This window comes from Anas acuta, chromosome 26 (assembly GCF_963932015.1).
Source record: "Anas acuta chromosome 26, bAnaAcu1.1, whole genome shotgun sequence".
Classification (NCBI taxonomy): domain Eukaryota; kingdom Metazoa; phylum Chordata; class Aves; order Anseriformes; family Anatidae; genus Anas; species Anas acuta.
Window position 1 is genome coordinate 199,526 of NC_089004.1, and position 72,089 is coordinate 271,614.

A 72,089-nucleotide genomic window follows, 5' to 3' on the forward strand; every position below is an offset into this window, starting at 1 on the left:
CTGAAAACTCGGGCTCCAGAAAATGCGTTTCAAGCCCCATTCACCCATCCAGAAGTGCCCCCAAAGGAAGGCTTTGGGTACAAGTGAACTCCCCAGGGGAGCCTTTACGCAGCCCCACATGCAACTGGACCCTCCGGGTTCACTCTTTCACCTCAAGCCTAAATATATCCCTAGCACGCCTGGCACTCAACAGAAAGCTCGGGCCACAGAAAATGTGTTACGAGCCCCATTCGCCCATCCAAAAGTGCCCCCAAAGGAAGGCTTTGGGTACATCTGAACTCCCCAGGGGAGCCTTTACGCAGCCCCACATGCAACTGGACCCTCCGTGTTCGCTCTTTACAGCAACCCTAAATATAACCCTAGCCAGCATGGCAGAAGACTGAAAACTCGGGCCACAGAAAAAGCGTTTCAAGCCCCTTTCGCCCATCCAGAAGTGCCCCCAAAGGAAGGCTTTGGGTACAAGTGAACTCCCCAGGGGAGCCTTTATGCAGCCCCACATGCAACTGGACCCTCCGGGTTCACTCTTTCACCGCAAGCCTAAATATAGCCCTCGGCGCAATGGGAGAAGACTGAAAAAGCGGGCCCCAGAAAACGCATTGCGATTCCCCTTGGACCATCTAAAAGTGCCCCCAAAGGAAATCTTTGGGTACAACTGGACTCCCCAGGGGAGCCTTTATGCAGCCCCACATGCAACTGGACCCTCCTTGTTCACTGTTTACGAGCAACCCTAAATATAGCCCTGGCCCGCCTGGCAGTCGACTGAAAACTCGGGCCCCAGAAAATGCATTAAAAGCCTAATTCGCCCATCCAAAAGTGCCCCCAGAGGAAGGCTTTGGGTACAAGTGAACTCCCCAGGGGAACCTTTATGCAGCCCCACATGCAACTGGACCCTCCGGGTTCACTCTTTCACCGCAAGCCTAAATATAGCCCTCGGCGCAATGGGAGAAAACTGAAAAAGCGGGCCTCAGAAAACGCATTGCGATTCCCCTTGGACCATCCAAAAGTGCTCCCAAAGGAAGGCTTTGGGTACAAGTGAACTCCCCAGGGGAGCCTTTACGCAGCCCCACATGCAACTGGACCCTCCGGGTTCACTCTTTCACCTCAAGCCTAAATATATCCCTAGCACGCCTGGCACTCAACAGAAAGCTCGGGCCACAGAAAATGTGTTACGAGCCCCATTCGCCTATCCAAAAGTGCCCCCAAAGGAAGGCTTTGGGTACATCTGAACTCCCCAGGGGAGCCTTTACGAAGCCCCACATGCAACTGGACCCTCCGGGTTCGCTCTTTCACTGCAACCCTAAATATATCCCTAGCCAGCATGGCAGAAGACTGAAAACTCGGGCCACAGAAAAAGCGTTTCAAGCCCCTTTCGCCCATCCAGAAGTGCCCCCAAAGGAAGGCTTTGGGTACAAGTGAACTCCCCAGGGGAGCCTTTATGCAGCCCCACATGCAACTGGACCCTCCTTGTTCACTGTTTACGAGCAACCCTAAATATAGCCCTGGCCCGCCTGGCAGTCGACTGAAAACTCGGGCCCCAGAAAATGCATTAAAAGCCTAATTCGCCCATCCAAAAGTGCCCCCAGAGGAAGGCTTTGGGTACAAGTGAACTCCCCAGGGGAGCCTTTATGCAGCCCCACATGCAACTGGACCCTCCGTGTTCGCTCTTTCACAGCAACCCTAAGTATAACCCTGGCCGGCATGGCAGACGACTGAAAACTCGGGCCCCAGAAAACGTGCTACAAGCCCCATTTGACCATCCAAAAGTGCCCCAAAGGAAGGCTTTGGGTACAAGTGAACTCCCCAGGGGAGCCTTTATGCAGCCCCACATGCAACTGGACCCTCTAGGTTCACTCTTTCACCGCAATCCTAAATATTCCCCTCGGCGCAATGGGAGAAGTCTGAAAAAGCGGGCCTCAGAACACGCATTGCGATTCCCCTTGGACCATCCAAAAGTGCCCCCAAAGGAAGGCTTTGGGTACAAGTGAACTCCCCAGGGGAGCCTTTATGCAGCCCCACATGCAACTGGAACCTCCGGGTTCGCTCTTTCCGAGCAACCCTAAATATAACACTAGCCAGCATGGCAAAAGACGGAAAACTCGGGCCACAGAAAAAGCGTTTCAAGCCCCATTCACCCATCCAGAAGTGCCCCCAAAGGAAGGCTTTGGGTACAACTGAACTCCCCATGGAACCCTTTATGCAGCCCCACATGCAACTGGACCCTCCGGGTTCGTTCTTTCCGAGCAACACTAAATATATCCCTAGCCGGCATGGGAGGCGACTGAAAACTCGGCGCACAGAAAAAGCGTTTCAAGAACCATTCACCCATCCAGAAGTGCCCCCAGAGGAAGGCTTTGGGTACAAGTGAACTCCCCAGGGGAGCCTTTATGCAGCCCCACATGCAACTGGACCCTCCGGGTTCGCTCTTTCCGAGCAACACTAAACATAGCCTTAGCCGGCATGGCAGAAGACTGAAAACTCGGGCCACAGAAAAAGAGATTCAAGCCCCGTTCGCCCATACAGAAGTGCCCCCAGAGGAAGTCTTTGGGTACAAGTGAACTCCGCAGGGGAGCCTTTATGCAGCCCAACATGCAACTGGACCCTCCGGGTTCCCTCTTTCCGAGCAACACTGAATATATCACTAGCCGGCATGGGAGGCGACTGAAAACTCGGGCCACAGAAAAAGCGTTTCAAGCCCCATTCACCCATCCAGAAGTGCCCCCAAAGGAAGGCTTTGGGTACAAGTGAACTCCCCAGGGGAGCCTTTATGCAGCACCACATGCAACTGGACCCTCCGTATTCGCTCTTTCACCGCAAGCCTAAATATAACCCTGGCCCGCATGGCAGACGACTGAAAAATCGGGCCCCAGAAAACGCGTTACAAGCCCCGTTCACCTATCCAGAAGTGCCCCCAAAGGAAGGCTTTGGGTACAAGTGAACTCCCCAGGGGAGCCTTTATGCAGCCCCACATGCAACTGGACCCTCCGGGTTCGCTCTTTCCGAGCAACACTAAACATAACCCTAGCCGGCATGGGAGACGACTGAAAACTCGGGCCCCAGAAAACGATTTCCGAGCCCCTTTCGCCCATTCAAAAGTTCCCACAAAGGAAGGCTTTGGGTACAAGTGAACTCCCCAGGGTATCCTTTATGCAGCCCCACATCCAACTGGACCCTCCATATTCGCTCTTTCTCAGCAACCCTAAATATAACACTTGCCCGCATGGCAGACCACTGAAAAATCGGGACCCAGAAAACGCGTTACAAGCCCCATTTACCCATCCAAAAGTGCCCCCAAAGGAAGGCTTTGGGTACAAGTGAACTCCCCAGGGGAGCCTTTATGCAGCCCCACATGCAACTGGACCCTCTAGGTTCACTCTTTCACCGCAATCCTAAATATTCCCCTCGGCGCAATGGGAGAAGTCTGAAAAAGCGGGCCTCAGAACACGCATTGCGATTCCCCTTGGACCATCCAAAAGTGCCCCCAAAGGAAGGCTTTGGGTACAAGTGAACTCCCCAGGGGAGCCTTTATGCAGCCCCACATGCAACTGGAACCTCCGGGTTCGCTCTTTCCGAGCAACCCTAAATATAACACTAGCCAGCATGGCAAAAGACGGAAAATTCGGGCCACAGAAAAAGCGTTTCAAGCACCATTCACCCATCCAGAAGTGCCCCCAGAGGAAGGCTTTGGGTACAAGTGAACTCCCCAGGGGAGCCTTTATGCAGCCCCACATGCAACTGGACCCTCTGGGTTCGCTCTTTCCGAGCAACACTAAACATAGCCTTAGCCTGCATGGCAGAAGACTGAAAACTCGGGCCACAGAAAAAGAGATTCAAGCCCCGTTCGCCCATACAGAAGTGCCCCCAGAGGAAGTCTTTGGGTACAAGTGAACTCCGCAGGGGAGCCTTTATGCAGCCCAACATGCAACTGGACCCTCCGGGTTCCCTCTTTCCGAGCAACACTGAATATATCACTAGCCGGCATGGGAGGCGACTGAAAACTCGGGCCACAGAAAACGCGTTTCAAGCCCCATTCACCCATCCAGAAGTGCCCCCAAAGGAAGGCTTTGGGTACAAGTGAACTCCCCAGGGGAGCCTTTATGCAGCACCACATGCAACTCGACCCTCTAGGTTCACTCTTTCACCGCAATCCTAAATATATCCCACGGCGCAATGGGAGAAGACTGAAAAAGCGGGCCTCAGAACACGCATTGCGATTCCCCTTGGACCATCCAAAAGTGCCCCCAAAGGAAGGCTTTGGGTACAAGTGAACTCCCCAGGGGAGCCTTTATGCAGCCCCACATGCAACTGGACCCTCCGGGTTCACTCTTTCCGAGCAACACTAAACATAACCCTAGCCGGCATGGGAGACGACTGAAAACTCGGGTCCCAGAAAACGCATTCCGAGCCCCTTTCGCCCATTCAAAAGTGCCCACAAAGGAAGGCTTTGGGTACAACTGAACTCCCCAGGGGAGCCTTTATGCAGCCCCACATGCAACTGGACCCTCCGGGTTCGCTGTTTACGAGCAACCCTAAATATAACACTAGCCAGCATGGCAGAAGACTGAAAACTCGGGCCACAGAAAAAGAGTTTCAAGCCCCCTTCGCCCATCCAGAAGTGCCCCCAGAGGAAGGCTTTGGGTACAAGTGAACTCCCCAGGGGAGCCTTTATGCAGCCCCACATGCAACTGGACCCTCCGTATTCGCTCTTTCTCAGCAACCCTAAGTATAACCCTGGCCCGCATGGCAGACGACTGAAAACTCGGGTCACAGAAAACGCGTTACAAGCCCCATTCGCCCATCCAGAAGTGCCGCCAGAGGAAGGCTTTGGGTACAAGTGAACTCCCCAGGGGAGCCTTTATGCAGCCAAACATGCAACTGGACCCTCTGGGTTCGCTCTTTCCGAGCAACACTGAATATATCACTAGCCGGCATGGGAGGCGACTGAAAACTCGGGCCACAGAAAAAGCGTTTCAAGCCCCATTCACCCATCCAGAAGTGCCCCCAAAGGAAGGCTTTGGGTACAAGTGAACTCCCCAGGGGAGCCTTTATGCAGCCCCACATGCAACTGGACCCTCCGTATTCGCTCTTTCACAGCAACGCTAAATATAATCCTGGCCCGCATGGCAGACGACTGAAAAATCGGGACCCAGAAAAAGAGATTCAAGCCCCATTCACCCATACAGAAGTGCCCCTAAAGGAAGGCTTTGGGTACAAGTGAACTCCCCAGGGGAGCCTTTATGCAGCCCCACATGCAACTGGACCCTCCGGGTTCACTCTTTCACCGCAAGCCTAAATACATCACTCGGCGCAAGGGGAGAAGCCTGAAAAAGCGGGCCTCAGAAAATGCATTGCGATTCCCCTTGGAGCATCCAAAAGTGCCCCCAAAGGAAGGCTTTGGGTACATCTGAACTCCCCAGGGGAGCCTTTATGCAGCCCCACATGCAACTGGACCCTCCGGGTTTGCTGTTTACGAGCAACCCTAAATATAACACTAGCCAGCATGGCAAAAGACAGAAAACTCGGGCCACAGAAAAAGCTTTTCAAGCCCCATTCAGCCATCCAGAAGTGCCCCCAATGGAAGGCTTTGGGTACAAGTGAACTCCCCAGGGGAGCCTTTATGCAGCCCCACATGCAACTGGACCCTCCGGGTTCGGTCTTTCCGAGCAACACTATATATATCCCTTGCAGGCATGGGAGGCGACAGAAAATTCGGGCCACAGAAACAGCGTTTCAAGACCCATTCACCCATCCAGAAGTGCCCCCAAAGGAAGGCTTTGGGAACAAGTGAACTCCCCAGGGGAGCCTTTATGCAGCCCCACATGCAACTGGACCCTCCGTATTCGCTCTTTCACAGCAAGGCTAAATATAACCCTGGCCCGCATTGCAGACGACTGAAAAATCGGGCCCCAGAAAAGGCGTTATAAGCCCCATTCGCCCATCCAAAAGTGCCCCCAAAGGAAGGCTTTGGGTACAACTGAACTCCCCAGGGGAGCCTTTATGCAGCCCCACATGCAACTGGACCCTCCGGGTTTGCTCTTTTCGAGCAACACTAAACATAGCCCTAGCCGGCATGGGAGACGACTGAAAACTCCGCCCCCAGAAATCGCTTTCCGAGCCCCTTTTGGCCATCCAGAAGTACCCCCAGAGGAAGGCTTTGGGTACAAGTGAACTCCCCAGGGGAGCCTTTATGCAGCCCCACATGCAACTGGACCCTCCCGGTTCGCTGTTTACGAGCAATCCTAAATATATCCATAGCAAGCATGGCATAAGACTGAAAACTCGGACCACAGAAAACGCGTTACAAGCCTCATTCACCGATCCAGAAGTGCCCCCAAAGGAAGGCTTTGGGTACAAGTGAACTCCCCAGGGGAGCCTTTATGCAGCCCCACATGCAACTGGACCCTCTGGGTTCACTCTTTCACCACAAGCCAAATATAGCCCTCGGCGCAATGGGAGAAGAATGAAATAGCGGGCCTCAGAAAAAGCATTGCGATTCCCCTTTCGCCCATTCAAAAGTGCCCCCAAAGGAAGGCTTTGGGTACAAGTGAACTCCCCAGGGGAGCCTTTATGCAGCCCCACATGCAACTGGACCCTCCGGGTTCGCTCTTTTCGAGCAACACTAAACATATCCCTAGCCGGCATGGGAGACGACTGAAAACTCGGGCCCCAGAAAACGCATTCCGAGCCCATTTAGCCCATTCAAAAGAGCCCCTGAGGAAGGCTTTGGGTACAAGTGAACTCCCCAGGGGATCCTTTATGCAGCCCCACATGCAACTGGACCCTCCGTATTCGCTCTTTCACAGCAACGCTAAATATAATCCTGGCCCGCATGGCAGACGACTGAAAAATCGGGACCCAGAAAAAGAGATTCAAGCCCCATTCACCCATACAGAAGTGCCCCTAAAGGAAGGCTTTGGGTACAAGTGAACTCCCCAGGGGAGCCTTTATGCAGCCCCACATGCAACTGGACCCTCCGGGTTCTCTCTTTCACCGCAAGCCTAAATACATCACTCGGCGCAAGGGGAGAAGCCTGAAAAAGCGGGCCTCAGAAAATGCATTGCGATTCCCCTTGGAGCATCCAAAAGTGCCCCCAAAGGAAGGCTTTGGGTACAAGTGAACTCCCCAGGGGAGCCTTTATGCAGCCCCCCATGCAACTGGACCCTCCGGGTTCGCTGTTTCCGAGCAATCCTAAATATAACACTAGCCAGCATGGCAAAAGACGGAAAACTCAAGCCACAGAAAAAGCGTTTCAAGCCCAATTCACCCATCCAGAAGTGCCCCCAAAGGAAGGGTTTGGGTACAACTGAACTCCCCAGGGGACCCTTTATGCAGCCCCACATGCAACTGGACCCTCCGGGTTCGTTCTTTCCGAGCAACACTAAATATATCCCTAGCCGGCATGGGAGGCTACTGAAAACTCGGCGCACAGAAAAAGCGTCTTAAGCCCCATTCACCCATCCAGAAGTTCCCCCCAAAGGAAGGCTTTGGGTACAAGTGAACTCCCCAGGGGAGCCTTTATGCAGCCCCACATGCAACTGGACCCTCCGGGTTCGCTCTTTCCGAGTAACACTAAACATATCCCTAGCCGGCATGGGAGACGACTGAAAACTCGGGTCCCAGAAAACGCTTTCCGAGCCCCTTTCGCCCATTCAAAAGTGTCCCCAAAGGAAGGCTTTGGGTACAAGTGAACTCCCCAGGGGAGCCTTTATGCAGCCCCACATGCAACTGGACCCTTTGGGTTCGCTCTTTCCGAGCAACACTAAACATATCCCTAGCCGGCATGGGAGACGACAAAAAAGTCGGGTCCCAGAAAACGCTTTCCGAGCCCCTTTCGCCCATTCAAAAGTGTCCCCAAAGGAAGGCTTTGGGTACAAGTGAACTCCCCAGGGTATCCTTTATGCAGCCCCACATGCAACTGGACCCTCTGGGTTCGCTCTTTCCGAGCAACACTAAACATAACCCAGGCGGCATGGGAGACGACTGAAAACTCGGGCCCCAGAAAACGCTTTCCGAGCCCCTTTCGCCCATTCAAAAGTGCCCCTAGAGGAAGGCTTTGGGTACAACTGAACTCCCCAGGGGAGCCTTTATGCAGCCCCACATGCAACTGGACCCTCTGGGTTCGCTCTTTCCGAGCAACACTAAACATAACCCCAGCCGGCAAGGGAGACGACTGAAAACTCGGGCCACAGAAAACGCTTTCCGAGCCCCTGTCGCCCATTCAAAAGTGCCCCCAGAGGAAGGCTTTGGGTACAAGTGAACTCCCCAGGGGAGCCTTTATGCAGCACAACATGCAACTGCACCCTCCGGGTTCACTCTTTCACCGCAAGCCTAAATACAGCACTCGGCGCAATGGGAGAAGACTGAAAAAGCGGGCCTCAGAAAACGCATTGCGATTCCCCTTGGACCATCCAGAAGTGCCCCCAAAGGAAGGATTTGGGTACAAGTGAACTCCCCAGGGGAGCCTTTATGCAGCACCACATGCAACTGGACCCTCCGTATTCGCTCTTTCACCGCAAGCCTAAATATAACCCTGGCCCGCATGGCAGACGACTGAAAAATCGGGCCCCAGAAAACGCGTTACAAGCCCCGTTCACCTATCCAGAAGTGCCCCCAAAGGAAGGCTTTGGGTACAAGTGAACTCCCCAGGGGAGCCTTTATGCAGCCCCACATGCAACTGGACCCTCCGGGTTCGCTCTTTCCGAGCAACACTAAACATAACCCTAGCCGGCATGGGAGACGACTGAAAACTCGGGCCCCAGAAAACGATTTCCGAGCCCCTTTCGCCCATTCAAAAGTTCCCACAAAGGAAGGCTTTGGGTACAAGTGAACTCCCCAGGGTATCCTTTATGCAGCCCCACATCCAACTGGACCCTCCATATTCGCTCTTTCTCAGCAACCCTAAATATAACACTTGCCCGCATGGCAGACCACTGAAAAATCGGGACCCAGAAAACGCGTTACAAGCCCCATTTACCCATCCAAAAGTGCCCCCAAAGGAAGGCTTTGGGTACAAGTGAACTCCCCAGGGGAGCCTTTATGCAGCCCCACATGCAACTGGACCCTCTAGGTTCACTCTTTCACCGCAATCCTAAATATTCCCCTCGGCGCAATGGGAGAAGTCTGAAAAAGCGGGCCTCAGAACACGCATTGCGATTCCCCTTGGACCATCCAAAAGTGCCCCCAAAGGAAGGCTTTGGGTACAAGTGAACTCCCCAGGGGAGCCTTTATGCAGCCCCACATGCAACTGGACCCTCCGGGTTCGTTCTTTCCGAGCAACACTAAATATATCCCTAGCCGGCATGGGAGGCGACTGAAAACTCGGCGCACAGAAAAAGCGTTTCAAGCACCATTCACCCATCCAGAAGTGCCCCCAGAGGAAGGCTTTGGGTACAAGTGAACTCCGCAGGGGAGCCTTTATGCAGCCCCACATGCAACTGGACCCTCCGTATTCGCTCTTTCTCAGCAAACCTAAATATAACACTTGCCAGCATGGCAGACGACTGAAAAATCGGGACCCAGAAAACGCGTTACAAGCCCCATTTACCCATCCAAAAGTGCCCCCAAAGGAAGGCTTTGGGTACAACTGAACTCCCCAGGGGAGCCTTTATGCAGCCCCACATGCAACTGGACCCTCTAGGTTCACTCTTTCACCGCAATCCTAAATATATCCCACGGCGCAATGGGAGAAGACTGAAAAAGCGGGCCTCAGAACACGCATTGCGATTCCCCTTGGACCATCCAAAAGTGCCCCCAAAGGAAGGCTTTGGGTACAAGTGAACTCCCCAGGGGAGCCTTTATGCAGCCCCACATGCAACTGGACCCTCCGGGTTCACTCTTTCCGAGCAACACTAAACATAACCCTAGCCGGCATGGGAGACGACTGAAAACTCGGGTCCCAGAAAACGCATTCCGAGCCCCTTTCGCCCATTCAAAAGTGCCCACAAAGGAAGGCTTTGGGTACAACTGAACTCCCCAGGGGAGCCTTTATGCAGCCCCACATGCAACTGGACCCTCCGGGTTCGCTGTTTACGAGCAACCCTAAATATAACACTAGCCAGCATGGCAGAAGACTGAAAACTCGGGCCACAGAAAAAGAGTTTCAAGCCCCCTTCGCCCATCCAGAAGTGCCCCCAGAGGAAGGCTTTGGGTACAAGTGAACTCCCCAGGGGAGCCTTTATGCAGCACCACATGCAACTGGACCCTCCGTATTCGCTCTTTCTCAGCAACCCTAAATATAACCCTGGCCCGCATGGCAGACGACTGAAAACTCGGGTCACAGAAAACGCGTTACAAGCCCCGGTCGCCCATCCAGAAGTGCCGCCAGAGGAAGGCTTTGGGTACAAGTGAACTCCCCAGGGGAGCCTTTATGCAGCCAAACATGCAACTGGACCCTCCGGGTTCGCTCTTTCCGAGCAACACTGAATATATCACTAGCCGGCATGGGAGGCGACTGAAAACTCGGGCCACAGAAAAAGCGTTTCAAGCCCCATTCACCCATCCAGAAGTGCCCCCAAAGGAAGGCTTTGGGTACAAGTGAACTCCCCAGGGGAGCCTTTATGCAGCCCCACATGCAACTGGACCCTCCGTATTCGCTCTTTCACAGCAACGCTAAATATAATCCTGGCCCGCATGGCAGACGACTGAAAAATCGGGACCCAGAAAAAGAGATTCAAGCCCCATTCACCCATACAGAAGTGCCCCTAAAGGAAGGCTTTGGGTACAAGTGAACTCCCCAGGGGAGCCTTTATGCAGCCCCACATGCAACTGGACCCTCCGGGTTCACTCTTTCACCGCAAGTCTAAATACATCACTCGGCGCAAGGGGAGAAGCCTGAAAAAGCGGGCCTCAGAAAATGCATTGCGATTCCCCTTGGAGCATCCAAAAGTGCCCCCAAAGGAAGGCTTTGGGTACATCTGAACTCCCCAGGGGAGCCTTTATGCAGCCCCACATGCAACTGGACCCTCCGGGTTTGCTGTTTACGAGCAACCCTAAATATAACACTAGCCAGCATGGCAAAAGACAGAAAACTCGGGCCACAGAAAAAGCTTTTCAAGCCCCATTCAGCCATCCAGAAGTGCCCCCAATGGAAGGCTTTGGGTACAAGTGAACTCCCCAGGGGAGCCTTTATGCAGCCCCACATGCAACTGGACCCTCTAGGTTCACTCTTTCACCGCAATCCTAAATATTCCCCTCGGCGCAATGGGAGAAGTCTGAAAAAGCGGGCCTCAGAACACGCATTGCGATTCCCCTTGGACCATCCAAAAGTGCCCCCAAAGGAAGGCTTTGGGTACAAGTGAACTCCCCAGGGGAGCCTTTATGCAGCCCCACATGCAACTGGAACCTCCGTATTCGCTCTTTCCGAGCAACCCTAAATATAACACTAGCCAGCATGGCAAAAGACGGAAAACTCGGGCTCCAGAAAATGCGTTTCAAGCCCCATTCACCCATCCAGAAGTGCCCCCAAAGGAAGGCTTTGGGTACAACTGAACTCCCCATGGAACCCTTTATGCAGCCCCACATGCAACTGGACCCTCCGGGTTCGTTCTTTCCGAGCAACACTAAATATATCCCTAGCCGGCATGGGAGGCGACTGAAAACTCGGCGCACAGAAAAAGCGTTTCAAGCACCATTCACCCATCCAGAAGTGCCCCCAGAGGAAGGCTTTGGGTACAAGTGAACTCCCCAGGGGAGCCTTTATGCAGCCCCACATGCAACTGGACCCTCCGTATTCGCTCTTTCTCAGCAAACCTAAATATAACACTTGCCAGCATGGCAGACGACTGAAAAATCGGGACCCAGAAAACGCGTTACAAGCCCCATTTACCCATCCAAAAGTGCCCCCAAAGGAAGGCTTTGGGTACAACTGAACTCCCCAGGGGAGCCTTTATGCAGCCCCACATGCAACTGGACCCTCTAGGTTCACTCTTTCACCACAATCCTAAATATATCCCACGGCGCAATGGGAGAAGACTGAAAAAGCGGGCCTCAGAACACGCATTGCGATTCCCCTTGGACCATCCAGAAGTGCCCCCAAAGGAAGGCTTTGGGTACAAGTGAACTCCCCAGGGGAGCCTTTATGCAGCCCCCCATGCAACTGGACCCTCCGGGTTCGCTGTTTCCGAGCAATCCTAAATATAACACTAGCCAGCATGGCAAAAGACGGAAAACTCAAGCCACAGAAAAAGCGTTTCAAGCCCCATTCACCCATCCAGAAGTGCCCCCAAAGGAAGGGTTTGGGTACAACTGAACTCCCCAGGGGACCCTTTATGCAGCCCCACATGCAACTGGACCCTCCGGGTTCGTTCTTTCCGAGCAACACTAAATATATCCCTAGCCGGCATGGGAGGCTACTGAAAACTCGGCGCACAGAAAAAGCGTCTTAAGCCCCATTCACCCATCCAGAAGTTCCCCCCAAAGGAAGGCTTTGGGTACAAGTGAACTCCCCAGGGGAGCCTTTATGCAGCCCCACATGCAACTGGACCCTCCGGGTTCGCTCTTTCCGAGTAACACTAAACATATCCCTAGCCGGCATGGGAGACGACTGAAAACTCGGGTCCCAGAAAACGCTTTCCGAGCCCCTTTCGCCCATTCAAAAGTGTCCCCAAAGGAAGGCTTTGGGTACAAGTGAACTCCCCAGGGGAGCCTTTATGCAGCCCCACATGCAACTGGACCCTCAGGGTTCGCTCTTTCCGAGCAACACTAAACATATCCCTAGCCGGCATGGGAGACGACAAAAAAGTCGGGTCCCAGAAAACGCTTTCCGAGCCCCTTTCGCCCATTCAAAAGTGTCCCCAAAGGAAGGCTTTGGGTACAAGTGAACTCCCCAGGGTATCCTTTATGCAGCCCCACATGCAACTGGACCCTCTGGGTTCGCTCTTTCCGAGCAACACTAAACATAACCCAGGCGGCATGGGAGACGACTGAAAACTCGGGCCCCAGAAAACGCTTTCCGAGCCCCTTTCGCCCATTCAAAAGTGCCCCTAGAGGAAGGCTTTGGGTACAACTGAACTCCCCAGGGGAGCCTTTATGCAGCCCCACATGCAACTGGACCCTCCGGGTTCGCTCTTTCCGAGCAACACTGAATATATCACTAGCCGGCATGGGAGGCGACTGAAAACTCGGGCCACAGAAAAAGCGTTTCAAGCCCCATTCACCCATCCAGAAGTGCCCCCAAAGGAAGGCTTTGGGTACAAGTGAACTCCCCAGGGGAGCCTTTATGCAGCCCCACATGCAACTGGACCCTCCGTATTCGCTCTTTCACAGCAACGCTAAATATAATCCTGGCCCGCATGGCAGACGACTGAAAAATCGGGACCCAGAAAAAGAGATTCAAGCCCCATTCACCCATACAGAAGTGCCCCTAAAGGAAGGCTTTGGGTACAAGTGAACTCCCCAGGGGAGCCTTTATGCAGCCCCACATGCAACTGGACCCTCCGGGTTCACTCTTTCACCGCAAGTCTAAATACATCACTCGGCGCAAGGGGAGAAGCCTGAAAAAGCGGGCCTCAGAAAATGCATTGCGATTCCCCTTGGAGCATCCAAAAGTGCCCCCAAAGGAAGGCTTTGGGTACATCTGAACTCCCCAGGGGAGCCTTTATGCAGCCCCACATGCAACTGGACCCTCCGGGTTTGCTGTTTACGAGCAACCCTAAATATAACACTAGCCAGCATGGCAAAAGACAGAAAACTCGGGCCACAGAAAAAGCTTTTCAAGCCCCATTCAGCCATCCAGAAGTGCCCCCAATGGAAGGCTTTGGGTACAAGTGAACTCCCCAGGGGAGCCTTTATGCAGCCCCACATGCAACTGGACCCTCTAGGTTCACTCTTTCACCGCAATCCTAAATATTCCCCTCGGCGCAATGGGAGAAGTCTGAAAAAGCGGGCCTCAGAACACGCATTGCGATTCCCCTTGGACCATCCAAAAGTGCCCCCAAAGGAAGGCTTTGGGTACAAGTGAACTCCCCAGGGGAGCCTTTATGCAGCCCCACATGCAACTGGAACCTCCGGGTTCGCTCTTTCCGAGCAACCCTAAATATAACACTAGCCAGCATGGCAAAAGACGGAAAACTCGGGCTCCAGAAAATGCGTTTCAAGCCCCATTCACCCATCCAGAAGTGCCCCCAAAGGAAGGCTTTGGGTACAACTGAACTCCCCATGGAACCCTTTATGCAGCCCCACATGCAACTGGACCCTCCGGGTTCGTTCTTTCCGAGCAACACTAAATATATCCCTAGCCGGCATGGGAGGCGACTGAAAACTCGGCGCACAGAAAAAGCGTTTCAAGCACCATTCACCCATCCAGAAGTGCCCCCAGAGGAAGGCTTTGGGTACAAGTGAACTCCCCAGGGGAGCCTTTATGCAGCCCCACATGCAACTGGACCCTCCGTATTCGCTCTTTCTCAGCAAACCTAAATATAACACTTGCCAGCATGGCAGACGACTGAAAAATCGGGACCCAGAAAACGCGTTACAAGCCCCATTTACCCATCCAAAAGTGCCCCCAAAGGAAGGCTTTGGGTACAACTGAACTCCCCAGGGGAGCCTTTATGCAGCCCCACATGCAACTGGACCCTCTAGGTTCACTCTTTCACCACAATCCTAAATATATCCCACGGCGCAATGGGAGAAGACTGAAAAAGCGGGCCTCAGAACACGCATTGCGATTCCCCTTGGACCATCCAGAAGTGCCCCCAAAGGAAGGCTTTGGGTACAAGTGAACTCCCCAGGGGAGCCTTTATGCAGCCCCCCATGCAACTGGACCCTCCGGGTTCGCTGTTTCCGAGCAATCCTAAATATAACACTAGCCAGCATGGCAAAAGACGGAAAACTCAAGCCACAGAAAAAGCGTTTCAAGCCCCATTCACCCATCCAGAAGTGCCCCCAAAGGAAGGGTTTGGGTACAACTGAACTCCCCAGGGGACCCTTTATGCAGCCCCACATGCAACTGGACCCTCCGGGTTCGTTCTTTCCGAGCAACACTAAATATATCCCTAGCCGGCATGGGAGGCTACTGAAAACTCGGCGCACAGAAAAAGCGTCTTAAGCCCCATTCACCCATCCAGAAGTTCCCCCCAAAGGAAGGCTTTGGGTACAAGTGAACTCCCCAGGGGAGCCTTTATGCAGCCCCACATGCAACTGGACCCTCCGGGTTCGCTCTTTCCGAGTAACACTAAACATATCCCTAGCCGGCATGGGAGACGACTGAAAACTCGGGTCCCAGAAAACGCTTTCCGAGCCCCTTTCGCCCATTCAAAAGTGTCCCCAAAGGAAGGCTTTGGGTACAAGTGAACTCCCCAGGGGAGCCTTTATGCAGCCCCACATGCAACTGGACCCTTTGGGTTCGCTCTTTCCGAGCAACACTAAACATATCCCTAGCCGGCATGGGAGACGACAAAAAAGTCGGGTCCCAGAAAACGCTTTCCGAGCCCCTTTCGCCCATTCAAAAGTGTCCCCAAAGGAAGGCTTTGGGTACAAGTGAACTCCCCAGGGTATCCTTTATGCAGCCCCACATGCAACTGGACCCTCTGGGTTCGCTCTTTCCGAGCAACACTAAACATAACCCAGGCGGCATGGGAGACGACTGAAAACTCGGGCCCCAGAAAACGCTTTCCGAGCCCCTTTCGCCCATTCAAAAGTGCCCCTAGAGGAAGGCTTTGGGTACAACTGAACTCCCCAGGGGAGCCTTTATGCAGCCCCACATGCAACTGGACCCTCTGGGTTCGCTCTTTCCGAGCAACACTAAACATAACCCCAGCCGGCAAGGGAGACGACTGAAAACTCGGGCCACAGAAAACGCTTTCCGAGCCCCTGTCGCCCATTCAAAAGTGCCCCCAGAGGAAGGCTTTGGGTACAAGTGAACTCCCCAGGGGAGCCTTTATGCAGCACAACATGCAACTGCACCCTCCGGGTTCACTCTTTCACCGCAAGCCTAAATACAGCACTCGGCGCAATGGGAGAAGACTGAAAAAGCGGGCCTCAGAAAACGCATTGCGATTCCCCTTGGACCATCCAGAAGTGCCCCCAAAGGAAGGATTTGGGTACAAGTGAACTCCCCAGGGGAGCCTTTATGCAGCACCACATGCAACTGGACCCTCCGTATTCGCTCTTTCACCGCAAGCCTAAATATAACCCTGGCCCGCATGGCAGACGACTGAAAAATCGGGCCCCAGAAAACGCGTTACAAGCCCCGTTCACCTATCCAGAAGTGCCCCCAAAGGAAGGCTTTGGGTACAAGTGAACTCCCCAGGGGAGCCTTTATGCAGCCCCACATGCAACTGGACCCTCCGGGTTCGCTCTTTCCGAGCAACACTAAACATAACCCTAGCCGGCATGGGAGACGACTGAAAACTCGGGCCCCAGAAAACGATTTCCGAGCCCCTTTCGCCCATTCAAAAGTTCCCACAAAGGAAGGCTTTGGGTACAAGTGAACTCCCCAGGGTATCCTTTATGCAGCCCCACATCCAACTGGACCCTCCATATTCGCTCTTTCTCAGCAACCCTAAATATAACACTTGCCCGCATGGCAGACCACTGAAAAATCGGGACCCAGAAAACGCGTTACAAGCCCCATTTACCCATCCAAAAGTGCCCCCAAAGGAAGGCTTTGGGTACAAGTGAACTCCCCAGGGGAGCCTTTATGCAGCCCCACATGCAACTGGACCCTCTAGGTTCACTCTTTCACCGCAATCCTAAATATTCCCCTCGGCGCAATGGGAGAAGTCTGAAAAAGCGGGCCTCAGAACACGCATTGCGATTCCCCTTGGACCATCCAAAAGTGCCCCCAAAGGAAGGCTTTGGGTACAAGTGAACTCCCCAGGGGAGCCTTTATGCAGCCCCACATGCAACTGGAACCTCCGGGTTCGCTCTTTCCGAGCAACCCTAAATATAACACTAGCCAGCATGGCAAAAGACGGAAAACTCGGGCTCCAGAAAATGCGTTTCAAGCCCCATTCACCCATCCAGAAGTGCCCCCAAAGGAAGGCTTTGGGTACAACTGAACTCCCCATGGAACCCTTTATGCAGCCCCACATGCAACTGGACCCTCCGGGTTCGTTCTTTCCGAGCAACACTAAATATATCCCTAGCCGGCATGGGAGGCGACTGAAAACTCGGCGCACAGAAAAAGCGTTTCAAGCACCATTCACCCATCCAGAAGTGCCCCCAGAGGAAGGCTTTGGGTACAAGTGAACTCCCCAGGGGAGCCTTTATGCAGCCCCACATGCAACTGGACCCTCCGTATTCGCTCTTTCTCAGCAAACCTAAATATAACACTTGCCAGCATGGCAGACGACTGAAAAATCGGGACCCAGAAAACGCGTTACAAGCCCCATTTACCCATCCAAAAGTGCCCCCAAAGGAAGGCTTTGGGTACAACTGAACTCCCCAGGGGAGCCTTTATGCAGCCCCACATGCAACTGGACCCTCTAGGTTCACTCTTTCACCGCAATCCTAAATATATCCCACGGCGCAATGGGAGAAGACTGAAAAAGCGGGCCTCAGAACACGCATTGCGATTCCCCTTGGACCATCCAAAAGTGCCCCCAAAGGAAGGCTTTGGGTACAAGTGAACTCCCCAGGGGAGCCTTTATGCAGCCCCACATGCAACTGGACCCTCCGGGTTCACTCTTTCCGAGCAACACTAAACATAACCCTAGCCGGCATGGGAGACGACTGAAAACTCGGGTCCCAGAAAACGCATTCCGAGCCCCTTTCGCCCATTCAAAAGTGCCCACAAAGGAAGGCTTTGGGTACAACTGAACTCCCCAGGGGAGCCTTTATGCAGCCCCACATGCAACTGGACCCTCCGGGTTCGCTGTTTACGAGCAACCCTAAATATAACACTAGCCAGCATGGCAGAAGACTGAAAACTCGGGCCACAGAAAAAGAGTTTCAAGCCCCCTTCGCCCATCCAGAAGTGCCCCCAGAGGAAGGCTTTGGGTACAAGTGAACTCCCCAGGGGAGCCTTTATGCAGCCCCACATGCAACTGGACCCTCCGTATTCGCTCTTTCTCAGCAACCCTAAATATAACCCTGGCCCGCATGGCAGACGACTGAAAACTCGGGTCACAGAAAACGCGTTACAAGCCCCATTCGCCCATCCAGAAGTGCCGCCAGAGGAAGGCTTTGGGTACAAGTGAACTCCCCAGGGGAGCCTTTATGCAGCCAAACATGCAACTGGACCCTCCGGGTTCGCTCTTTCCGAGCAACACTGAATATATCACTAGCCGGCATGGGAGGCGACTGAAAACTCGGGCCACAGAAAAAGCGTTTCAAGCCCCATTCACCCATCCAGAAGTGCCCCCAAAGGAAGGCTTTGGGTACAAGTGAACTCCCCAGGGGAGCCTTTATGCAGCCCCACATGCAACTGGACCCTCCGTATTCGCTCTTTCACAGCAACGCTAAATATAACCCTGGCCCGCATGGCAGACGACTGAAAAATCGGGACCCAGAAAAAGAGATTCAAGCCCCATTCACCCATACAGAAGTGCCCCTAAAGGAAGGCTTTGGGTACAAGTGAACTCCCCAGGGGAGCCTTTATGCAGCCCCACATGCAACTGGACCCTCCGGGTTCACTCTTTCACCGCAAGTCTAAATACATCACTCGGCGCAAGGGGAGAAGCCTGAAAAAGCGGGCCTCAGAAAATGCATTGCGATTCCCCTTGGAGCATCCAAAAGTGCCCCCAAAGGAAGGCTTTGGGTACATCTGAACTCCCCAGGGGAGCCTTTATGCAGCCCCACATGCAACTGGACCCTCCGGGTTTGCTGTTTACGAGCAACCCTAAATATAACACTAGCCAGCATGGCAAAAGACAGAAAACTCGGGCCACAGAAAAAGCTTTTCAAGCCCCATTCAGCCATCCAGAAGTGCCCCCAATGGAAGGCTTTGGGTACAAGTGAACTCCCCAGGGGAGCCTTTATGCAGCCCCACATGCAACTGGACCCTCCGGGTTCGGTCTTTCCGAGCAACACTATATATATCCCTTGCAGGCATGGGAGGCGACAGAAAATTCGGGCCACAGAAACAGCGTTTCAAGACCCATTCACCCATCCAGAAGTGCCCCCAAAGGAAGGCTTTGGGAACAAGTGAACTCCCCAGGGGAGCCTTTATGCAGCCCCACATGCAACTGGACCCTCCGGGTTTGCTCTTTTCGAGCAACACTAAACATAGCCCTAGCCGGCATGGGAGACGACTGAAAACTCCGCCCCCAGAAATCGCTTTCCGAGCCCCTTTTGGCCATCCAGAAGTACCCCCAGAGGAAGGCTTTGGGTACAAGTGAACTCCCCAGGGGAGCCTTTATGCAGCCCCACATGCAACTGGACCCTCCCGGTTCGCTGTTTATGAGCAATCCTAAATATATCCATAGCAAGCATGGCATAAGACTGAAAACTCGGACCACAGAAAACGCGTTACAAGCCTCATTCACCGATCCAGAAGTGCCCCCAAAGGAAGGCTTTGGGTACAAGTGAACTCCCCAGGGGAGCCTTTATGCAGCCCCACATGCAACTGGACCCTCTGGGTTCACTCTTTCACCACAAGCCAAATATAGCCCTCGGCGCAATGGGAGAAGAATGAAATAGCGGGCCTCAGAAAAAGCATTGCGATTCCCCTTTCGCCCATTCAAAAGTGCCCCCAAAGGAAGGCTTTGGGTACAAGTGAACTCCCCAGGGGAGCCTTTATGCAGCCCCACATGCAACTGGACCCTCCGGGTTCGCTCTTTTCGAGCAACACTAAACATATCCCTAGCCGGCATGGGAGACGACTGAAAACTCGGGCCCCAGAAAACGCATTCCGAGCCCATTTAGCCCATTCAAAAGAGCCCCTGAGGAAGGCTTTGGGTACAAGTGAACTCCCCAGGGGATCCTTTATGCAGCCCCACATGCAACTGGAACCTCCGTATTCGCTCTTTCACAGCAACCCTAAATATAACCCTGGCCCGCATGGCAGACGACTGAAAAATCGGGCCCCAGAAAACGCGTTACAAGCCCCATTCGCCCATCCAGAAGTGCCCCCAGAGGAAGGCTTTGGGTACAAGGGAACTCCCCAGGGGAGCCTTTATGCAGCCCAACATGCAACTGCACCCTCCGAGTTCACTCTTTCACTGCAAGCCTAAATACATCACTCGGCGCAATGGGAGAAGACTGAAAAAGCGGGCCTCAGAACACGCATTGCAATTCCCCTTGGACCATCCAGAAGTGCCCCCAAAGGAAGGCTTTGGGTACAAGTGAACTCCCCAGGGGAGCCTTTATGCAGCCCCCCATGCAACTGGACCCTCCGGGTTCGCTGTTTCCGAGCAACCCTAAATATAACACTAGCCAGCATGGCAAAAGACGGAAAACTCAAGCCACAGAAAAAGCGTTTCAAGCCCCATTCACCCATCCAGAAGTGCCCCCAAAGGAAGGCTTTGGGTACAAGTGAACTCCCCAGGGGACCCTTTATGCAGCCCCACATGCAACTGGACCCTCCGGGTTCGTTCTTTCCGAGCAACACTAAATATATCCCTAGCCGGCATGGGAGGCTACTGAAAACTCGGCGCACAGAAAAAGCGTCTTAAGCCCCATTCACCCATCCAGAAGTTCCCCCCAAAGGAAGGCTTTGGGTACAAGTGAACTCCCCAGGGGAGCCTTTATGCAGCCCCACATGCAACTGGACCCTTTGGGTTCGCTCTTTCCGAGTAACACTAAACATATCCCTAGCCGGCATGGGAGACGACTGAAAACTCGGGTCCCAGAAAACGCTTTCCGAGCCCCTTTCGCCCATTCAAAAGTGTCCCCAAAGGAAGGCTTTGGGTACAAGTGAACTCCCCAGGGGAGCCTTTATGCAGCCCCACATGCAACTGGACCCTTTGGGTTCGCTCTTTCCGAGCAACACTAAACATATCCCTAGCCGGCATGGGAGACGACAAAAAAGTCGGGTCCCAGAAAACGCTTTCCGAGCCCCTTTCGCCCATTCAAAAGTGTCCCCAAAGGAAGGCTTTGGGTACAACTGAACTCCCCAGGGGAGCCTTTATGCAGCCCCACATGCAACTGGACCCTCAGGGTTCGCTCTTTCCGAGCAACACTAAACATAACCCCAGCCGGCAAGGGAGACGACTGAAAACTCGGGCCCCAGAAAACGCTTTCCGAGCCCCTGTCGCCCATTCAAAAATGCCCCCAGAGGAAGGCTTTGGGTACAAGGGAACTCCCCAGGGGAGCCTTTATGCAGCACAACATGCAACTGCACCCTCCGGGTTCACTCTTTCACCGCAAGCCTAAATACAGCACTCGGCGCAATGGGAGAAGACTGAAAAAGCGGGCCTCAGAAAACGCATTGCGATTCCCCTTGGACCATCCAGAAGTGCCCCCAAAGGAAGGATTTGGGTACAAGTGAACTCCCCAGGGGAGCCTTTATGCAGCCCCACATGCAACTGGACCCTCCGGGTTCGCTGTTTCCGAGCAACCCTAAATATATCACTAGCCAGCATGGCAGAAGACTGAAAACTCGGGCCACAGAAAAAGCGTTTCAAGCCCCATTCACCCATCCAGAAGTGCCCCCAAAAGAAGGCTTTGGGTACAAGTGAACTCCGCAGGGGAGACTTTATGCAGCCCCACATGCAACTGGACCCTCTGGGTTCGCTCTTTCCGAGCAACACTAAACATAACCCCAGCCGGCATGGGAGACGACTGAAAACTCGGGCCCCAGAAAACGCTTTCCGAGCCCCTTTCGCCTATTCAAAAGTGCCCCTAGAGGAAGGATTTGGGTACAAGTGAACTCCCCAGGGGAGCCTTTACGCAGCCCCACATGCAACTGGACCCTCCCGGTTCACTGTTTCCGAGCAACCCTAAATATAACCCTACCCAGCATGGCAGAAGACTGAAAGCGAGGGCCACAGAAAAAGAGTTTCAAGCCCCGTTCGCCCATCCAGAAGGGCCCCCAGAGGAAGGCTTTGGGTACAAGTGAACTCCCCAGGGGAGCCTTTATGCAGCCCCACAAGCAACTGGACCCTCCGGGTTCGCTGTTTACGAGCAACCTTAAATATAACCCTAGACAGCATGGCAGAAGTCTGAAAACTCGGGCCACAGAAAAAGCATTTCAATCCACATTCAGCCATCCAGAAGTGCCCCCAAACGAAGGCTTTGGGTACAACTGAACTCCGCAGGGGAGCCTTTATGCAGCCCCACATGCAACTGGACCCTCCGTATTCTCTCTTTCACAGCAACCCTAAATATAACCCTGGCCCGCATGGCAGACGACTGAAAAATCGGGACCCAGAAAACGATTTACAAGCCCCATTCGTCTATCCAGAAGTGCCCCCAGAGGAAGGCTTTGGGTACAAGTGAACTCCCCAGGGGAGCCTTTACGCAGCCCCACATGCAACTGGACCCTCCCGGTTCGCTGTTTCCGAGAAACCCTAAATATAACCCTACCCAGCATGGCAGAAGACTGAAAGCAAGGGCCACAGAAAAAGCGTCTCAAGCCCCATTCACCCATCCAGAAGTTCCCCCCAAAGGAAGGCTTTGGGTACAAGTGAACTTCCCAGGGGAGCCTTTATGCAGCCCCACATGCAACTGGACCCTTTGGGTTCGCTCTTTCCGAGTAACACTAAACATATCCCTAGCCGGCATGGGAGACGACTGAAAACTCGGGTCCCAGAAAACGCTTTCCGAGCCCCTTTCGCCCATTCAAAAGTGTCCCCAAAGGAAGGCTTTGGGTACAAGTGAACTCCCCAGGGGAGCCTTTATGCAGCCCCACATGCAACTGGACCCTTTGGGTTCGCTCTTTCCGAGCAACACTAAACATATCCCTAGCCGGCATGGGAGACGACAAAAAAGTCGGGTCCCAGAAAACGCTTTCCGAGCCCCTTTCGCCCATTCAAAAGTGTCCCCAAAGGAAGGCTTTGGGTACAAGTGAACTCCGCAGGGGAGCCTTTATGCAGCCCCACATGCAACTGGACCCTCTGGGTTCGCTCTTTCCGAGCAACACTAAACATAACCCAGGCAGCATGGGAGACGACTGAAAACTCGGGCCCCAGAAAACGCTTTCCGAGCCCCTTTAGCCCATTCAAAAGTGCCCCTAGAGGAAGGCTTTGGGTACAAGTGAACTCCCCAGGGGAGCCTTTATGCAGCCCCACATGCAACTGGACCCTCTGGGTTCGCTCTTTCCGAGCAACACTAAACATAACCCCAGCCGGCATGGGAGACGACTGAAAACTCGGGCCACAGAAAACGCTTTCCGAGCCCCTTTCGCCCATTCAAAAGTGCCCCCAGAGGTAGGCTTTGGGTACAAGGGAACTCCCCAGGGGAGCCTTTATGCAGCACAACATGCAACTGCACCCTCCGGGTTCACTCTTTCACCGCAAGCCTAAATACAGCACTCGGCGCAATGGGAGAAGACTGAAAAAGCGGGCCTCAGAAAACGCATTGCGATTCCCCTTGGACCATCCAGAAGTGCCCCCAAAGGAAGGATTTGGGTACAACTGAACTCCCCAGGGGAGCCTTTATGCAGCCCCACATGCAACTGGACCCTCCAGGTTCGCTGTTTCCGAGCAACCCTAAATATATCACTAGCCAGCATGGCAGACGACTGAAAACTCGGGCCACAGAAAAAGCGTTTCAAGCCCCATTCACCCATCCAGAAGTGCCCCCAAAAGAAGGCTTTGGGTACAAGTGAACTCCGCAGGGGAGCCTTTATGCAGCCCCACATGCAACTGGACCCTCTGGGTTCGCTCTTTCCGAGCAACACTAAACATAACCCCAGCCGGCATGGGAGACGACTGAAAACTCGGGCCCCAGAAAACGCTTTCCGAGCCCCTTTCGCCTATTCAAAAGTGCCCCTAGAGGAAGGATTTGGGTACAAGTGAACTCCCCAGGGGAGCCTTTACGCAGCCCCACATGCAACTGGACCCTCCCGGTTCGCTGTTTCCGAGCAACCCTAAATATAACCCTACCCAGCATGGCAGAAGACTGAAAGCGAGGGCCACAGAAAAAGTGTTACAAGCCCCATTCACCCATCCAGAAGTTCCCCCCAAAGGAAGGCTTTGGGTACAAGTGAACTCCCCAGGGGAGCCTTTATGCAGGCCCACATGCAACTGGACCCTCCGGGTTCGCTCTTTCCGAGCAACACTAAACATAGCCCTAGCCGGCATGGGAGACGACTGAAAACTCGGGTCCCAGAAAACGCTTTCCGAGCCCCATTCGCCCATTCAAAAGAGCCCCCAAAGGAAGGCTTTGGGTACAAGTGAACTCCCCAGGGGAGCCTTTATGCAGCCCCACATGCAACTGGACCCTCCGGGTTTGCTCTTTCCGAGCAACACTAAACATATCCCTAGCCGCCATGGGAGACGACTGAAAACTCGGGCCCCAGAAAACGCTTTCCGAGCCCCTTTCACCCATCCAGAAGTGCCCCTAAAGGAAGGCTTTGGGTACAAGTGAACTCCCCTGGGGAGCCTTTATGCAGCCCCACATGCAACTGGACCCTCCGGGTTCGCTCTTTCCGAGCAACACTAAACATAGCCCTAGCCGGCATGGGTGACGACTGAAAATTTGGGCCCCAGAAAACGCTTTCCGAGCCCTTTTCGCACATTCAAAAGTGCCCCCAGAGGAAGGCGTTGGGTACAAGTGAACTCCCCAGGGGAGCCTTTACACAGCCCCACATGCAACTGGACCCTCCGTGTTCGCTGTTCACGAGCAACCCTAAATATAACACTAGCCAGCTTGGCACAAGACTGAAAACTTGGGCCACAGAAAAAGCGTTTCAATCCCTATTCAGCCATCAAGAAGTGCCCCCAAAGGAAGGCTTCGGGTCCTAGTGAACTCCCCAGGGGAGCCTTTATGCAGCCCCACATGCAACTGGACCCTCCGGGTTCACTCCTTCACCGCAAGCCTAAATATAGCCCTCGGCGCAATGGGAGAAGACTGAAAAAGCAGGCCTCAGAAAACGCGTTGCGATTCCCCTTGCACCATCCAAAAGTGCCCCCAAAGGAAGGCTTTGGGTTAATCTGAACTCCCCAGGGGAGCCTTTATGCAGCCCCACATGCAACTGGACCCTCCGGGTTCGCTCTTTCCGAGCAACACTAAACATAACCCTAGCCGGCATGGGAGACGACTGAAAACTTGGGCCCCAGAAAACGCTTTCCGAACCCCTTTCGCCCATTCAAAAGTGCCCCCACAGGAAGGCTATGGGTACAAGTGAACTCCGCAGGGGAGCCTTTATGCAGCCCCACATGCAACTGGACCCTCCGGGTTCGCTGTTTACGAGCAACTTTAAATATAACCCTAGCCAGCATGGCAGAAGACTGAAAACTCGGGCCACAGAAAAAGCATTTCAATCCACATTCAGCCATCCAGAAGTGCCCCAAAAGGAAGACTTTGGGTACAACTGAACTCCCCAGGGGAGCCTTTATGCAGCCCCACATGCAACTGGACCCTCCGTATTCTCTCTTTCACAGCAACCCTAAATATAACCCTGGCCCGCATGGCAGACGACTGAAAAATCGGGACCCAGAAAATGATTTACAAGCCCCATTCGTCTATCCAGAAGTGCCCCCAGAGGAAGGCTTTGGGTACAAGTGAACTCCCCAGGGGAGCCTTTACGCAGCCCCACATGCAACTGGACCCTCCCGGTAAGCTGTTTCCGAGAAACCCTAAATATAACCCTACCCAGCATGGCAGAAGACTGAAAGCAAGGGCCACAGAAAAAGGGTCTCAAGCCCCATTCACCCATCCAGAAGTTCCCCCCAAAGGAAGGCTTTGGGTACAAGTGAACTCCCCAGGGAGCCTTTATGCAGCCCCACATGCAACTGGACCCTTTGGGTTCGCTCTTTCCGAGCAACACTAAACATATCCCTAGCCGGCATGGGAGACGACTGAAAACTCGGGCCCCAGAAAACGCTTTCCGAGCCCCTTTCGCCCATTCAAAAGTGTCCCCAAAGGAAGGCTTTGGGTACAAGTGAACTCCCCAGGGGAGTCTTTATGCAGCCCCACATGCAACTGGACCCTTTGAGTTCGCTCTTTCCGAGCAACACTAAACATATCCCTAGCCGGCATGGGAGACGACTGAAAACTCGGGTCCCAGAAAACGCTTTCCGAGCCACTTTCGCCCATTCAAAAGTGTCCCCAAAGGAAGGCTTTGGGTACAAGTGAACTCCCCAGGGGAGCCTTTACGCAGCCCCACATGCAACTGGACCCTCTGGGTTCGCTCTTTCCGAGCAACACTAAACATAACCCAGGCGGCATGGGTGACGACTGAAAACTCGGGCCCCAGAAAACGCTTTCCGAGCCCCTTTCGCCCATTCAAAAGTGCCCCTAGAGGAAGGCTTTGGGTACAAGTGAATTCCCCAGGGGAGCCTTTATGCAGCCCCACATGCAACTGGACCCTCTGGGTTCGCTCTTTCCGAGCAACACTAAACATAACCCCAGCCGGCATGGGAGACGACTGAAAACTCGGGCCACAGAAAACGCTTTCCGAGCCCCTGTCGCCCATTCAAAAGTGCCCCCAGAGGAAGGCTTTGGGTACAAGGGAACTCCCCAGGGGAGCCTTTATGCAGCACAACATGCAACTGCACCCTCCGGGTTCACTCTTTCACCGCAAGCCTAAATACAGCACTCGGCGCAATGGGAGAAGACTGAAAAAGCGGGCCTCAGAAAACGCATTGCGATTCCCCTTGGACCATCCAGAAGTGCCCCCAAAGGAAGGATTTGGGTACAAGTGAACTCCCCAGTGGAGCCTTTATGCAGCCCCACATGCAACTGGACCCTCCGGGTTCGCTGTTTCCGAGCAACCCTAAATATAACACTAGCCAGCATGGCAGAAGACTGAAAACTCGGGCCACAGAAAAAGCGTTTCAAGCCCCATTCACCCATCCAGAAGTGCCCCCAAAAGAAGGCTTTGGGTACAAGTGAACTCCGCAGGGGAGCCTTTATGCAGCCCCACATGCAACTGGACCCTCTGGGTTCGCTCTTTCCGAGCAACACTAAACATAACACCAGCCGGCATGGGAGACGACTGAAAACTCGGGCCCCAGAAAACGCTTTCCGAGCCCCTTTCGCCTATTCAAAAGTGCCCCTAGAGGAAGGATTTGGGTACAAGTGAACTCCCCAGGGGAGCCTTTACGCAGCCCCACATGCAACTGGACCCTCCCGGTTCTCTGTTTCCGAGCAACCCTAAATATAACCCTACCCAGCATGGCAGAAGACTGAAAGCGAGGGCCACAGAAAAAGCGTTACAAGCCCCATTCACCCATCCAGAAGTTCCCCCCAAAGGAAGGCTTTGGGTACAAGTGAACTCCCCAGGGGAGCCTTTATGCAGCCCCACATGCAACTGGACCCTCCGGGTTCGCTCTTTCCGAGCAACACTAAACATAGCCCTAGCCGGCATGGGAGACGACTGAAAACTCGGGTCCCAGAAAACGCTTTCCGAGCCCCTTTCGCCCATTCAAAAGAGCCCCAAAGGAAGGCTTTGGGTACAAGTGAACTCCCCAGGGGAGCCTTTATGCAGCCCCACATGCAACTGGACCCTCCGGGTTTGCTCTTTCCGAGCAACACTGAACATATCCCTAGCCGCCATGGGAGACGACTGAAAACTCGGGCCCCAGAAAACGCTTTCCGAGCCCCTTTCACCCATCCAGAAGTGCCCCTAAAGGAAGGCTTTGGGTACAACTGAACTCCCCAGGGGAGCCTTTATGCAGCCCCACATGCAACTGGACCCTCCGGGTTCGCTCTTTCACAGCAACACTAAACATAGCCCTAGCCGGCATGGGTGACGACTGAAAATTTGGGCCCCAGAAAACGCTTTCCGAGCCCCTTTCGCACATTCAAAAGTGCCCCCAGAGGAAGGCGTTGGGTACAAGTGAACTCCCCAGGGGAGCCTTTACACAGCCCCACATGCAACTGGACCCTCCGTGTTCGCTGTTCACGAGCAACCCTAAATATAACACTAGCCAGCATGGCACAAGACTGAAAACTCGGGCCACAGAAAAAGCGTTTCAATCCCTATTCAGCCATCAAGAAGTGCCCCCAAAGGAAGGCTTTGGGTACAAGTGAACTCCCCAGGGGAGCCTTTATGCAGCCCCACATGCAACTGGACCCTCCGGGTTCGCTGTTTACGAGCAACCTTAAATATAACCCTAGCCAGCATGGCAGAAGACTGAAAACTCGGGCCACAGAAAAAGCATTTCAATCCCCATTCAGCCATCCAGAAGTGCCCCCAAAGGAAGTCTTTGGGTACAACCGAACTCCCCAGGGGAGCCTTTATGCAGCCCCACATGCAACTGGACCCTCCGTATTCGCTCTTTCACAGCAACCCTAAATATAACCCTGGCCCGCATGGCAGACGACTGAAAAATCGGGCTCCAGAAAACGCGTAACAAGCCCCATTCGCCTATCCAGAAGTGCCCCCAGAGGAAGGCTTTGGGTACAAGTGAACTCCCCAGGGGAGCCTTTATGCAGCCCCACATGCAACTGGACCCTCCCGGTTCGCTGTTTCCGAGAAACCCTAAATATAACCCTACCCAGCATGACAGAAGACTGAAAGCAAGGGCCACAGAAAAAGCGTCTCAAGCCCCATTCACCCATCCAGAAGTTCCCCCCAAACGAAGGCTTTGGGTACAAGTGAACTCCCCAGGGGAGCCTTTATGCAGCCCCACATGCAACTGGACCCTCCGGGTTCGCTGTTTACGAGCAACCCTAAATATAACACTAGCCAGCATGGCAGAAGACTGAAAACTCGGGCCACAGAAAACGCGTTAGAAGCCTCATTTACAGATCCAGAAGTGCCCCCAAAGGAAGGCTTTGGGTACAACTGAACTCCCCAGGGGAGCCTTTATGCAGCCCCACATGCAACTGGACCCTCTGGGTTCGCTCTTTCCGAGCAACACTAAACATAACCCCAGCCGGCATGGGAGACGACTGAAAACTCGGGCCCCAGAAAACGCTTTCCGAGCCCCTTTCGCCCATTCAAAAGTGCCCCTAGGGGAATGCTTTGGGTACAACTGAACTCCCCAGGGGAGCCTTTATGCAGCCCCACATGCAACTGGACCCTCTGGGTTCGCTCTTTCCGAGCAACACTAAACATAACCCCAGCCGGCATGGGAGACGACTGAAAGCTCGGGCCACAGAAAAAGCGTCTCAAGCCCCATTCACCCATCCAGAAGTTCCCCCCAAAGGAAGGCTTTGGGTACAACTGAACTCCCCAGGGGAGCCTTTATGCAGCCCCACATGCAACTGGACCCTCCGGGTTCGCAGTTTCCGAGCAACCCTAAATATAACACTAGCCAGCATGGCAGAAGACTGAAATCTCGGGCCACAGAAAAAGAGTTTCAAGCCCCGTTTGCCCATCCAGAAGTGCCCCTAGAAGAAGGCTTTGGGTACAAGTGAACTCCCCAGGGGAGCCTTTATGCAGCCCCACATGCAACTGGACCCTCCGTATTCCCTCTTTCTCAGCAACCCTAAATATAACCCTGGCCCGCATGGCAGACGACTGAAAAATCGGGACCCAGAAAACGCGTTACAAGCCCCATTCGCCCATCCAGAAGTGCCCCCAGAGGAAGGCTTTGGGTACAAGTGAACTCCCCAGGGGAGCCTTTATGCAGAACCACATGCAACTGGACCCTCCGGGTTCACTCTTTCACCGCAAGACTAAATATAACCCTCGGCGCAATGGGAGAAGACTGAAAAAGCGGGCCTCAGAAAACGCATTGCGATTCCCCTTGGACCATCCAAAAGTGCCCCCAAAGGAAGGCTTTGTGTTCATCTGAACTCCCCAGTGGAGCCTTTATGCAGCCCCACATGCAACTGGACCCTCCGTGTTCGCTGTTTCCGAGCAACCCTAAATATAACCCTACCCAGCATGGCAGAAGACTGAAAGCAAGGGCCACAGAAAAAGCGTCTCAAGCCCCATTCACCCATCCAGAAGTTCCCCCAAAGGAAGGCTTTGGGTACAAGTGAACTCCCCAGGGGAGCCTTTATGCAGCCCCACATGCAACTGGACCCTCCGGGTTCGCTCTTTCCGAGCAACACTAAACATAGCCCTAGCCGGCATGGCAGACGACTGAAAACTCGGGCCCCAGAAAACGCATTCCGAGCCCCTTTCGCCCATTCAAAAGTGCCCCCAGAGGAAGGCTATGGGTACAAGTGAACTCCCCAGGGGAGCCTTTATGCAGCCCCACATGCAACTGGACCCTCCGTATTCGCTCTTTCTCAGCAACCCTAAATATAACCCTGGCCCGCATTGCAGACGACTGAAAAATCGGGCCCCACAAAACGCGTTACAAGCCCCATTCGCCCATCCAGAAGTGCCCCCAGAGGAAGGCTTTGGGTACAAGTGATCTCCCCAGGGGAGCCTTTATGCAGCCCCACATGCAACTGGACCCTCCGGGTTCACTCTTTCACCGCAAGCCTAAATATAGCCCTCGGCGCAATGGGAGAAGACTGAAAAAGCGGGCCTCAGAAAACGCGTTGCGATTCCCCTTTCGCCATTCAAAAGTGCCCCCAAAGGAAGGCTTTGGGTACAAGTGAACTCCCCAGAGGAGCCTTTATGCAGCCCCACATGCAACTGGACCCTCCGTGTTCGCTGTTTACGAGCAACCCTAAATATAACACTAGCCAGCATGGCAGAAGACTGAAAACTCGGGCCACAGAAAACGCGTTACAAGCCTCATTCACCCATCAAGAAGTGCCCCCAAAGGAAGTCTTTGGGTACAACTGAACTCCCCAGGGGAGCCTTTATGCAGCCCCACATGCAACTGGACCCTCCGTATTCGCTCTTTCACAGCAACCCTAAATATAACCCTGGCCCGCATGGCAGACGACTGAAAAATCGGGCCCCAGAAAACGCGTTACAAGCCCCATTCGCCCATCCAGAAGTGCCCCCAGAGGAAGGCTTTGGGTACAAGTGAACTCCCCAGGGGAGCCTTTATGCAGCCCCACATGCAACTGGACCCTCCCGGTTCGCTGTTTCCGAGAAACCCTAAATATAACCCTACCCAGCATGACAGAAGACTGAAAGCAAGGGCCACAGAAAAAGCGTCTCAAGCCCCATTCACCCATCCAGAAGTTCCCCCCAAACGAAGGCTTTGGGTACAAGTGAACTCCCCAGGGGAGCCTTTATGCAGCCCCACATGCAACTGGACCCTCCGGGTTCGCTGTTTACGAGCAACCCTAAATATAACACTAGCCAGCATGGCAGAAAACTGAAAACTCGGGCCACAGAAAACGCGTTAGAAGCCTCATTTACAGATCCAGAAGTGCCCCCAAAGGAAGGCTTTGGGTACAACTGAACTCCCCAGGGGAGCCTTTATGCAGCCCCACATGCAACTGGACCCTCTGGGTTCGCTCTTTCCGAGCAACACTAAACATAACCCCAGCCGGCATGGGAGACGACTGAAAACTCGGGCCCCAGAAAACGCTTTCCGAGCCCCTTTCGCCCATTCAAAAGTGCCCCTAGAGGAAGGCTTTGGGTACAACTGAACTCCCCAGGGGAGCCTTTATGCAGCCCCACATGCAACTGGACCCTCCGGGTTCGCTCTTTCCGAGCAACACTAAACATAACCCCAGCCGGCATGGGAGACGACTGAAAGCTCGGGCCACAGAAAAAGCGTCTCAAGCCCCATTCACCCATCCAGAAGTTCCCCCCAAAGGAAGGCTTTGGGTACAACTGAACTCCCCAGGGGAGCCTTTATGCAGCCCCACATGCAACTGGACCCTCCGGGTTCGCAGTTTCCGAGCAACCCTAAATATAACACTAGCCAGCATGGCAGAAGACTGAAATCTCGGGCCACAGAAAAAGAGTTTCAAGCCCCGTTTGCCCATCCAGAAGTGCCCCCAGAGGAAGGCTTTGGGTACAAGTGAACTCCGCAGGGGAGCCTTTATGCAGAACCACATGCAACTGGACCCTCCGGGTTCACTCTTTCACCGCAAGACTAAATATAACCCTCGGCGCAATGGGAGAAGACTGAAAAAGCGGGCCTCAGAAAACGCATTGCGATTCCCCTTGGACCATCCAAAAGTGCCCCCAAAGGAAGGCTTTGTGTTCATCTGAACTCCCTAGTGGAGCCTTTATGCAGCCCCACATGCAACTGGACCCTCCGTGTTCGCTGTTTCCGAGCAACCCTAAATATAACCCTACCCAGCATGGCAGAAGACTGAAAGCAAGGGCCACAGAAAACGCGTATCAAGCCCCATTCACCCATCCAGAAGTTCCCCCCAAAGGAAGGCTTTGGGTACAAGTGAACTCCCCAGGGGAGCCTTTATGCAGCCCCACATGCAACTGGACCCTCCGGGTTCGCTATTTCCGAGCAACACTAAACATAGCCCTAGCCGGCATGGCAGACGACTGAAAACTCGGGCCCCAGAAAACGCATTCCGAGCCCCTTTCGCCCATTCAAAAGTGCCCCCAGAGGAAGGCTATGGGTACAAGTGAACTCCCCAGGGGAGCCTTTATGCAGCCCCACATGCAACTGGACCCTCCGTATTCGCTCTTTCTCAGCAACCCTAAATATAACCCTGGCCCGCATTGCAGACGACTGAAAAATCGGGCCCCACAAAACGCGTTACAAGCCCCATTCGCCCATCCAGAAGTGCCCCCAGAGGAAGGCTTTGGGTACAAGTGATCTCCCCAGGGGAGCCTTTATGCAGCCCCACATGCAACTGGACCCTCCGGGTTCACTCTTTCACCGCAAGCCTAAATATAGCCCTCGGCGCAATGGGAGAAGACTGAAAAAGCGGGCCTCAGAAAACGCGTTGCGATTCCCCTTTCGCCATTCAAAAGTGCCCCCAAAGGAAGGCTTTGGGTACAAGTGAACTCCCCAGAGGAGCCTTTATGCAGCCCCACATGCAACTGGACCCTCCGGGTTCGCTGTTTACGAGCAACCCTAAATATAACACTAGCCAGCATGGCAGAAGACTGAAAACTCGGGCCACAGAAAACGCGTTACAAGCCTCATTCACCCATCAAGAAGTGCCCCCAAAGGAAGTCTTTGGGTACAACTGAACTCCCCAGGGGAGCCTTTATGCAGCCCCACATGCAACTGGACCCTCCGTATTCGCTCTTTCACCGCAAGCCTAAATATAACCCTGGCCCGCATGGCAGACGACTGAAAAATCGGGCTCCAGAAAACGCGTAACAAGCCCCATTCGCCTATCCAGAAGTGCCCCCAGAGGAAGGCTTTGGGTACAAGTGAACTCCCCAGGGGAGCCTTTATGCAGCCCCACATGCAACTGGACCCTCCCGGTTCGCTGTTTCCGAGAAACCCTAAATATAACCCTACCCAGCATGACAGAAGACTGAAAGCAAGGGCCACAGAAAAAGCGTCTCAAGCCCCATTCACCCATCCAGAAGTTCCCCCCAAACGAAGGCTTTGGGTACAAGTGAACTCCCCAGGGGAGCCTTTATGCAGCCCCACATGCAACTGGACCCTCCGGGTTCGCTGTTTACGAGCAACCCTAAATATAACACTAGCCAGCATGGCAGAAAACTGAAAACTCGGGCCACAGAAAACGCGTTAGAAGCCTCATTTACAGATCCAGAAGTGCCCCCAAAGGAAGGCTTTGGGTACAACTGAACTCCCCAGGGGAGCCTTTATGCAGCCCCACATGCAACTGGACCCTCTGGGTTCGCTCTTTCCGAGCAACACTAAACATAACCCCAGCCGGCATGGGAGACGACTGAAAACTCGGGCCCCAGAAAACGCTTTCCGAGCCCCTTTCGCCCATTCAAAAGTGCCCCTAGAGGAAGGCTTTGGGTACAACTGAACTCCCCAGGGGAGCCTTTATGCAGCCCCACATGCAACTGGACCCTCTGGGTTCGCTCTTTCCGAGCAACACTAAACATAACCCCAGCCGGCATGGGAGACGACTGAAAGCTCGGGCCACAGAAAAAGCGTCTCAAGCCCCATTCACCCATCCAGAAGTTCCACCCAAAGGAAGGCTTTGGGTACAACTGAACTCCCCAGGGGAGCCTTTATGCAGCCCCACATGCAACTGGACCCTCCGGGTTCGCAGTTTCCGAGCAACCCTAAATATAACACTAGCCAGCATGGCAGAAGACTGAAATCTCGGGCCACAGAAAAAGAGTTTCAAGCCCCGTTTGCCCATCCAGAAGTGCCCCTAGAGGAAGGCTTTGGGTACAAGTGAACTCCGCAGGGGAGCCTTTATGCAGCCCCACATGCAACTGGACCCTCCGTATTCCCTCTTTCTCAGCAACCCTAAATATAACCCTGGCCCGCATGGCAGACGACTGAAAAATCGGGACCCAGAAAACGCGTTACAAGCCCCATTCGCCCATCCAGAAGTGCCCCCAGAGGAAGGCTTTGGGTACAAGTGAACTCCCCAGGGGAGCCTTTATGCAGAACCACATGCAACTGGACCCTCCGCGTTCACTCTTTCACCGCAAGACTAAATATAACCCTCGGCGCAATGGGAGAAGACTGAAAAAGCGGACCTCAGAAAACGCATTGCAATTCCCCTTGGACCATCCAAAAGTGCCCCCAAAGGAAGGCTTTGGGTTAATCTGAACTCCCCAGTGGAGCCTTTATTCAGCCCCACATGCAACTGGACCCTCCGTATTCGGTCTTTCACAGCAACCCTAATTATAACCCTGGCCCGCATGGCAGACGACTGAAAAATCGGGACCCAGAAAACGCGTAACAAGCCCCATTCGCCCATCCAGAAGTGCCCCCAGAGGAAGGCTTTGGGTACAAGTGATCTCCCCAGGGGAGCCTTTATGCAGCCCCACATGCAACTGGACCCTCCGGGTTCGCTGTTTACGATCAACCATAAATATATCCCTACCCAGCATGGCAGAAGACTGAAATCTCGGGCCACAGAAAAAGAGTTTCAAGCCCCGTTTGCCCATCCAGAAGTGCCCCTAGAGGAAGGCTTTGGGTACAAGTGAACTCCCCAGGGGAGCCTTTATGCAGCCCCACATGCAACTGGACCCTCCGTATTCCCTCTTTCTCAGCAACCCTAAATATAACCCTGGCCCGCATGGCAGACGACTGAAAAATCGGGACCCAGAAAACGCGTTACAAGCCCCATTCGCCCATCCAGAAGTGCCCCCAGAGGAAGGCTTTGGGTACAAGTGAACTCCCCAGGGGAGCCTTTATGCAGAACCACATGCAACTGGACCCTCCGGGTTCACTCTTTCACCGCAAGACTAAATATAACCCTCGGCGCAATGGGAGAAGACTGAAAAAGCGGGCCTCAGAAAACGCATTGCGATTCCCCTTGGACCATCCAAAAGTGCCCCCAAAGGAAGGCTTTGGGTTAATCTGAACTCCCCAGTGGAGCCTTTATTCAGCCCCACATGCAACTGGACCCTCCGTATTCGCTCTTTCTCAGCAACCCTAATTATAACCCTGGCCCGCATGGCAGACGACTGAAAAATCGGGACCCAGAAAACGCGTAACAAGCCCCATTCGCCCATCCAGAAGGGCCCCAGAGGAAGGCTTTGGGTACAACTGAACAACCCAGTGGAGCCTTTATGCAGCCCCACATGCAACTGGACCCTCCGTGTTCGCTGTTTCCGAGCAACCCTAAATATATCCCTACCCAGCATGGCAGAAGACTGAAAGCAAGGGCCACAGAAAAAGCGTCTCAAGCCCCATTCACCCATCCAGAAGTTCCCCCCAAAGGAAGGCTTTGGGTACAAGTGAACTCCCCAGGGGAGCCTTTATGCAGCCCCACATGCAACTGGACCCTCCGGGTTCGCTATTTCCGAGCAACACTAAACATAGCCCTAGCCGGCATGGCAGACGACTGAAAACTCGGGCCCCAGAAAACGCATTCCGAGCCCCATTCGCCCATTCAAAAGTGCCCCCAGAGGAAGGCTATGGGTACAAGTGAACTCCCCAGGGGAGCCTTTATGCAGCCCCACATGCAACTGGACCCTCCGTATTCGCTCTTTCTCAGCAACCCTAAATATAACCCTGGCCCGCATTGCAGACGACTGAAAAATCGGGCCCCACAAAACGCGTTACAAGCCCCATTCGCCCATCCAGAAGTGCCCCCAGAGGAAGGCTTTGGGTACAAGTGATCTCCCCAGGGGAGCCTTTATGCAGCCCCACATGCAACTGGACCCTCCGGGTTCACTCTTTCACCGCAAGCCTAAATATAGCCCTCGGCGCAATGGGAGAAGACTGAAAAAGCGGGCCTCAGAAAACGCATTGCGATTCCCCTTTCGCCATTCAAAAGTGCCCCCAAAGGAAGGCTTTGGGTACAAGTGAACTCCCCAGAGGAGCCTTTATGCAGCCCCACATGCAACTGGACCCTCCGGGTTCGCTGTTTACGAGCAACCCTAAATATAACACTAGCCAGCATGGCAGAAGACTGAAAACTCGGGCCACAGAAAACGCGTTACAAGCCTCATTCACCCATCAAGAAGTGCCCCCAAAGGAAGTCTTTGGGTACAACTGAACTCCCCAGGGGAGCCTTTATGCAGCCCCACATGCAACTGGACCCTCCGGGTTCGCTCTTTCCGAGCAACCCTAAATATAACACTAGCCAGCATGGCAGAAGACTGAAATCTCGGGCCACAGAAAAAGAGTTTCAAGCCCCATTTGCCCATCCAGAAGTGCCCCTAGAGGAAGGCTTTGGGTACAAGTGAACTCCGCAGGGGAGCCTTTATGCAGCCCCACATGCAACTGGACCCTCCGTATTCCCTCTTTCTCAGCAACCCTAAATATAACCCTGGCCCGCATGGCAGACGACTGAAAAATCGGGACCCAGAAAACGCGTAACAAGCCCCATTCGCCCATCCAGAAGTGCCCCCCAAACGAAGGCTTTGGGTACAACTGAACAACCCAGGGGAGCCTTTATGCAGCCCCACATGCAACTGGACCCTCCGGGTTCGCTCTTTCACAGCAACCCTAAATATAACCCTGGCCAGCATGGCAGACGACTGAAAAATCGGGCCCCAGATAACGCGTTACAAGCCCCATTCGCCCATCCAGAAGTGCCCCCAAATGAAGGCTTTGCGTACAATTGAACTCCCCAGGAGAGCCTTTATGCAGCCCCACATGCAACTGGACCCTCTGGGTTCGCTCTTTCCGAGCAACACTAAACATAACCCCAGCCGGCATGGGAGACGACTGAAAACTCGGGCCCCAGGAAACGCTTTCCGAGCCTCTTTCGCCCATTCAAAAGTGCCCCTAGAGGAAGGATTTGGGTACAACTGAACTCCCCAGGGGAGCCTTTATGCAGCCCCACATGCAACTGGACCCTCCGGGTTCGCTGTTTACGAGCAACCCTAAATATAACACTAGCCAGCATGGCAGAAGACTGAAAAATCGGGCCACAGAAAACGCGTTACAAGCCTCATTCACCCATCAAGAAGTGCCCCCAAAGGAAGTCTTTGTGTACAACTGAACTCCCCAGGGGAGCCTTTATGCAGCCCCACATGCAACTGGACCCTCCGGGTTCGCTCTTTCCGAGCAACACTAAACATAACCCCAGCCGGCATGGGAGACGACTGAAAACTAGGGCCCCAGAAAATGCTTTCCGAGCCCCTTTCGCCCATTCAAAAGTGCCCCTAGAGGAAGGATTTGGGTACAAGTGAACTCCCCAGGGGAGCGTTTACGCAGCCCCACATGCAACTGGACCCTCCCGGTTCGCTGTTTCCGAGCAACCCTAAATATAACCCTACCCAGCATGGCAGAAGACTGAAAGTAAGGGCCACAGAAAAAGCGTCTCAAGCCCCATTCACCCATCCAGAAGTTCCCCCCAAAGGAAGACTTTGGGTACAAGTGAACTCCCCAGGGGAGCCTTTATGCAGCCCCACATGCAACTGGACCCTCCGTATTCCCTCTTTCTCAGCAACCCTAAATATAACCCTGGCCCGCATGGCAGACGACTGAAAAATCGGGTCCCAGAAAACGCTTTCTGAGCCCCTTTCGCCCATTCAAAAGTGCCCCCAAAGGAAGGCTTTGGGTACAAGTGAACTCCCCAGGGGAGCCTTTATGCAGCCCCACATGCAACTGGACCCTCCGGGTTCACTCTTTCACCGCAAGACTAAATATAGCCCTCGGCGCAATGGGAGAAGACTGAAAAAGCGGGCCTCAGAAAACGCATTGCGATTCCCCTTTTGCCCATTCAAAAGTGCCCCCAGAGGAAGGCTTTGGGTTCATCTGAACTCCCCAGGGGAGACTTTATGCAGCCCCACATGCAACTGGACCCTCCGGGTTCGCTCTTTCACAGCAACCCTAAATATAACCCTGGCCAGCATGGCAGACGACTGAAAAATCGGGCCCCAGATAACGCGTTACAAGCCCCATTCGCCCATCCAGAAGTGCCCCCAGAGGAAGGCTTTGGGTACAAGTGAACTCCCCAGGGGAGCTTTTATGCAGCCCCACATGCAACTGGACCCTCCGGGTTCACTCTTTCACCGCAAGCCTAAATATAGCCCTCGGCGCAAAGGGAGAAGACTGAAAAAGCGGGCCTCAGAAAACGCATTGCGATTCCCCTTGGACCATCCAAAAGTGCCCTCAAAGGAAGGCTTTGGGTACAAGTGAACTCCCCAGGGGAGCCTTTATGCAGCCCCACATGCAACTGGACCATCCGGGTTCTCTCTTTCCGAGAAACGCTATATATATCCCTACCCAGCATGGCAGAACACTGAAAACTCGGGCCACAGAAAAAGGGTCTCAATCTCCATTCACCCATCCAGAAGTGCCCCAGAGGAAGGTTTTGGGTACAACTGAACTACCCAGGGGAGCCTTTATGCAGCCCCACATGCAACTGGACCCTCCGGGTTCGCTCTTTCCGAGCAACACTAAACATAGCCCTAGCAGGCATGGGAGACGACTGAAAACTTGGGCCCCAGAAAACGTTTTCCGAGCCCATTTTCGCCCATTCAAAAGTGCCCCCACAGGAAGGCTTTGGATACAAGTGAACTCCCCAGGGGAGACTTTACGCAGCCCCACATGCAACTGGACCCTCCGTGTTCGCTGTTTACGAGCAATCCTAAATATAACCCTACCCAGCATGGCAGAAGACTGAAAGCTCGGGCCACAGAAAAAGCGTCTCAAGCCCCATTCACCCATCCAGAAGTGCCCCCAGAGGAAGGCTTTGGGTACAAGTGAACTCCCCAGGGGAGCCTTTATGCAGCCCCACATGCAACTGGACCCTCCGTATTCGCTCTTTCACCGCAAGCCTAAATATAACCCTGGCCCGCATGGCAGACGAGTGAAAAATCGAAACCCATAAAACGCGTTACAAGCCCTATTCGCCCATCCAAAAGTGCCCCCAGAGGAAGGCTTTGGGTACAAGTGAACTCCCCAGGGGAGCCTTTATGCAGCCCCACATGCAACTGGACCCTCCGTATTCGCTCTTTCACCGCAAGCCTAAATATAACCCTGGCCTGCATGGCAGACGACTGAAAAATCGGGCCACAGAAAAAGCGTTACAAGCCCCATTCACCCATCCAGAAGTGCCCCCAAAGGAAGGCTTTGGGTACAAGTGAACTCCCCAGCAGAGCCTTTACGCAGCCCCACATGCAACTGGACCCTCCGTGTTCGCTGTTTACGAGCAACCCTAAATATATCCCTACCCAGCATGGCAGAAGACTGAAAACTCGGGCCACAGAAAAAGAGTTTCAAGCCCCGTTCGCCCATCCAGAAGTTCCCCCCAAAGGAAGGCTTTGGGTACAACTGAACTCCCCAGGGGAGCCTTTATGCAGCCCCACATGCAACTGGACCCTCCGGGTTCGCTATTTCCGAGCAACACTAAACATAGCCCTAGCCGGCATGGCAGACGACTGAAAACTCGGGCCCCAGAAAACGCATTCCGAGCCCCTTTCGCCCATTCAAAAGTGCCCCTAGAGGAAGGATTTGGGTACAAGTGAACTCCCCAGGGGAGCCTTTACGCAGCCCCACATGCAACTGGACCCTCCCGGTTCGCTGTTTCCGAGCAACCCTAAATATAACCCTAGCCAGCATGGCAGAAGACTGAAAGCAAGGGCCACAGAAAAAGCGTCTCAAGCCCCATTCACCCATCCAGAAGTTCCCCCCAAAGGAAGGCTTTGGGTACAAGTGAACTCCCCAGGGGAGCCTTTATGCAGCCCCACATGCAACTGGACCCTCAGGGTTCGCTCTTTCCGAGCAACACTAAACATAGCCCTAGCAGGCATGGGAGACGACTGAAAACTCGGGTCCCAGAAAACGGTTTCTGAGCCCCTTTCGCCCATTCAAAAGTGCCCCGAAAGGAAGGCTTTGGGTACAAGTGAACTCCCCAGTGGAGCCTTTATTCAGCCCCAAATTCAACTGGACCCTCCGGGTTCACTCTTTCACCGCAAGCCTAAATATAGCCCTCGGCGCAATGGGAGAAGACTGAAAAAGCGGGCCTCAGAAAACGCATTGCGATTCCCCTTTTGCCCATTCAAAAGTGCCCCCAAAGGAAGGCTTTGGATTCATCTGAACTCCCCAGGGGAGACTTTACGCAGCCCCACATGCAACTGGACCCTCCGTATTCGCTCTTTCACCGCAAGCCTAAATATAACCCTGGCCTGCATGGCAGACGACTGAAAAATCGGGCCACAGAAAAAGCGTTACAAGCCCCATTCACCCATCCAGAAGTGCCCCCAAAGGAAGGCTTTGGGTACAAGTGAACTCCCCAGCAGAGCCTTTACGCAGCCCCACATGCAACTGGACCCTCCGTGTTCGCTGTTTACGAGCAACCCTAAATATATCCCTACCCAGCATGGCAGAAGACTGAAAACTCGGGCCACAGAAAAAGAGTTTCAAGCCCCGTTCGCCCATCCAGAAGTTCCCCCCAAAGGAAGGCTTTGGGTACAACTGAACTCCCCAGGGGAGCCTTTATGCAGCCCCACATGCAACTGGACCCTCCGGGTTCGCTATTTCCGAGCAACACTAAACATAGCCCTAGCCGGCATGGCAGACGACTGAAAACTCGGGCCCCAGAAAACGCATTCCGAGCCCCTTTCGCCCATTCAAAAGTGCCCCCAGAGGAAGGCTATGGGTACAACTGAACTCCCCAGGGGAGCCTTTATGCAGCCCCACATGCAACTGGACCCTCCGTATTCGCTCTTTCTCAGCAACCCTAAATATAACCCTGGCCCGCATTGCAGACGACTGAAAAATCGGGCCCCACAAAACGCGTTACAAGCCCCATTCGCCAATCCAGAAGTGCCCCCAGAGGAAGGCTTTGGGTACAAGTGATCTCCCCAGGGGAGCCTTTATGCAGCCCCACATGCAACTGGACCCTCCGGGTTCACTCTTTCACCGCAAGCCTAAATATAGCCCTCGGCGCAATGGGAGAAGACTGAAAAAGCGGGCCTCAGAAAACGCGTTGCGATTCCCCTTTCGCCATTCAAAAGTGCCCCCAAAGGAAGGCTTTGGGTACAAGTGAACTCCCCAGAGGAGCCTTTATGCAGCCCCACATGCAACTGGACCCTCCGGGTTCGCTGTTTACGAGCAACCCTAAATATAACACTAGCCAGCATGGCAGAAGACTGAAAACTCGGGCCACAGAAAACGCGTTACAAGCCTCATTCACCCATCAAGAAGTGCCCCCAAAGGAAGTCTTTGGGTACAACTGAACTCCCCAGGGGAGCCTTTATGCAGCCCCACATGCAACTGGACCCTCCGTATTCGCTCTTTCACCGCAAGCCTAAATATAACCCTGGCCCGCATGGCAGACGACTGAAAAATCGGGCTCCAGAAAACGCGTAACAAGCCCCATTCGCCTATCCAGAAGTGCCCCCAGAGGAAGGCTTTGGGTACAAGTGAACTCCCCAGGGGAGCCTTTATGCAGCCCCACATGCAACTGGACCCTCCCGGTTCGCTGTTTCCAAGAAACCCTAAATATAACCCTACCCAGCATGACAGAAGACTGAAAGCAAGGGCCACAGAAAAAGCGTCTCAAGCCCCATTCACCCATCCAGAAGTTCCCCCCAAAGGAAGGCTTTGGGTACAAGTGAACTCCCCAGGGGAGCCTTTATGCAGCCCCACATGCAACTGGACCCTCCGGGTTCGCTGTTTACGAGCAACCCTAAATATAACACTAGCCAGCATGGCAGAAAACTGAAAACTCGGGCCACAGAAAACGCGTTAGAAGCCTCATTTACAGATCCAGAAGTGCCCCCAAAGGAAGGCTTTGGGTACAAGTGAACTCCCCAGGGGAGCCTTTATGCAGCCCCACATGCAACTGGACCCTCTGGGTTCGCTCTTTCCGAGCAACACTAAACATAACCCCAGCCGGCATGGGAGACGACTGAAAACTCGGGCCCCAGAAAACGCTTTCCGAGCCCCTTTCGCCCATTCAAAAGTGCCCCTAGAGGAAGGCTTTGGGTACAACTGAACTCCCCAGGGGAGCCTTTATGCAGCCCCACATGCAACTGGACCCTCTGGGTTCGCTCTTTCCGAGCAACACTAAACATAACCCCAGCCGGCATGGGAGACGACTGAAAGCTCGGGCCACAGAAAAAGCGTCTCAAGCCCCATTCACCCATCCAGAAGTGCCCCTAGAGGAAGGCTTTGGGTACAAGTGAACTCCCCAGGGGAGCCTTTATGCAGCCCCACATGCAACTGGACCCTCCGTATTCCCTCTTTCTCAGCAACCCTAAATATAACCCTGGCCCGCATGGCAGACGACTGAAAAATCGGGACCCAGAAAACGCGTTACAAGCCCCATTCGCCCATCCAGAAGTGCCCCCAGAGGAAGGCTTTGGGTACAAGTGAACTCCCCAGGGGAGCCTTTATGCAGAACCACATGCAACTGGACCCTCCGGGTTCACTCTTTCACCGCAAGACTAAATATAACCCTCGGCGCAATGGGGGAAGACTGAAAAAGCGGGCCTCAGAAAACGCATTGCGATTCCCCTTGGACCATCCAAAAGTGCCCCCAAAGGAAGGCTTTGTGTTCATCTGAACTCCCCAGTGGAGCCTTTATGCAGCCCCACATGCAACTGGACCCTCCGTGTTCGCTGTTTACGAGCAACCCTAAATATAACCCTACCCAGCATGGCAGACGACTGAAAACTGGGGCCACAGAAAAAGATCTTCAAGCCCCATTCACCAATCCAGATGATCCCCCAAAGGAAGGTTTTGGGTACAACTGAACTCCCCAGGGGAGCCTTTATGCAGCCCCACATGCAACTGGACCCTCCGGGTTCGCTCTTTCCGAGCAACAGTAAACATAGTCCTAACCGGCATGGGAGACGACTGAAAATTAGGGCCCCAGAAAATGTTTTCCGAGCCCCTTTCGCCCATTCAAAATTGCCCCTAGAGGAAGGATTTGGGTACAAGTGAACTCCCCAGGGGAGCCTTTACGCAGCCCCACATGCAACTGGACCCTCCCGGTTCGCTGTTTCCGAGAAACCCTAAATATAACCTTAGCCAGCATGGCAGAAGACTGAAAGCAAGGGCCACAGAAAAAGCGTCTCAAGCCCCATTCACCCATCCAGAAGTTCCCCGAAAGGAAGGCTTTGGGTACAAGTGAACTCCCCAGGGGAGCCTTTATGCAGCCCCACATGCAACTGGACCCTCAGGGTTCGCTCTTTCCGAGCAACACTAAACATAGCCCTAGCAGGCATGGGAGACGACTGAAAACTCGGGTCCCAGAAAACGCTTTCTGAGCCCCGTTCGCCCATTCAAAAGTGCCCCCAAAGGAAGGCTTTGGGTACAAGTGAACTCCCCAGGGGAGCCTTTATGCAGCCCCAAATTCAACTGGACCCTCCGGGTTCACTCTTTCACCGCAAGCCTAAATATAGCCCTCGGCGCAATGGGAGAAGACTGAAAAAGCGGGCCTCAGAAAACGCATTGCGATTCCCCTTTTGCCCATTCAAAAGTGCCCCCAAAGGAAGGCTTTGGATTCATCTGAACTCCCCAGGGGAGACTTTACGCAGCCCCACATGCAACTGGACCCTCCGTGTTCGCTGTTTACGAGCAATCCTAAATATAACCCTACCCAGCATGGCAGAAGACTGAAAGCTCGGGCCACAGACAAAGCGTCTCAAGCCCCATTCACCCATCCAGAAGTGCCCCTAAAGGAAGACTTTGGGTAAAAGTGAACTCCCCAGGGGAGCCTTTATGCAGCCCCACATGCAACTGGACCCTCCGTATTCGCTCTTTCACCGCAAGCCTAAATATAACCCTGGCCCGCATGGCAGACGAGTGAAAAATCGAAACCCATAAAACGCGTTACAAGCCCTATTCGCCCATCCAAAAGTGCCCCCAGAGGAAGGCTTTGGGTACAAGTGAACTCCCCAGGGGAGCCTTTATGCAGCCCCACATGCAACTGGACCCTCCGTATTCGCTCTTTCACCGCAAGCCTAAATATAACCCTGGCCTGCATGGCAGACGACTGAAAAATCGGGCCACAGAAAAAGCGTTACAAGCCCCATTCACCCATCCAGAAGTGCCCCCAAAGGAAGGCTTTGGGTACAAGTGAACTCCCCAGGGGAGCCTTTACGCAGCCCCACATGCAACTGGACCCTCCGTGTTCGCTGTTTACGAGCAACCCTAAATATATCCCTACCCAGCATGGCAGAAGACTGAAAACTCGGGCCACAGAAAAAGAGTTTCAAGCCCCGTTCGCCCATCCAGAAGTTCCCCCCAAAGGAAGGCGTTGGGTACAAGTGAACTCCCCAGGGGAGCCTTTATGCAGCCCCACATGCAACTGGACCCTCCGTATTCGCTCTTTCACCGCAAGCCTAAATATAACCCTGGCCCGCATGGCAGACGACTGAAAAATCGGGACCCAGAAAACGCGTAACAAGCCCCATTCGCCCATCCAGAAGTGCCCCCAGAGGAAGGCTTTGGGTACAACTGAACAACCCAGGGGAGCCTTTATGCAGCCCCACATGCAACTGGACCCTCCGGGTTCGCTGTTTACGAGCAACCCTAAATATATCCCTACCCAGCATGGCAGAAGACTGAAATCTCGGGCCACAGAAAAAGAGTTTCAAGCCCCGTTTGCCCATCCAGAAGTGCCCCTAGAGGAAGGCTTTGGGTACAAGTGAACTCCCCAGGGGAGCCTTTATGCAGCCCCACATGCAACTGGACCCTCCGTATTCCCTCTTTCTCAGCAACCCTAAATATAACCCTGGCCCGCATGGCAGACGACTGAAAAATCGGGACCCAGAAAACGCGTTACAAGCCCCATTCGCCCATCCAGAAGTGCCCCCAGAGGAAGGCTTTGGGTACAAGTGAACTCCCCAGGGGAGCCTTTATGCAGAACCACATGCAACTGGACCCTCCGGGTTCACTCTTTCACCGCAAGACTAAATATAACCCTCGGCGCAATGGGAGAAGACTGAAAAAGCGGGCCTCAGAAAACGCATTGCGATTCCCCTTGGACCATCCAAAAGTGCCCCCAAAGGAAGGCTTTGTGTTCATCTGAACTCCCCAGTGGAGCCTTTATGCAGCCCCACATGCAACTGGACCCTCCGTGTTCGCTGTTTCCGAGCAACCCTAAATATATCCCTACCCAGCATGGCAGAAGACTGAAAGCAAGGGCCACAGAAAAAGCGTCTCAAGCCCCATTCACCCATCCAGAAGTTCCCCCCAAAGGAAGGCTTTGGGTACAAGTGAACTCCCCAGGGGAGCCTTTATGCAGCCCCACATGCAACTGGACCCTCCGGGTTCGCTATTTCCGAGCAACACTAAACATAGCCCTAGCCGGCATGGGAGACGACTGAAAACTCGGGCCCCAGAAAACGCATTCCGAGCCCCTTTCGCCCATTCAAAAGTGCCCCCAGAGGAAGGCGTTGGGTACAAGTGAACTCCCCAGGGGAGCCTTTATGCAGCCCCACATGCAACTGGACCCTCCGTATTCGCTCTTTCTCAGCAACCCTAAATATAACCCTGGCCCGCATTGCAGACGACTGAAAAATCGGGCCCCACAAAACGCGTTACAAGCCCCATTCGCCCATCCAGAAGTGCCCCCAGAGGAAGGCTTTGGGTACAAGTGATCTCCCCAGGGGAGCCTTTATGCAGCCCCACATGCAACTGGACCCTCCGGGTTCACTCTTTCACCGCAAGCCTAAATATAGCCCTCGGCGCAATGGGAGAAGACTGAAAAAGCGGGCCTCAGAAAACGCGTTGCGATTCCCCTTTCGCCATTCAAAAGTGCCCCCAAAGGAAGGCTTTGGGTACAAGTGAACTCCCCAGAGGAGCCTTTATGCAGCCCCACATGCAACTGGACCCTCCGGGTTCGCTGTTTACGAGCAACCCTAAATATAACACTAGCCAGCATGGCAGAAGACTGAAAACTCGGGCCACAGAAAACGCGTTACAAGCCTCATTCACCCATCAAGAAGTGCCCCCAAAGGAAGTCTTTGGGTACAACTGAACTCCCCAGGGGAGCCTTTATGCAGCCCCACATGCAACTGGACCCTCCGTATTCGCTCTTTCACCGCAAGCCTAAATATAACCCTGGCCCGCATGGCAGACGACTGAAAAATCGGGCTCCAGAAAACGCGTAACAAGCCCCATTCGCCTATCCAGAAGTGCCCCCAGAGGAAGGCTTTGGGTACAAGTGAACTCCCCAGGGGAGCCTTTATGCAGCCCCACATGCAACTGGACCCTCCCGGTTCGCTGTTTCCGAGAAACCCTAAATATAACCCTACCCAGCATGACAGAAGACTGAAAGCAAGGGCCACAGAAAAAGCGTCTCAAGCCCCATTCACCCATCCAGAAGTTCCCCCCAAACGAAGGCTTTGGGTACAAGTGAACTCCCCAGGGGAGCCTTTATGCAGCCCCACATGCAACTGGACCCTCCGGGTTCGCTGTTTACGAGCAACCCTAAATATAACACTAGCCAGCATGGCAGAAAACTGAAAACTCGGGCCACAGAAAACGCGTTAGAAGCCTCATTTACAGATCCAGAAGTGCCCCCAAAGGAAGGCTTTGGGTACAAGTGAACTCCCCAGGGGAGCCTTTATGCAGCCCCACATGCAACTGGACCCTCTGGGTTCGCTCTTTCCGAGCAACACTAAACATAACCCCAGCCGGCATGGGAGACGACTGAAAACTCGGGCCCCAGAAAACGCTTTCCGAGCCCCTTTCGCCCATTCAAAAGTGCCCCTAGAGGAAGGCTTTGGGTACAACTGAACTCCCCAGGGGAGCCTTTATGCAGCCCCACATGCAACTGGACCCTCTGGGTTCGCTCTTTCCGAGCAACACTAAACATAACCCCAGCCGGCATGGGAGACGACTGAAAGCTCGGGCCACAGAAAAAGCGTCTCAAGCCCCATTCACCCATCCAGAAGTTCCCCCCAAAGGAAGGCTTTGGGTACAACTGAACTCCCCAGGGGAGCCTTTATGCAGCCCCACATGCAACTGGACCCTCCGGGTTCGCTATTTCCGAGCAACACTAAACATAGCCCTAGCCGGCATGGCAGACGACTGAAAACTCGGGCCCCAGAAAACGCATTCCGAGCCCCTTTCGCCCATTCAAAAGTGCCCCCAGAGGAAGGCGTTGGGTACAAGTGAACTCCCCAGGGGAGCCTTTATGCAGCCCCACATGCAACTGGACCCTCCGTATTCCCTCATTCTCAGCAACCCTAAATATAACCCTGGCCCGCATTGCAGACGACTGAAAAATCGGGCCCCACAAAACGCGTTACAAGCCCCATTCGCCCATCCAGAAGTGCCCCCAGAGGAAGGCTTTGGGTACAAGTGATCTCCCCAGGGGAGCCTTTATGCAGCCCCACATGCAACTGGACCCTCCGGGTTCACTCTTTCACCGCAAGCCTAAATATAGCCCTCGGCGCAATGGGAGAAGACTGAAAAAGCGGGCCTCAGAAAACGCGTTGCGATTCCCCTTTCGCCATTCAAAAGTGCCCCCAAAGGAAGGCTTTGGGTACAAGTGAACTCCCCAGAGGAGCCTTTATGCAGCCCCACATGCAACTGGACCCTCCGGGTTCGCTGTTTACGAGCAACCCTAAATATAACACTAGCCAGCATGGCAGAAGACTGAAAACTCGGGCCACAGAAAACGCGTTACAAGCCTCATTCACCCATCAAGAAGTGCCCCCAAAGGAAGTCTTTGGGTACAACTGAACTCCCCAGGGGAGCCTTTATGCAGCCCCACATGCAACTGGACCCTCCGTATTCACTCTTTCACCGCAAGCCTAAATATAACCCTGGCCCGCATGGCAGACGACTGAAAAATCGGGCTCCAGAAAACGCGTAACAAGCCCCATTCGCCTATCCAGAAGTGCCCCCAGAGGAAGGCTTTGGGTACAAGTGAACTCCCCAGGGGAGCCTTTATGCAGCCCCACATGCAACTGGACCCTCCCGGTTCGCTGTTTCCGAGAAACCCTAAATATAACCCTACCCAGCATGACAGAAGACTGAAAGCAAGGGCCACAGAAAAAGCGTCTCAAGCCCCATTCACCCATCCAGAAGTTCCCCCCAAACAAAGGCTTTGGGTACAAGTGAACTCCCCAGGGGAGCCTTTATGCAGCCCCACATGCAACTGGACCCTCCGTATTCGCTCTTTCTCAGCAACCCTAAATATAACCCTGGCCCGCATTGCAGACGACTGAAAAATCGGGCCCCACAAAACGCGTTACAAGCCCCATTCGCCCATCCAGAAGTGCCCCCAGAGGAAGGCTTTGGGTACAAGTGATCTCCCCAGGGGAGCCTTTATGCAGCCCCACATGCAACTGGACCCTCCGGGTTCACTCTTTCACCGCAAGCCTAAATATAGCCCTCGGCGCAATGGGAGAAGACTGAAAAAGCGGGCCTCAGAAAACGCGTTGCGATTCCCCTTTCGCCATTCAAAAGTGCCCCCAAAGGAAGGCTTTGGGTACAAGTGAACTCCCCAGAGGAGCCTTTATGCAGCCCCACATGCAACTGGACCCTCCGGGTTCGCTGTTTACGAGCAACCCTAAATATAACACTAGCCAGCATGGCAGAAGACTGAAAACTCGGGCCACAGAAAACGCGTTACAAGCCTCATTCACCCATCAAGAAGTGCCCCCAAAGGAAGTCTTTGGGTACAACTGAACTCCCCAGGGGAGCCTTTATGCAGCCCCACATGCAACTGGACCCTCCGTATTCGCTCTTTCACCGCAAGCCTAAATATAACCCTGGCCCGCATGGCAGACGACTGAAAAATCGGGCTCCAGAAAACGCGTAACAAGCCCCATTCGCCTATCCAGAAGTGCCCCCAGAGGAAGGCTTTGGGTACAAGTGAACTCCCCAGGGGAGCCTTTATGCAGCCCCACATGCAACTGGACCCTCCCGGTTCGCTGTTTCCGAGAAACCCTAAATATAACCCTACCCAGCATGACAGAAGACTGAAAGCAAGGGCCACAGAAAAAGCGTCTCAAGCCCCATTCACCCATCCAGAAGTTCCCCCCAAACGAAGGCTTTGGGTACAAGTGAACTCCCCAGGGGAGCCTTTATGCAGCCCCACATGCAACTGGACCCTCCGGGTTCGCTGTTTACGAGCAACCCTAAATATAACACTAGCCAGCATGGCAGAAAACTGAAAACTCGGGCCACAGAAAACGCGTTAGAAGCCTCATTTACAGATCCAGAAGTGCCCCCAAAGGAAGGCTTTGGGTACAAGTGAACTCCCCAGGGGAGCCTTTATGCAGCCCCACATGCAACTGGACCCTCTGGGTTCGCTCTTTCCGAGCAACACTAAACATAACCCCAGCCGGCATGGGAGACGACTGAAAACTCGGGCCCCAGAAAACGCATTCCGAGCCCCTTTCGCCCATTCAAAAGTGCCCCTAGAGGAAGGCTTTGGGTACAACTGAACTCCCCAGGGGAGCCTTTATGCAGCCCCACATGCAACTGGACCCTCTGGGTTCGCTCTTTCCGAGCAACACTAAACATAACCCCAGCCGGCATGGGAGACGACTGAAAGCTCGGGCCACAGAAAAAGCGTCTCAAGCCCCATTCACCCATCCAGAAGTTCCCCCCAAAGGAAGGCTTTGGGTACAACTGAACTCCCCAGGGGAGCCTTTATGCAGCCCCACATGCAACTGGACCCTCCGGGTTCGCTATTTCCGAGCAACACTAAACATAGCCCTAGCCGGCATGGCAGACGACTGAAAACTCGGGCCCCAGAAAACGCATTCCGAGCCCCTTTCGCCCATTCAAAAGTGCCCCCAGAGGAAGGCGTTGGGTACAAGTGAACTCCCCAGGGGAGCCTTTATGCAGCCCCACATGCAACTGGACCCTCCGGGTTCACTCTTTCACCGCAAGCCTAAATATAGCCCTCGGCGCAATGGGAGAAGACTGAAAAAGCGGGCCTCAGAAAACGCGTTGCGATTCCCCTTTCGCCATTCAAAAGTGCCCCCAAAGGAAGGCTTTGGGTACAAGTGAACTCCCCAGAGGAGCCTTTATGCAGCCCCACATGCAACTGGACCCTCCGGGTTCGCTGTTTACGAGCAACCCTAAATATAACACTAGCCAGCATGGCAGAAGACTGAAAACTCGGGCCACAGAAAACGCGTTACAAGCCTCATTCACCCATCAAGAAGTGCCCCCAAAGGAAGTCTTTGGGTACAACTGAACTCCCCAGGGGAGCCTTTATGCAGCCCCACATGCAACTGGACCCTCCGTATTCGCTCTTTCACCGCAAGCCTAAATATAACCCTGGCCCGCATGGCAGACGACTGAAAAATCGGGCTCCAGAAAACGCGTAACAAGCCCCATTCGCCTATCCAGAAGTGCCCCCAGAGGAAGGCTTTGGGTACAAGTGAACTCCCCAGGGGAGCCTTTATGCAGCCCCACATGCAACTGGACCCTCCCGGTTCGCTGTTTCCGAGAAACCCTAAATATAACCCTACCCAGCATGACAGAAGACTGAAAGCAAGGGCCACAGAAAAAGCGTCTCAAGCCCCATTCACCCATCCAGAAGTTCCCCCCAAACGAAGGCTTTGGGTACAAGTGAACTCCCCAGGGGAGCCTTTATGCAGCCCCACATGCAACTGGACCCTCCGGGTTCGCTGTTTACGAGCAACCCTAAATATAACACTAGCCAGCATGGCAGAAAACTGAAAACTCGGGCCACAGAAAACGCGTTAGAAGCCTCATTTACAGATCCAGAAGTGCCCCCAAAGGAAGGCTTTGGGTACAAGTGAACTCCCCAGGGGAGCCTTTATGCAGCCCCACATGCAACTGGACCCTCTGGGTTCGCTCTTTCCGAGCAACACTAAACATAACCCCAGCCGGCATGGGAGACGACTGAAAACTCGGGCCCCAGAAAACGCTTTCCGAGCCCCTTTCGCCCATTCAAAAGTGCCCCTAGAGGAAGGCTTTGGGTACAACTGAACTCCCCAGGGGAGCCTTTATGCAGCCCCACATGCAACTGGACCCTCTGGGTTCGCTCTTTCCGAGCAACACTAAACATAACCCCAGCCGGCATGGGAGACGACTGAAAGCTCGGGCCACAGAAAAAGCGTCTCAAGCCCCATTCACCCATCCAGAAGTTCCCCCCAAAGGAAGGCTTTGGGTACAACTGAACTCCCCAGGGGAGCCTTTATGCAGCCCCACATGCAACTGGACCCTCCGGGTTCGCTATTTCCGAGCAACACTAAACATAGCCCTAGCCGGCATGGCAGACGACTGAAAACTCGGGCCCCAGAAAACGCATTCCGAGCCCCTTTCGCCCATTCAAAAGTGCCCCCAGAGGAAGGCGTTGGGTACAAGTGAACTCCCCAGGGGAGCCTTTATGCAGCCCCACATGCAACTGGACCCTCCGTATTCCCTCATTCTCAGCAACCCTAAATATAACCCTGGCCCGCATGGCAGACGACTGAAAAATCGGGCCCCACAAAACGCGTTACAAGCCCCATTCGCCCATCCAGAAGTGCCCCCAGAGGAAGGCTTTGGGTACAAGTGATCTCCCCAGGGGAGCCTTTATGCAGCCCCACATGCAACTGGACCCTCCGGGTTCACTCTTTCACCGCAAGCCTAAATATAGCCCTCGGCGCAATGGGAGAAGACTGAAAAAGCGGGCCTCAGAAAACGCGTTGCGATTCCCCTTTCGCCATTCAAAAGTGCCCCCAAAGGAAGGCTTTGGGTACAAGTGAACTCCCCAGAGGAGCCTTTATGCAGCCCCACATGCAACTGGACCCTCCGGGTTCGCTGTTTACGAGCAACCCTAAATATAACACTAGCCAGCATGGCAGAAGACTGAAAACTCGGGCCACAGAAAACGCGTTACAAGCCTCATTCACCCATCAAGAAGTGCCCCCAAAGGAAGTCTTTGGGTACAAGTGAACTCCCCAGGGGAGCCTTTATGCAGCCCCACATGCAACTGGACCCTCCGTATTCGCTCTTTCACCGCAAGCCTAAATATAACCCTGGCCCGCATGGCAGACGACTGAAAAATCGGGCTCCAGAAAACGCGTAACAAGCCCCATTCGCCTATCCAGAAGTGCCCCCAGAGGAAGGCTTTGGGTACAAGTGAACTCCCCAGGGGAGCCTTTATGCAGCCCCACATGCAACTGGACCCTCCCGGTTCGCTGTTTCCGAGAAACCCTAAATATAACCCTACCCAGCATGACAGAAGACTGAAAGCAAGGGCCACAGAAAAAGCGTCTCAAGCCCCATTCACCCATCCAGAAGTTCCCCCCAAACGAAGGCTTTGGGTACAAGTGAACTCCCCAGGGGAGCCTTTATGCAGCCCCACATGCAACTGGACCCTCCGGGTTCGCTGTTTACGAGCAACCCTAAATATAACACTAGCCAGCATGGCAGAAAACTGAAAACTCGGGCCACAGAAAACGCGTTAGAAGCCTCATTTACAGATCCAGAAGTGCCCCCAAAGGAAGGCTTTGGGTACAAGTGAACTCCCCAGGGGAGCCTTTATGCAGCCCCACATGCAACTGGACCCTCTGGGTTCGCTCTTTCCGAGCAACACTAAACATAACCCCAGCCGGCATGGGAGACGACTGAAAACTCGGGCCCCAGAAAACGCTTTCCGAGCCCCTTTCGCCCATTCAAAAGTGCCCCTAGAGGAAGGCTTTGGGTACAACTGAACTCCCCAGGGGAGCCTTTATGCAGCCCCACATGCAACTGGACCCTCTGGGTTCGCTCTTTCCGAGCAACACTAAACATAACCCCAGCCGGCATGGGAGACGACTGAAAGCTCGGGCCACAGAAAAAGCGTCTCAAGCCCCATTCACCCATCCAGAAGTTCCCCCCAAAGGAAGGCTTTGGGTACAACTGAACTCTCCAGGGGAGCCTTTATGCAGCCCCACATGCAACTGGACCCTCCGGGTTCGCAGTTTCCGAGCAACCCTAAATATAACACTAGCCAGCATGGCAGAAGACTGAAATCTCGGGCCACAGAAAAAGAGTTTCAAGCCCCGTTTGCCCATCCAGAAGTGCCCCTAGAGGAAGGCTTTGGGTACAAGTGAACTCCGCAGGGGAGCCTTTATGCAGCCCCACATGCAACTGGACCCTCCGTATTCCCTCATTCTCAGCAACCCTAAATATAACCCTGGCCCGCATGGCAGACGACTGAAAAATCGGGACCCAGAAAACGCGTTACAAGCCCCATTCGCCCATCCAGAAGTGCCCCCAGAGGAAGGCTTTGGGTACAAGTGAACTCCCCAGGGGAGCCTTTATGCAGAACCACATGCAACTGGACCCTCCGCGTTCACTCTTTCACCGCAAGCCTAAATATAACCCTCGGCGCAATGGGAGAAGACTGAAAAAGCGGGCCTCAGAAAACGCATTGCGATTCCCCTTGGACCATCCAAAAGTGCCCCCAAAGGAAGGCTTTGGGTTAATCTGAACTCCCCAGTGGAGCCTTTATTCAGCCCCACATGCAACTGGACCCTCCGTATTCGCTCTTTCTCAGCAACCCTAATTATAACCCTGGCCCGCATGGCAGACGACTGAAAAATCGGGACCCAGAAAACGCGTAACAAGCCCCATTCGCCCATCCAGAAGTGCCCCCAGAGGAAGGCTTTGGGTACAACTGAACAACCCAGGGGAGCCTTTATGCAGCCCCACATGCAACTGGACCCTCCGGGTTCGCTGTTTACGAGCAACCCTAAATATATCCCTACCCAGCATGGCAGAAGACTGAAATCTCGGGCCACAGAAAAAGAGTTTCAAGCCCCGTTTGCCCATCCAGAAGTGCCCCCCAGAGGAAGGCTTTGGGTACAAGTGAACTCCCCAGGGGAGCCTTTATGCAGCCCCACATGCAACTGGACCCTCCGTATTCCCTCTTTCTCAGCAACCCTAAATATAACCCTGGCCCGCATGGCAGACGACTGAAAAATCGGGACCCAGAAAACGCGTTACAAGCCCCATTCGCCCATCCAGAAGTGCCCCCAGAGGAAGGCTTTGGGTACAAGTGAACTCCCCAGGGGAGCCTTTATGCAGAACCACATGCAACTGGACCCTCCGGGTTCACTCTTTCACCGCAAGACTAAATATAACCCTCGGCGCAATGGGAGAAGACTGAAAAAGCGGGCCTCAGAAAACGCATTGCGATTCCCCTTGGACCATCCAAAAGTGCCCCCAAAGGAAGGCTTTGTGTTCATCTGAACTCCCCAGTGGAGCCTTTATGCAGCCCCACATGCAACTGGACCCTCCGTGTTCGCTGTTTCCGAGCAACCCTAAATATATCCCTACCCAGCATGGCAGAAGACTGAAAGCAAGGGCCACAGAAAAAGCGTCTCAAGCCCCATTCACCCATCCAGAAGTTCCCCCCAAAGGAAGGCTTTGGGTACAAGTGAACTCCCCAGGGGAGCCTTTATGCAGCCCCACATGCAACTGGACCCTCCGGGTTCGCTATTTCCGAGCAACACTAAACATAGCCCTAGCCGGCATGGCAGACGACTGAAAACTCGGGCCCCAGAAAACGCATTCCGAGCCCCTTTCGCCCATTCAAAAGTGCCCCCAGAGGAAGGCGTTGGGTACAAGTGAACTCCCCAGGGGAGCCTTTATGCAGCCCCACATGCAACTGGACCCTCCGTATTCGCTCTTTCTCAGCAACCCTAAATATAACCCTGGCCCGCATTGCAGACGACTGAAAAATCGGGCCCCACAAAACGCGTTACAAGCCCCATTCGCCCATCCAGAAGTGCCCCCAGAGGAAGGCTTTGGGTACAAGTGATCTCTCCAGGGGAGCCTTTATGCAGCCCCACATGCAACTGGACCCTCCGGGTTCACTCTTTCACCGCAAGCCTAAATATAGCCCTCGGCGCAATGGGAGAAGACTGAAAAAGCGGGCCTCAGAAAACGCGTTGCGATTCCCCTTTCGCCATTCAAAAGTGCCCCCAAAGGAAGGCTTTGGGTACAAGTGAACTCCCCAGAGGAGCCTTTATGCAGCCCCACATGCAACTGGACCCTCCGGGTTCGCTGTTTACGAGCAACCCTAAATATAACACTAGCCAGCATGGCAGAAGACTGAAAACTCGGGCCACAGAAAACGCGTTACAAGCCTCATTCACCCATCAAGAAGTGCCCCCAAAGGAAGTCTTTGGGTACAACTGAACTCCCCAGGGGAGCCTTTATGCAGCCCCACATGCAACTGGACCCTCCGTATTCGCTCTTTCACCGCAAGCCTAAATATAACCCTGGCCCGCATGGCAGACGACTGAAAAATCGGGCTCCAGAAAACGCGTAACAAGCCCCATTCGCCTATCCAGAAGTGCCCCCAGAGGAAGGCTTTGGGTACAAGTGAACTCCCCAGGGGAGCCTTTATGCAGCCCCACATGCAACTGGACCCTCCCGGTTCGCTGTTTCCGAGAAACCCTAAATATAACCCTACCCAGCATGACAGAAGACTGAAAGCAAGGGCCACAGAAAAAGCGTCTCAAGCCCCATTCACCCATCCAGAAGTTCCCCCCAAACGAAGGCTTTGGGTACAAGTGAACTCCCCAGGGGAGCCTTTATGCAGCCCCACATGCAACTGGACCCTCCGGGTTCGCTGTTTACGAGCAACCCTAAATATAACACTAGCCAGCATGGCAGAAAACTGAAAGCAAGGGCCACAGAAAACGCGTTAGAAGCCTCATTTACAAATCCAGAAGTGCCCCCAAAGGAAGGCTTTGGGTACAAGTGAACTCCCCAGGGGAGCCTTTATGCAGCCCCACATGCAACTGGACCCTCTGGGTTCGCTCTTTCCGAGCAACACTAAACATAACCCCAGCCGGCATGGGAGACGACTGAAAACTCGGGCCCCAGAAAACGCTTTCCGAGCCCCTTTCGCCCATTCAAAAGTGCCCCTAGAGGAAGGCTTTGGGTACAACTGAACTCCCCAGGGGAGCCTTTATGCAGCCCCACATGCAACTGGACCCTCTGGGTTCGCTCTTTCCGAGCAACACTAAACATAACCCCAGCCGGCATGGGAGACGACTGAAAGCTCGGGCCACAGAAAAAGCGTCTCATTCCCCATTCACCCATCCAGAAGTTCCCCCCAAAGGAAGGCTTTGGGTACAACTGAACTCCCCAGGGGAGCCTTTATGCAGCCCCACATGCAACTGGACCCTCCGGGTTCGCAGTTTCCGAGCAACCCTAAATATAACACTAGCCAGCATGGCAGACGACTGAAAAATCGGGACCCAGAAAACGCGTAACAAGCCCCATTCGCCCATCCAGAAGTGCCCCCAGAGGAAGGCTTTGGGTACAACTGAACAACCCAGGGGAGCCTTTATGCAGCCCCACATGCAACTGGACCCTCCGTATTCGCTCTTTCTCAGCAACCCTAAATATAACCCTGGCCCGCATTGCAGACGACTGAAAAATCGGGCCCCACAAAACGCGTTACAAGCCCCATTCGCCCATCCAGAAGTGCCCCCAGAGGAAGGCTTTGGGTACAAGTGAACTCCCCAGGGGAGCCTTTATGCAGCCCCACATGCAACTGGACCCTCCGTATTCCCTCTTTCTCAGCAACCCTAAATATAACCCTGGCCCGCATGGCAGACGACTGAAAAATCGGGACCCAGAAAACGCGTTACAAGCCCCATTCGCCCATCCAGAAGTGCCCCCAGAGGAAGGCTTTGGGTACAAGTGAACTCCCCAGGGGAGCCTTTATGCAGAACCACATGCAACTGGACCCTCCGGGTTCACTCTTTCACCGCAAGACTAAATATAACCCTCGGCGCAATGGGAGAAGACTGAAAAAGCGGGCCTCAGAAAACGCATTGCGATTCCCCTTGGACCATCCAAAAGTGCCCCCAAAGGAAGGCTTTGTGTTCATCTGAACTCCCCAGTGGAGCCTTTATGCAGCCCCACATGCAACTGGACCCTCCGTGTTCGCTGTTTCCGAGCAACCCTAAATATAACCCTACCCAGCATGGCAGAAGACTGAAAGCAAGGGCCACAGAAAAAGCGTCTCAAGCCCCATTCACCCATCCAGAAGTTCCCCCCAAAGGAAGGCTTTGGGTACAAGTGAACTCCCCAGGGGAGCCTTTATGCAGCCCCACATGCAACTGGACCCTCCGGGTTCGCTATTTCCGAGCAACACTAAACATAGCCCTAGCCGGCATGGCAGACGACTGAAAACTCGGGCCCCAGAAAACGCATTCCGAGCCCCTTTCGCCCATTCAAAAGTGCCCCCAGAGGAAGGCGTTGGGTACAAGTGAACTCCCCAGGGGAGCCTTTATGCAGCCCCACATGCAACTGGACCCTCCGTATTCGCTCTTTCTCAGCAACCCTAAATATAACCCTGGCCCGCATTGCAGACGACTGAAAAATCGGGCCCCACAAAACGCGTTACAAGCCCCATTCGCCCATCCAGAAGTGCCCCCAGAGGAAGGCTTTGGGTACAAGTGATCTCCCCAGGGGAGCCTTTATGCAGCCCCACATGCAACTGGACCCTCCGGGTTCACTCTTTCACCGCAAGCCTAAATATAGCCCTCGGCGCAATGGGAGAAGACTGAAAAAGCGGGCCTCAGAAAACGCGTTGCGATTCCCCTTTCGCCATTCAAAAGTGCCCCCAAAGGAAGGCTTTGGGTACAAGTGAACTCCCCAGAGGAGCCTTTATGCAGCCCCACATGCAACTGGACCCTCCGGGTTCGCTGTTTACGAGCAACCCTAAATATAACACTAGCCAGCATGGCAGAAGACTGAAAACTCGGGCCACAGAAAACGCGTTACAAGCCTCATTCACCCATCAAGAAGTACCCCCAAAGGAAGTCTTTGGGTACAACTGAACTCCCCAGGGGAGCCTTTATGCAGCCCCACATGCAACTGGACCCTCCGTATTCGCTCTTTCACAGCAACCCTAAATATAACCCTGGCCCGCATGGCAGACGACTGAAAAATCGGGCCCCAGAAAACGCGTAACAAGCCCCATTCGCCTATCCAGAAGTGCCCCCAGAGGAAGGCTTTGGGTACAAGTGAACTCCCCAGGGGAGCCTTTATGCAGCCCCACATGCAACTGGACCCTCCCGGTTCGCTGTTTCCGAGAAACCCTAAATATAACCCTACCCAGCATGACAGAAGACTGAAAGCAAGGGCCACAGAAAAAGCGTCTCAAGCCCCATTCACCCATCCAGAAGTTCCCCCCAAACGAAGGCTTTGGGTACAAGTGAACTCCCCAGGGGAGCCTTTATGCAGCCCCACATGCAACTGGACCCTCCGGGTTCGCTGTTTACGAGCAACCCTAAATATAACACTAGCCAGCATGGCAGAAAACTGAAAACTCGGGCCACAGAAAACGCGTTAGAAGCCTCATTTACAGATCCAGAAGTGCCCCCAAAGGAAGGCTTTGGGTACAAGTGAACTCCCCAGGGGAGCCTTTATGCAGCCCCACATGCAACTGGACCCTCTGGGTTCGCTCTTTCCGAGCAACACTAAACATAACCCCAGCCGGCATGGGAGACGACTGAAAACTCAGGCCACAGAAAACGCTTTCCGAGCCCCTTTCGCCCATTCAAAAGTGCCCCTAGAGGAAGGCTTTGGGTACAACTGAACTCCGCACGGGAGCCTTTATGCAGCCCCACATGCAACTGGACCCTCCGTATTCCCTCTTTCTCAGCAACCCTAAATATAACCCTGGCCCGCATGGCAGACGACTGAAAAATCGGGACCCAGAAAACGCGTAACAAGCCCCATTCGCCCATCCAGAAGTGCCCCCAGAGGAAGGCTTTGGGTACAACTGAACAACCCAGGGGAGCCTTTATGCAGCCCCACATGCAACTGGACCCTCCGGGTTCGCTGTTTACGAGCAACCCTAAATATAACCCTAGCCAGCATGGCAGACGACTGAAAACTCGGGACAAAGAAAACGCGTTACAAGCCTCATTCACCCATCCAGAAGTGCCCCCAAAGGAAGGCTTTGCGTACAGTTGAACTCCCCAGGGGAGCCTTTATGCAGCCCCACATGCAACTGGACCCTCTGGGTTCGCTCTTTCCGAGCAACACTAAACATAACCCCAGCCGGCATGGGAGACGACTGAAAACTCGGGCCCCAGGAAACGCTTTCCGAGCCCCTTTCGCCCATTCAAAAGTGCCCCTAGAGGAAGGATTTGGGTACAACTGAACTCCCCAGGGGAGCCTTTACGCAGCCCCACATGCAACTGGACCCTCCCGGTTCGCTGTTTCCGAGCAACCCTAAATATACCCCTAGCCAGCATGGCAGAAGACTGAAAGCAAGGGCCACAGAAAAAGCGTCTCAAGCCCCATTCACCCATCCAGAAGTTCCCCCCAAAGGAAGGCTTTGGGTACAAGTGAACTTCCCAGGGGAGCCTTTATGCAGCCCCACATGCAACTGGACCCTCCGGGTTCGCTCTTTCCGAGCAACACTAAACATAGCCCTAGCCGGCATGGGAGACGACTGAAAACTCGGGCCCCAGAAAACGCATTCCGAGCCCCTTTCGCCCATTCAAAAGTGCCCCCAGAGGAAGGCGTTGGGTACAAGTGAACTCCCCAGGGGAGCCTTTATGCAGCCCCACATGCAACTGGACCCTCCGTATTCGCTCTTTCTCAGCAACCCTAAATATAACCCTGGCCCGCATTGCAGACGACTGAAAAATCGGGCCCCACAAAACGCGTTACAAGCCCCATTCGCCCATCCAGAAGTGCCCCCAGAGGAAGGCTTTGGGTACAAGTGATCTCCCCAGGGGAGCCTTTATGCAGCCCCACATGCAACTGGACCCTCCGGGTTCACTCTTTCACCGCAAGCCTAAATATATCCCTCGGCGGAATGGGAGAAAACTGAAAAAGCGGGCCTCAGAAAACGCGTTGCGATTCCCCTTTCGCCATTCAAAAGTGCCCCCAAAGGAAGGCTTTGGGTACAAGTGAACTCCCCAGGGGAGCCTTTATGCAGCCCCACATGCAACTGGACCCTCCGGGTTCGCTGTTTACGAGCAACCCTAAATATAACACTAGCCAGCATGGCAGAAGACTGAAAACTCGGGCCACAGAAAACGCGTTACAAGCCTCATTCACCCATCAAGAAGTGCCCCCAAAGGAAGTCTTTGGGTACAAGTGAACTCCCCAGGGGAGCCTTTATGCAGCCCCACATGCAACTGGACCCTCCGGGTTCGCTCTTTCCGAGCAACACTAAACATAACCCCAGCCGGCATGGGAGACGACTGAAAACTAGGGCCCCAGAAAATGCTTTCCGAGCCCCTTTCGCCCATTCAAAAGTGCCCCTAGAGGAAGGATTTGGGTACAAGTGAACTCCCCAGGGGAGCGTTTACGCAGCCCCACATGCAACTGGACCCTCCCGGTTCGCTGTTTCCGAGCAACCCTAAATATAACCCTACCCAGCATGGCAGAAGACTGAAAGTAAGGGCCACAGAAAAAGCGTCTCAAGCCCCATTCACCCATCCAGAAGTTCCCCCCAAAGGAAGACTTTGGGTACAAGTGAACTCCCCAGGGGAGCCTTTATGCAGCCCCACATGCAACTGGACCCTCCGTATTCCCTCTTTCTCAGCAACCCTAAATATAACCCTGGCCCGCATGGCAGACGACTGAAAAATCGGGTCCAAGAAAAAGCTTTCTGAGCCCCTTTCGCCCATTCAAAAGTGCCCCCAAAGGAAGGCTTTGGGTACAAGTGAACTCCCCAGGGGAGCCTTTATGCAGCCCCAAATTCAACTGGACCCTCCGGGTTCACTCTTTCACCGCAAGCCTAAATATAACCCTGGCCAGCATGGCAGACGACTGAAAAATCGGGCCCCAGATAACGCGTTACAAGCCCCATTCGCCCATCCAGAAGTGCCCCCAGAGGAAGGCTTTGGGTACAAGTGAACTCCCCAGGGGAGCCTTTATGCAGCCCCACATGCAACTGGACCATCCGGGTTCTCTCTTTCCGAGAAACACTATATATATCCCTACCCAGCATGGCAGAACACTGAAAACTCGGGCCACAGAAAAAGAGTTTCAAGCCCCGTTTGCCCATCCAGAAGTGCCCCTAAAGGAAGGCTTTGGGTACAAGTGAACTCCCCAGGGGAGCCTTTATGCATCCCCACATGCAACTGGACCCTCCGTATTCGCTCTTTCACAGCAACCCTAAATATAACCCTGGCCCGCATGGCAGACGACTGAAAATTCGGGCCCCAGAAAACGCGTTACAAGCCCAATTCGCCCATCAAAAACAGCCCCCAGAGGAAGGCTTTTGGTACAAGTGAACTCCCCAGGGGAGCTTTTATGCAGCCCCACATGCAACTGGACCCTCCGGCTTCACTGTTTAACTTCAAGCCTAAATATAGCCCTTGGCGCAAAGGGAGAAGACTGAAAAAGCGGGCCTCAGAAAACGCATTGCGATTCCCCTTGGACCATCCAAAAGTGCCCCCAGAGGAAGGCTTTGGGTACAAGTGAACTCCCCAGGGGAGCCTTTATGGAGCCCCACATGCAACTGGACCCTCCGTGTTCGCTGTTTACGAGCAACCCTAAATATAACCCTACCCAGCATGGCAGACGACTGAAAACTGGGGCCACAGAAAAAGATCTTCAAGCCCCATTCACCAATCCAGATGATCCCCCAAAGGAAGGTTTTGGGTACAACTGAACTCCCCAGGGGAGCCTTTATGCAGCCCCACATGCAACTGGACCCTCCGGGTTCGCTCTTTCCGAGCAACAGTAAACATAGTCCTAACCGGCATGGGAGACGACTGAAAATTAGGGCCCCAGAAAATGCTTTCCGAGCCCCTTTCGCCCATTCAAAATTGCCCCTAGAGGAAGGATTTGGGTACAAGTGAACTCCCCAGGGGAGCCTTTACGCAGCCCCACATGCAACTGGACCCTCCCGGTTCGCTGTTTCCGAGCAACCCTAAATATAACCCTAGCCAGCATGGCAGAAGACTGAAAGCAAGGGCCACAGAAAAAGCGTCTCAAGCCCCATTCACCCATCCAGAAGTTCCCCCCAAAGGAAGGCTTTGGGTACAAGTGAACTCCCCAGGGGAGCCTTTATGCAGCCCCACATGCAACTGGACCCTCAGGGTTCGCTCTTTCCGAGCAACACTATACATAGCCCTAGCAGGCATGTGAGACGACTGAAAACTCGGGTCCCAGAAAACGCTTTCTGAGCCCCTTTCGCCCATTCAAAAGTGCCCCCAAAGGAAGGCTTTGGGTACAAGTGAACTCCCCAGGGGAGCCTTTATGCAGCCCCAAATTCAACTGGACCCTCCGGGTTCACTCTTTCACCGCAAGCCTAAATATAGCCCTCGGCGCAATGGGAGAAGACTGAAAAAGCGGGCCTCAGAAAACGCATTGCGATTCCCATTTTGCCCATTCAAAAGTGCCCCGAAAGGAAGGCTTTGGGTACAAGTGAACTCCCCAGGGGAGACTTTACGCAGCCCCACATGCAACTGGACCCTCCGTGTTCGCTGTTTACGAGCAATCCTAAATATAACCCTACCCAGCATGGCAGAAGACTGAAAGCTCAAGCCACAGAAAAAGCGTCTCAAGCCCCATTCACCCATCCAGAAGTGCCCCTAAAGGAAGACTTTGGGTAAAAGTGAACTCCCCAGGGGAGCCTTTATGCAGCCCCACATGCAACTGGACCCTCCGTATTCGCTCTTTCACCGCAAGCCTAAATATAACCCTGGCCCGCATGGCAGACGAGTGAAAAATCGAAACCCATAAAACGCGTTACAAGCCCTATTCGCCCATCCAAAAGTGCCCCCAGAGGAAGGCTTTGGGTACAAGTGAACTCCCCAGGGGAGCCTTTATGCAGCCCCACATGCAACTGGACCCTCCGTATTCGCTCTTTCACCGCAAGCCTAAATATAACCCTGGCCTGCATGGCAGACGACTGAAAAATCGGGCCACAGAAAAAGCGTTACAAGCCCCATTCACCCATCCAGAAGTGCCCCCAAAGGAAGGCTTTGGGTACAAGTGAACTCCCCAGCAGAGCCTTTACGCAGCCCCACATGCAACTGGACCCTCCGTGTTCGCTGTTTACGAGCAACCCTAAATATATCCCTACCCAGCATGGCAGAAGACTGAAAACTCGGGCCACAGAAAAAGAGTTTCAAGCCCCGTTCGCCCATCCAGAAGTGCCCCTAAAGGAAGACTTTGGGTAAAAGTGAACTCCCCAGGGGAGCCTTTATGCAGCCCCACATGCAACTGGACCCTCCGTATTCGCTCTTTCTCAGCAACCCTAAATATAACCCTGGCCCGCATGGCAGACGACTGAAAAATCGGGCCCCACAAAACGCGTTACAAGCCCCATTCGCCCATCCAGAAGTGCCCCCAGAGGAAGGCTTTGGGTACAAGTGAACTCCCCAGGGGAGCCTTTATGCAGCCCCACATGCAACTGGACCCTCCGGGTTCACTCTTTCACCGCAAACCTAAATATAGCCCTCGGCGGAATGGGAGAAAACTGAAAAAGCGGGCCTCAGAAAACGCGTTGCGATTCCCCTTTCGCCCATTCAAAAGTGCCCCCAAAGGAAGGCTTTGGGTACAAGTGAACTCCCCAGGGGAGCCTTTATGCAGCCCCACATGCAACTGGACCCTCCCGGTTCGCTGTTTACGAGCAACCCTAAATATAACACTAGCCAGCATGGCAGAAGACTGAAAACTCGGGCCACAGAAAACGCGTTACAAGCCTCATTCACCCATCAAGAAGTGCCCCCAAAGGAAGTCTTTGGGTACAACTGAACTCCCCAGGGGAGCCTTTATGCAGCCCCACATGCAACTGGACCCTCCGGGTTCGCTCTTTCCGAGCAACACTAAACATAACCCCAGCCGGCATGGGAGACGACTGAAAACTAGGGCCCCAGAAAACGATTTCCGAGCCCCTTTCGCCCATTCAAAAGTGCCCCTAGAGGAAGGATTTGGGTACAAGTGAACTCCCCAGGGGAGCCTTTATGCAGCCCTACATGCAACTGGACCCTCCGTGTTCGCTGTTTACGAGCAAACCTAAATATATCCCTACCCAGCATGACAGAAGACTGAAAACTCGGGCCACAGAAAAAGAGTTTCAAGCCCCGTTCGCCCATCCAGAAGTGCCCCTAAAGGAAGGCTTTGGGTACAAGTGAACTCCCCAGGGGAGCCTTTATGCAGCCCCACATGCAACTGGACCCTCCGTATTCGCTCTTTCACAGCAACCCTAAATATAACCCTGGCCCGCATGGCAGACGACTGAAAATTCGGGCCCCAGAAAACGCGTTACAAGCCCCATTCGCCCATCCAGAAGTGCCCCCAGAGGAAGGCTTTGGGTACAAGTGAACTCCCCAGGGGAGCTTTTATGCAGCCCCACATGCAACTGGACCCTCCGGCTTCACTGTTTAACTTCAAGCCTAAATATAGCCCTCGGCGCAATGGGAGAAGACTGAAAAAGCGGGCCTCAGAAAACGCATTGCGATTCCCCTTGGACCATCCAAAAGTGCCCCCAGAGGAAGGCTTTGGGTACAAGTGATCTCCCCAGGGGAGCCTTTATGCAGCCCCACATGCAACTGGACCCTCCGTGTTCGCTGTTTACGAGCAACAGTAAACATAGTCCTAACCGGCATGGGAGACGACTGAAAACTAGGGCCCCAGAAAATGCTTTCCGAGCCCCTTTCGCCCATTCAAAATTGCCCCTAGAGGAAGGATTTGGGTACAAGTGAACTCCCCAGGGGAGCCTTTACGCAGCCCCACATGCAACTGGACCCTCCCGGTTCGCTGTTTCCGAGCAACCCTAAATATAACCCTAGCCAGCATGGCAGAAGACTGAAAGCAAGGGCCACAGAAAAAGCGTCTCAAGCCCCATTCACCCATCCAGAAGTTCCCCCCAAAGGAAGGCTTTGGGTACAAGTGAACTCCCCAGGGGAGCCTTTATGCAGCCCCACATGCAACTGGACCCTCAGGGTTCGCTCTTTCCGAGCAACACTATACATAGCCCTAGCAGGCATGTGAGACGACTGAAAACTCGGGTCCCAGAAAACGCTTTCTGAGCCCCTTTCGCCCATTCAAAAGTGCCCCCAAAGGAAGGCTTTGGGTACAAGTGAACTCCCCAGGGGAGCCTTTATGCAGCCCCAAATTCAACTGGACCCTCCGGGTTCACTCTTTCACCGCAAGCCTAAATATAGCCCTCGGCGCAATGGGAGAAGACTGAAAAAGCGGGCCTCAGAAAACGCATTGCGATTCCCATTTTGCCCATTCAAAAGTGCCCCGAAAGGAAGGCTTTGGGTACAAGTGAACTCCCCAGGGGAGACTTTACGCAGCCCCACATGCAACTGGACCCTCCGTGTTCGCTGTTTACGAGCAATCCTAAATATAACCCTACCCAGCATGGCAGAAGACTGAAAGCTCAAGCCACAGAAAAAGCGTCTCAAGCCCCATTCACCCATCCAGAAGTGCCCCTAAAGGAAGACTTTGGGTAAAAGTGAACTCCCCAGGGGAGCCTTTATGCAGCCCCACATGCAACTGGACCCTCCGTATTCGCTCTTTCACCGCAAGCCTAAATATAACCCTGGCCCGCATGGCAGACGAGTGAAAAATCGAAACCCATAAAACGCGTTACAAGCCCTATTCGCCCATCCAAAAGTGCCCCCAGAGGAAGGCTTTGGGTACAAGTGAACTCCCCAGGGGAGCCTTTATGCAGCCCCACATGCAACTGGACCCTCCGTATTCGCTCTTTCACCGCAAGCCTAAATATAACCCTGGCCTGCATGGCAGACGACTGAAAAATCGGGCCACAGAAAAAGCGTTACAAGCCCCATTCACCCATCCAGAAGTGCCCCCAAAGGAAGGCTTTGGGTACAAGTGAACTCCCCAGCAGAGCCTTTACGCAGCCCCACATGCAACTGGACCCTCCGTGTTCGCTGTTTACGAGCAACCCTAAATATATCCCTACCCAGCATGGCAGAAGACTGAAAACTCGGGCCACAGAAAAAGAGTTTCAAGCCCCGTTCGCCCATCCAGAAGTGCCCCTAAAGGAAGACTTTGGGTAAAAGTGAACTCCCCAGGGGAGCCTTTATGCAGCCCCACATGCAACTGGACCCTCCTGTTTCCGAGCAACCCTAAATATAACCCTAGCCAGCATGGCAGAAGACTGAAAGCAAGGGCCACAGAAAAAGCGTCTCAAGCCCCATTCACCCATCCAGAAGTTCCCCCCAAAGGAAGGCTTTGGGTACAAGTGAACTCCCCAGGGGTGCCTTTATGCAGCCCCACATGCAACTGGACCCTCCGGGTTCGCTCTTTCCGAGCAACACTAAACATAGCCCTAGCAGGCATGTGAGACGACTGAAAACTCGGGTCCCAGAAAATGCTTTCTGAGCCCCTTTCGCCCATTCAAAAGTGCCCCCAAAGGAAGGCTTTGGGTACAAGTGAACTCCCCAGGGGAGCCTTTATGTAGCCCCAAATTCAACTGGACCCTCCGGGTTCACTCTTTCACCGCAAGCCTAAATATAGCCCTCGGCGCAATGGGAGAAGACTGAAAAAGCGGGCCTCAGAAAACGCATTGCGATTCCCCTTTTGCCCATTCAAAAGTGCCCCCAAAGGAAGGCTTTGGATTCATCTGAACTCCCCAGGGGAGACTTTACGCAGCCCCACATGCAACTGGACCCTTCGTGTTCGCTGTTTACGAGCAACCCTAAATATAACCCTACCCAGCATGGCAGAAGACTGAAAGCTCGGGCCACAGAAAAAGCGTCTCAAGCCCCATTCACCCATCCAGAAGTGCCCCTAAAGGAAGGCTTTGGGTACAAGTGAACTCCCCAGGGGAGCACTTATGAAGCCCCACATGCAACTGGACCCTCCGGGTTCGCTCTTTCCGAGCAACACTAAACACATCCCTAGCTGGCATGGGAGATGACTGAAAACTCGGGCCCCAGAAAACGCTTTCCGAGCCCCTTTCGCCCATGCAAAAGTGCCCCCAGAGGAAGGCTTTGGGTACAAGTGAACTCCCCAGGGGAGCCTTTATGCAGCCCCACATGCAACTGGACCCTCCGTATTCGCTCTTTCACCGCAAGCCTAAATATAACCCTGGCCTGCATGGCAGACGACTGAAAAATCGGGCCACAGAAAAAGCGTTACAAGCCCCATTCACCCATCCAGAAGTGCCCCCAAAGGAAGGCTTTGGGTACAAGTGAACTCCCCAGCAGAGCCTTTACGCAGCCCCACATGCAACTGGACCCTCCGTGTTCGCTGTTTACGAGCAACCCTAAATATATCCCTACCCAGCATGGCAGAAGACTGAAAACTCGGGCCACAGAAAAAGAGTTTCAAGCCCCGTTCGCCCATCCAGAAGTGCCCCTAAAGGAAGACTTTGGGTAAAAGTGAACTCCCCAGGGGAGCCTTTATGCAGCCCCACATGCAACTGGACCCTCCGTATTCGCTCTTTCTCAGCAACCCTAAATATAACCCTGGCCCGCATGGCAGACGACTGAAAAATCGGGCCCCACAAAACGCGTTACAAGCCCCATTCGCCCATCCAGAAGTGCCCCCAGAGGAAGGCTTTGGGTACAAGTGAACTCCCCAGGGGAGCCTTTATGCAGCCCCACATGCAACTGGACCCTCCGGGTTCACTCTTTCACCGCAAGCCTAAATATAGCCCTCGGCGGAATGGGAGAAAACTGAAAAAGCGGGCCTCAGAAAACGCGTTGCGATTCCCCTTTCGCCCATTCAAAAGTGCCCCCAAAGGAAGGCTTTGGGTACAACTGAACTCCCCAGGGGAGCCTTTATGCAGCCCCACATGCAACTGGACCCTCCGTGTTCGCTGTTTACGAGCAATCCTAAATATAACCCTACCCAGCATGGCAGAAGACTGAAAGCTCGGGCCACAGAAAAAGCGTCTCAAGCCCCATTCACCGATCCAGAAGTGCCCCTAAAGGAAGGCTTTGGGTACAAGTGAACTCCCCAGGGGAGCTTTTATGCAGCCCCACATGCAACTGGACCCTCCGGGTTCACTCTTTCACCGCAAGCCTAAATATAGCCCTCGGCGCAATGGGAGAAGACTGAAAAAGCGGGCCTCAGAAAACGCATTGCGATTCCCCTTGGACCATCCAAAAGTGCCCCGAAAGGAAGGCTTTGGGTACAAGTGAACTCCCCAGGGGAGCCTTTATGCAGCCCCACATGCAACTGGACCCTCCGGGTTCTCTCTTTCCGAGAAACACTATATATATCCCTACCCAGCATGGCAGAACACTGAAAACTCGGGCCACAGAAAAAGGGTCTCAATCTCCATTCACCCATCCAGAAGTGCCCCCAGAGGAAGGTTTTGGGTACAACTGAACTCCCCAGGGGAGCCTTTATGCAGCCCCACATGCAACTGGACCCTCCGGGTTCGCTCTTTCCGAGCAACACTTAACATAGCCCTAGCAGGCATGGGAGACGACTGAAAACTTGGGCCCCAGAAAACGCTTTCCGAGCCCATTTTCGCCCATTCAAAAGTGCCCCCAGAGGAAGGCTTTGGGTACAACTGAACTCCCCAGGGGAGCCTTTACGCAGCCCTACATGCAACTGGACCCTCCGTGTTCGCTGTTTACGAGCAAACCTAAATATAACCCTACCCAGCATGACAGAAGACTGAAAACTCGGGCCCCAGAAAACGCGTTACAAGCCCAATTCACCCATCCAGAAGTGCCCCCAGAGGAAGGCTTTGGGTACAAGTGAACTCCCCAGGGGAGCTTTTATGCAGCCCCACATGCAACTGGACCCTCCGGCTTCACTCTTTAACTTCAAGCCTAAATATAGCCCTCGGCGCAATGGGAGAAGATTGAAAAAGCGGGCCTCAGAAAACGCATTGCGATTCCCCTTGGACCATCCAAAAGTGCCCCCAGAGGAAGGCTTTGGGTACAAGTGAACTCCCCAGGGGAGCCTTTATGCAGCCCCACATGCAACTGGACCCTCCGTATTCGCTCTTTCACCGCAAGCCTAAATATAACCCTGGCCCGCATGGCAGACGAGTGAAAAATCGAAACCCATAAAACGCGTTGCAAGCCCTATTCGCCCATCCAAAAGTGCCCCCAAAGGAAGGCTTTGGGTACAAGTGAACTCCCCAGGGGAGCCCTTATGAAGCCACACATGCAACTGGACCCTCCGGGTTCGCTCTTTCCGAGCAACACTAAACATATCCCTAGCTGGCATGGGAGATGACTGAAAACTCGGGCCCCAGAAAACGCTTTCCGAGCCCCTTTCGCCCATTCAAAAGTGCCCCCAGAGGAAGGCTTTGGGTACAAGTGAACTCCCCAGGGGAGCCTTTATGCAGCCCCACATGCAACTGGACCCTCCGTATTCGCTCTTTCACCGCAAGCCTAAATATAACCCTGGCCTGCATGGCAGACGACTGAAAAATCGGGCCACAGAAAAAGCGTTACAAGCCCCATTCACCCATCCAGAAGTGCCCCCAAAGGAAGGCTTTGGGTACAAGTGAACTCCCCAGCAGAGCCTTTACGCAGCCCCACATGCAACTGGACCCTCCGGGTTCGCTGTTTACGAGCAACCCTAAATATAACCCTACCCAGCATGGCAGACGACTGAAAACTGGGGCCACAGAAAAAGATCTTCAAGCCCCATTCACCAATCCAGATGATCCCCCACAGGAAGGCTTTGGGTACAACTGAACTCCCCAGGGGAGCCTTTATGCAGCCCCACATGCAACTGGACCCTCCGGGTTCGCTCTTTCCGAGCAACAGTAAACATAGTCCTAACCGGCATGGGAGACGACTGAAAACTAGGTCCCCAGAAAATGCTTTCCGAGCCCCTTTCGCCCATTCAAAAGTGCCCCTAGAGGAAGGATTTGGGTACAACTGAACTCCCCAGGGGAGCCTTTATGCAGCCCCACATGCAACTGGACCCTCCCGGTTCGCTGTTTCCGAGCAACCCTAGATATAACCCTACCCAGCATGGCAGAAGACTGAAAGCAAGGGCCACAGAAAAAGCGTTACAAGCCCCATTCACCCATCCAGAAGTTCCCCCCAAAGGAAGGCTTTGGGTACAAGTGAACTCCCCAGGGGAGCCTTTATGCAGCCCCACATGCAACTGGACCCTCCGGGTTCGCTCTTTCCGAACAACACTAAACATAGCCCTAGCAGGCATGTGAGACGACTGAAAACTTGGGTCCCAGAAAACGCTTTCTGAGCCCCTTTCGCCCATTCAAAAGTGCCCCCAAAGGAAGGCTTTGGGTACAAATGAACTCCCCAGCGGAGCCTTTATGCAGCCCCAAATTCAACTGGACCCTCCGGGTTCACTCTTTCACCGCAAGCCTAAATATAGCCCTCGGCGCAATGGGAGAAGATTGAAATGCGGGCCTCAGAAAACGCATTGCGATTCCCCTTTTGCCCATTCAAAAGTGCCCCCAAAGGAAGGCTTTGGATTCATCTGAACTCCCCAGGGGAGACTTTACGCAGCCCCACATGCAACTGGACCCTCCGTGTTCGCTGTTTACGAGCAATCCTAAATATAACCCTACCCAGCATGGCAGAAGACTGAAAGCTCGGGCCACAGAAAAAGCATCTCAAGCCCCATTCACCCATCCAGAAGTGCCCCTAAAGGAAGACTTTGGGTAAAAGTGAACTCCCCAGGGGAGCCTTTATGCAGCCCCACATGCAACTGGACCCTCCGTATTCGCTCTTTCACCGCAAGCCTAAATATAACCCTGGCCCGCATGGCAGACGAGTGAAAAATCGAAACCCATAAAACGCGTTACAAGCCCTATTCGCCCATCCAAAAGTGCCCCCAAAGGAAGGCTTTGGGTACAAGTGAACTCCCCAGGGGAGCCCTTATGAAGCCCCACATGCAACTGGACCCTCCGGGTTCGCTCTTTCCGAGCAACACTAAACATATCCCTAGCTGGCATGGGAGATGACTGAAAACTCGGGCCCCAGAAAACGCTTTCCGAGCCCCTTTCGCCCATTCAAAAGTGCCCCCAGAGGAAGGCTTTGGGTACAAGTGAACTCCCCAGGGGAGCCTTTATGCAGCCCCACATGCAACTGGACCCTCCGTATTCGCTCTTTCACCGCAAGCCTAAATATAACCCTGGCCCGCATGGCAGACGACTGAAAAATCGGGCCACAGAAAAAGAGTTTAAAGCCCCATTCACCCATCCAGAAGTGCCCCCAAAGGAAGTCTTTGGGTACAAGTGAACTCCCCAGCAGAGCCTTTACGCAGCCCCACATGCAACTGGACCCTCCGGGTTCACTCTTTCACCGCAAGCCTAAATATAGCCCTCGGCGCAAAGGGAGAAGACTGAAAAAGCGGGCCTTAGAAAACGCATTGCGATTCCCCTTGGACCATCCAAAAGTGCCCCCAAAGGAAGGCTTTGGGTACAAGTGAACTCCCCAGGGGAGCCTTTATGCAGCCCCACATGCAACTGGACCCTCCCGGTTTGCTGTTTCCGAGCAACACTAAAAATAGCCCTAGCCGGCATGGGAGGCGACTGAAAACTCGGGCCCCAGAAAACGCATTCCGAGCCCCTTTCGACCATTCAAAAGTGCCCCCAAAGGAAGGCTTTGGGTACAAGTGAACTCCCCAGGGGAGCCTTTATGCAGCCCCACATGCAACTGGACCCTCCGGGTTCTCTCTTTCCGAGAAACACTATATATATCCCTACCCAGCATGGCAGAACACTGAAAACTCGGGCCACAGAAAAAGGGTCTCAATCTCCATTCACCCATCCAGAAGTGCCCCCAGAGGAAGGTTTTGGGTACAACTGAACTCCCCAGGGGAGCCTTTATGCAGCCCCACATGCAACTGGACCCTCCGGGTTCGCTCTTTCCGAGCAACACTTAACATAGCCCTAGCAGGCATGGGAGACGACTGAAAACTTGGGCCCCAGAAAACGCTTTCCGAGCCCATTTTCGC